The sequence below is a fragment of the Lytechinus variegatus genome, chromosome 6 (genome assembly GCF_018143015.1).
Source record: "Lytechinus variegatus isolate NC3 chromosome 6, Lvar_3.0, whole genome shotgun sequence".
NCBI classification, from domain to species: domain Eukaryota; kingdom Metazoa; phylum Echinodermata; class Echinoidea; order Temnopleuroida; family Toxopneustidae; genus Lytechinus; species Lytechinus variegatus.
In genome coordinates, this window is record NC_054745.1 from 47,609,783 (window position 1) to 47,681,871 (window position 72,089).

The window sequence follows — 72,089 nt, forward strand, 5'->3', positions numbered from 1 at the left end:
AAAGTTAAATGGGTTGAAATAAGACTAACCATAATTTCGGCCAGTTCATTGCCACAAAAAACAGAACTGCATTCTAGGTAATAATAATTAAAATGAAATACAAAAATGCAGTCTAGCCTCCCAAAACGCCTTAATTATGAAAGAGTATGAACATAGCATTATCTCTATCGTTTTTCTTTTAATATACAAACACTTGATCTATTTTTGATGAATAATTTAAATCAACAAAGTCATGTGATCTTTACTTTTGCCTGTCCGGCATGCATTGCGCGCAGATGAATTACTCTCGTGTGCCCTAACACCAATGGCAATGACTATTTTTAATTGATTTTTTAAATCTTTAAAGAGGTTAATAATCCTTTTGAAATGAATAATAGCATGAATAACCAAAATATTCCATCTGAAGAACGTTCGTTTTTCATCGACATGAAATTTACCTATTTTGGTATGCTCTCTCTTCAAGCTATTATGTTGGTCAGAGGTTCGCCGTAGATGGCGTAGTTGCTGTTGTACACAGTGCAGTGTTCAAGGGCGCACACCACAAATTGGATGGGGCAATTTCGCGAATCCCCTTTAGAAAAAATGACGTAATGGTTAGACAAATATTCATATAAAATCAACGGTGCATATCTGAACAATTTTTCATATGGGCATAGAGAGGGATTACTACTGGATCTGTTCAGTCCCATGGGAGAGCAGTAATTTGTCAATGCTGGATTTTATGGGAAATTAATTAGTTGCCCAAAAAACCCAGTGAGCACTGTGAATGCAATCAAGTTCGCGAAAAAATACTGCAAAACATCTTTTCATAATTTTGGCGTTGGTGGGATATTAGATGAACTACCAAATCATAAAGGTTTGGATGGTGTCATTATAAAGACTTATTTTGGGCGATTTTTTTTCAAATCTCATTTTAACACATGAGTCTAAGGGGAAATAGTTAGTGGGTATTCCAGGCTAAAAAATAATATGACAAACAAAACACTGAAATCAAGATCAGCGCTAGCGAATAACAAATTTCTGATTTTTTCTTTCATTATTTTGGATTCACAACAAAAAAACAATAAATATAGTTCATTTACCAATTACAATGATTCATACTCCTGATGAGACAATACAGAGTGACTAAGAAAATTGTCCCAACACTTTGAAGTATGGTCTTTAGTATAACAAATAATCATTTATTTATTTATAACTTCCCCAATAACAATAAGTCTTTGACTGATAATTATCAATCCTCAGTGACCTTACGATCCTCATCATCTAATCTCTTAAAAATTCTAGTTGCTCATGCAAAGCCTAACCTGTGGAATTTTCTTCCACAGAGGTTGAAAACCCAGAATTTAGTGACCATTTTCATGGTAAAACATATTTTAGGAGTGCTTTTTGATAGACATTGACTTATTAATCAGACATGTATGTTTAGACAGGTGTGTAAATAGGTTTTGTTGTTGTTCTGCTCTGAAGCGCCTTTAGCATAGTGCGCTATACATATCTCATGTATTACTACTATCATTAGGTCGTGGTAAGGTTATCCACCCTGCGTATTTTTATATTGATTTTGCATGCATTACAATATATGGGACAAACTGCAGAAGACCATTCAAATTTCTGCTTCGCCAAGTTGACAGACCTCTTCCCGAACTTCCCAACACACAACCACACACACCCCGACACCTCACACCATAGATCTGTTAATAGCTCTATGCTCACACACATCCACACACAAACATACCATGGAGCTAATAGCTCTATGAACATACATACCCACATAGAGACAACGAATCCCAAACACACAACCTTCATCCACACACAGAGACAACGAATCCCAAACACACAACCTTCATCCACACACAAACATACATACCCACACAGAGACAACGAATCCCAAACACACAACCTTCATCCACACACAAACATACATACCCACACAGAGACAACGAATCCCAAACACACAACCTTCATCCACACACAAACATACATACCCACACAGAGACAACGAATCCCAAACACACAACCTTCATCCACACAGACATACCCACACAGAGACAACGAATCCCAAACACACAACCTTCATCCACACACAAACATACATACCCACACAGAGACAACGAATCCCAAACACACAACCTTCATCCACACACAAACATACATACCCACACAGAGACAATGAATCCCAAACACACAACCTTCATCCACACACAAACATACATACCCACACAGAGACAACGAATCCCAAACACACAACCTTCATCCACACACAAACATACATACCCACACAGAGACAACGAATCCCAAACACACAACCTTCTCCACACTACATACCCACACAGAGACAACGAATCCCAAACACACGACCTTCATCCACACACAAAGACACCCACACAGGGACAATGAATCCCAAACACACAACCTTCATCCACACACAAACATACATACCCATACAGAGAAAACGAATCCCAAACACACAACCTTCATCCACACACAAACATACATATCCACACAGAGACAACGAATCCCAAACACACAACCTTCATCCATACACAAACATACATACCCACACCGAGACAACGAATCCCCCAAAACACACAACCCTCATCCACACACAAACATACATACCCACACAGAGACAACGAATCCCAAACACACAACCTTCATCCACACACAAACATACATACCCACACAGAGACAACAAATCCCAAACACACGACCTTCATCCACACACAAACACACCCACACAGGGACAATGAATCCCAAACACACAACCTTCATCCACACACAAACATACATACCCACACAGAGAAAACGAATCCCAAACACACAACCTTCATCCATACACAAACATACATATCCACACAGAGACAACGAATCCCTAACACACAACCTTCATCCACACACAAACATACATACCCACACAGAGACAACGAATCCCAAACACACAACCTCCATCCACACACAAACATACATACACACACAGAGACAACGAATCCCAAACACACAACCTTCATCCACACACAAACATACATACCCACACAGAGACAACGAATCCCAAACACACAACCTTCATCCACACACAAACATACATACCCACACAGAGACAACGAATCCCAAACACACAACCTCCATCCACACACAAACACACCCACACAGAGACAACGAATCCCAAACACACAACCTCCATCCACACACCCACTATTATACACACGTACACTTACAAAGGGTCCAATATTTAAAGGGATTCCAGGCTCTATTTTATTATTTAAAATTAGGTCTATTCAAAAGTTTTCTACCAATTTGATTGACAACTGATTGAGTGCATTAGTTATTTATTGCGGCACCCGATTTCATCATAATGGGACACATCATACGCATGTATGAAAAAATGATTTATTTATGATTTCATGTAATAACATAAGAAAAATGAAAGTATGGATAGGACTTCATCAGCCCACCTAATAAATATTCATGACAATGTGCATAGAACTATTTTCATAAAATATTGATAAATTTTACAAATCGATAACTTCGTTATTTGTTGTCCGATTTTGATTGCTGCTTATTTTTTTATACTGGACAATATGCTTCCCGCATTTGGTAAAATACCACCGAAAATAAAATTGTTTGGACACATAATTACCCTCGCGGTGGTAAAAATTTTATCCAATATGTTTTACAGTGAAGATACTCTACTTTCTATCCTTCACTTTCTCACCTCTCTGTTTCAGTTGTATCTCAGTTATCTTATCAGAACGTTACACCTGGTGTACTGTAAACCACTATCGTGATTGGTCATACCACCAGGCAAACCTTCAGACATCACCTAACACATATAGACCTGTTACACAGTAAAAACAACAGTCAGATGTACATTGTCACATTCTCGGAGACAAATTTATATAAACAATATAAAAAATGACATCATCACATTGCATATATATTCACGAGAACGCGCCAGAATAATACTTTGACCTGTCACTAGTTTCTCATTCGTGGTCCTATAGTCGTATGAGTTTTCGTATTGTTTTGTCTTGATTTGTAAGATCAGAACTTTAATAAGAATTTCACTGAAATAGGGCGTAAATATGTCCCCAAAGTTAGGGGGACCAGAACCTGGACAACTTGGCAAATGTTCCCCTACTATTTTTGGTATGAGGGACACGTCCCCCTGCCCCCCCCCCTGGGATTTTCGCCCATGGAAGTAGCTTACTAATTTAGATTTTCATTTTAGTGTGAAACCTTGGTATCCTACATGCCCCAGTGCCACCATTGTCCCCTGGGGGGGGGGGGCACTTACATTGACGAGTGGATACCATGCGCGACCCAAAAAACACATAAAAAGGATGTCTTTTTCACGATAGGGCACGTTACGTATGTAACGTGATAAGGGTGTCAAAAACACAAAAATAATGGAAAGGGGTATCTATTTCGCGAGGAAAATTACGTGTTTAGGGTCAAATTTGCGGGGATGATAAAACAATTAAAATGTTTTATAAAGGATGTCCTTTATGCCCCAAAACTTCGTGTTTATAGTCCGATTTGCGCGGGGTGTAGAAGGTGGGGTCGTACTCAACCAAATAAGGTAAAGCCGACGACCGAAGGACCCGTAACAATAAAACATTCCTGTACTTGTTTAGGGGTTCATTTCAGGGAATATTTGCCAAGAGTATCGTTGTGTTTCCAATACTTGTTAAGGGTAGGGTTCCACACGCCAATTTTTGTTAAGGGGTGCATTTTCAGAATATGGAAATTACGTGTTTAGGGTGCTTTTTGAGACCCCATGGTCGCGCATGGTATCCACTTGTGAATGGAAGTGCCGCCCCCGGGCATTGTCCCTGCTTTAGCCTTGATTTAGATCAAACTCGAACAGGAATGAATATATCGCAAATTTGAGTTGTATATATCTACCAGTAATGAGATGGCCATGGGAAGTGGGGTACTGCAAGGGCGCCGGAAGCGGGGGGGCAGGGGGGCACTTGCCCCCCCCAAAGAAAATTTGTGGGGGGCAAAACGAGATTTTGCCCCCCCCCCCCAATTTTCCCCCTAAAAGTAGAAAAATGATATTATTTAAGGACAAAAGTAAACGATGAAGGCACTTTTCTGCCTAAGAATTGTCATTTCTTTTGTCAAAAATGAAAAAAAAAATCGCCCCTGACGGGGCAATTACACATCATAGTAAGCCTTGCGTCTTTTGACGAACATGTCCCTCTGTGAAACATACCTTTGATAAGCCCCTTTTCCATCTTATTACAGTGTGATAAACAAGACCGCTGAAAGACCTTTGAAAGACCATGAATTTAGGTCGATCTTTCAGAGGTCTCTCAATGAACCTACAATGGTCTTTGAGGTCTTACGCGAGTCCTGACCAATCTTTCAGTGGTCTTCGTGGTCTTCATGGGCTCCAAAACTTCTTGAAACGGTTCAAAACAGTCTTACAACGGTCTTACAGGAAAATTGTCTTTCAGTGGTCTTTCAGCAGTCTCTCAAGATTTTTGCGGAGATCACTGTAAGACTCATGAGAGATCATTGAAAGATCATTGAAAGACCATTGAAAGACCAGGCAAAGTCCATGGAAAGAATTCTGAAAGATCACTTATTGCATAAAAAATCTCTGAAAGACCATTGAAAGATCTCGAGAGGACTAGTCTAAGACCAGTACGACAAGAAATATCCAACTAGTCTTTCAGAGTTCTTTGAGGGGTCTTTCTGAGCCATTCCACAGAGTCGACAAATTACATTGATCTTGAAGACCGCTGTAAGACCTCACCAATCTTTCAATGGTCTCCGTTCTGTGGAATGGGGGCCTATTAGTATTAATGAATACATTTCAGACTAAAACCGAATGGCAAATTTGCATGCTGTGTCGGCTAACAAACGCGCGGTCGCCCACAAACGCTCAGACCGGGGTGGTGTTTCATAAATATTTTCGTCCGACAAGTTGTAAGATCTGACAACTTTCCTGTATTCTGATTGGTTGAGAAGCATTGTTACCATAGTAACTGTCGGATAAAACGTCCAAGTCCTTTCATGAAACGCTCCCGGACCTGGGGAGTGTTTCATCCGACAAGTTGTCAGATCTGACATCTTTCTCTGATGTTGATTGGCTGAGAGGTACTGTTACTATGGTAACTGTCGGATGAAATGGGACTTTTCGGATAAAACGTCCGACAAGTCCTTTCATGAAAACGCCCCCCCCCCCTGATATCACCAACGCGCGTGAACGCTAGTTACTCCAGCAACATATGGAATCTGAAAATAGCTGTAAAACCGAAAAGTTTAAAGAGTTATAGAGGATTGAGTAGTTGCTTATTGGATAAATGAGAAGATGCTATGATTCGGCGAATGGAGTGCAGAGCAGGAGTACTCATCTATCAACTAATCAAGCCTCTTCTTCAACCTTTTCTGGTTTACTGTCTTTATCAGGATTACGCTCATTTGAACAAAACATTACTCGACTTTCACTGTCTACTTCCTCCTATCAATTTCAATTCTTCCTCTATCCACTTTTTCTCTTTTTTTTCGAAAACTCCACATGGTGTACCGTCAACCACATCCGCTGTTGGAATGTAATTGTTTTCTTCTAAATAATGTTACATAATGTACATTATGAACTGCCGTAGTTTGTTAGTTCATGATTATTTAGCAATGAATATTTCCAGGAATTCGATATTCATCATTTCCTAGTTATAGTCACATTTTCCCCAGAAAATATGTAAAGAAAAAAGAAGATTTTGAAAGGGTCATCCAAAAGTGCTCCCAGCCATACAAAACATGCCAAAGGAAACACATAAATCGAGTAATGTTTTAAATTTTCAGAAAAGTTTTAAATTGTTAGACAATAACTAAGCAGGTCATATTTCTTTTTCCTCCAGTTACAAAATATGAAACGTTTTGCCTATGTATGTATAATCAGGGACTCTCTCCAATGCTGAGGTCAGAAATGATTTAAATAGAATGGGTATTTAAGCGCTTATCGTCGTCTGCCACGTCAGAACACCCGCCATTTTGAATTTAAAAAGATATTCATTGGAATGTATTTTGTTTCTGTTGTTACGCTTCTTATGCTTCTTCTTCTTCTCGCGTCGTCCGTGTATGTAAATGTACATAAATAAATATTTCTGAAAGGATATTGCATGAAAAATGTAATTTCTGGTATTTTGAGTCAATATAAGCGTATTACGTAATTTAATTGATCAGACACGAAAACCACATTCCGAATTAAGCGATCGTTTTGCGCGTAGATTTCATAGGTTCTCATAAACTCTGAGTATAGTCTTTCGTAGTGAATTCTATGTTTAATTCTCAAGAAATTTATTTTTGAATTCTCTTAGAAACGTAACTTTTAAACTCCATTTTTACACAAAGTCCTTACGGGGGGGGGTCCCACGCCCTCTACCGCTCGATCGCTTCGGTATCTCACGCTGTCAAAAATATTGTGCCCCCTTCGGGATTTTGCCCCCCCAAAACTGAAAGTGTTCCAGCGCGCCTGACTACAAAGTTCCCTGGGCGCTACGTGGGCTATTTACCATAGCCATTACCCCCTGGAAATCTGAAAGGTATAGGGAACACCCCCCTTTAATACCCTTGTTGACATGTCAATGTTAAACCAGCTATCCCTTTTGAAATTATTCCCAGTGCCCTGCATGACGTGTGTTACATACCAAATGTTTCTGCCCATCCTGGCTTAAATTACAATTGTAAAGATCTATACAATTTCACTGTAAATTCGGAGGAAGTAATAGGAGGAAGCAAAACAATCCACTCACCTTACTGTTGGTTCTTATTTTGTCCTATACGGATTAATAGAAATCCTTAACCATCTGTTTGTATCTATGGATCTGTATTTAAAGAAAATCAAATGACCTAGAGAGATCGTATGATTCTCCTTCAAACAAGATGGCGCATCGTTGAATATTATCACCACTCGTTGCCATAGTGACAATAGTACACATCGCGTATTTATAATTAGGGGAATTCCCCACACACAAGACTACAGCCCGTGCGAGAGAGAATGAATTGACAACGGATAAGTGATATTACACATATTTCTATAGTCACATTATTATATCCTCGATAGGGGGTGTGATCGATTCGGCGCTTCTATTGATATAAATATGAATCAATGAAAATCAATGGTCATGATAAATATGGAGGTTGGCAGGGAATGTTAGTAAAATTGATTGCAAGTTTTCAGTATATGGTTTGCAGAAATTGATTTTATAATTTCTGAACTGTTTTGTGTTACAGAGTATATTCATAACATAAACATGCTAAAGTGAGGGAAGTTTGCATTCTTCAATGTACTTTAATATAGGTTTTCCCGTCCAATTTCATCAGAGTTGCAATTAAATTAATGAAAGGACGTTCAAATTCGAAATATTTCGTCCATCCTCTGGACACATAGTTCATTTTCATTCATTTTAAAGCTTGTGTATAGTTTTGGTAAATCCACCAAAATGCACCTATCACTATTCCAATTCATTGCTAGCTAATATGAATGGATATGTCCTATAACAGTTATGATGTGGAGGATATGAAATGAAAATGTGTTTTACAGGATAAATTTTGCGATTTTACATGGAAATTTAACTTGATCGGGTCTCCCGATCAAATTAAAATATCTGTGTGTTTTTGTCTTTCAATTAAATCCCATTCCAAATCATGGAATGGGCTGAAACTTTCAAGATATGTTCTTTGTCTGTAACTTTTGGATATCTAATCACTAAATTTATAAGATAAGTGCTTGAATGCCCATTTTTTAAATTTAAAACAAGCATCGCCGAGAGAGGGCGCTATATATCCAAGATTTGAATATTTGAAATTTTCCCAGAGAAGTGCAGTTGGAAAAATATCTAACGGTCTCTACGCTTCAGTAAGACTGTCATATTAGATGATATTCAATTATCAATCACATTACTGACCCTTTACCAAAGCTATACACAGGCTTTAACATTTAATTCCGTTTTATATCATTCCTTTGAATTTTGTAGAAATTCAATTGAGAGAGAAAGTCGTTCAAATTAATGGCCCTAATGTGTCATTTAATTTCGCGACGATGAGCTGATCGATTAATTTCGCCTGAAACACCATTTTCAATTTCATTTATCAGAACACATGTTTGCACTTTAAACTTCCAAATTCTGATAATGTTTCTGTATTTATTTTTTTTCAAATTTCACCTTACATTTCTTTTTACAGATCTTTTCAGTTAGAATCATTTTATTCCATTATGTTTGATCAAGAAGTAATTCATGTCACACTTATAGGATATGGTTGTAAACGCTTATTTTTTAAGTGATTGATGAGTGGGTGCAGGGGCGGATCCAGGATTTCCCAAAAGGGGGAACATTTTCCGGAGGAATTTGACGAGTAAAAAAAAGAAGGTTGTTAACCAAAAATAAGGGTATTTCGTCCACGAAAAAAAAAAAAATTATGCCTCAAAAAAAAGGGGGGGGCACGAGTCGGCTGTGCCCTTCCCTGGATCCGCCATTGAGTGTGTCGATGACCTAGTATGCCAATGGTAGGTATTTTTTCTTCATCATCTTGTTCATTTTTATTTTACATAATTGTATATAATTTAAATATAGGTTTTCCCGTCCAATTTCGTCAGAGTTGCATTTTAATTAAATAATAGATATTCAAAATCGAAGGATTTCCGTAAACCCTCTCCTCTAATGATTCATTTTAATTTATGAAGTATTCAATTTCTGTTAAAAATAATTCCTTTAAATTTGATAGAGATTCAATTTAGAGATAAAATCATTTACATTCACGACGCAATGTTGTCATTCAATTTCGCACAAACGGAATGGCCGTTCGATTTCGCCCTAAATACCATTTTCAATTTCATTTACAGACATACAGATTTACGCTGTAAACACCCAGATTCAGACAACATGTTTCTGTGTTTTATTTTTTATCATGTCATATTCTGTCTTTTTTCAAACTTAATTTCATTTTTTTTCTTTTTTCTTATCTCATCAGTGAGAGTTATTTTATTTCATGTCATATTTTCTCTTTTTTCAACCTTAATTTCGTCTTTTTTTTCTTTCTTTTTAATCTCTTCAATGAAATTTAGTTCATTTCATGTCATATTCTCTCAGTTTTGAAACTTAATTTCATATTTTTTAAAATTATTTTTTTATAATCTGTTCAATGAGATTTATTTTATTTCATAACTTTTTTGGTTGACTTTCACATGGTTATAAACATAGGCTGCGGAAGCGGGGGGGGGGGGACGTGTCCCCCCTAAATTTGAGGAGGGGGGATGGTCCCCCCTAAATTTGTTGTTGATGACCTTTTTTTTTTTTGCTTGTCAATTTATTTTCCTACGTCCCCCCTATTTTGGGTTGAGAACCTTTTTTTTTTGCTTGTCAAATTTTTTTGGTTGTCCCCTCATAAAATTTTTGGCTCCCGCCGCCAATGGTTATAAACCATTGTTTAATTATCTGAATAAGTGGGTGAATCATGTTCTTCATCTTTTTTTCATGTATACATATTGTTATTTATATCAGGTAGGGACATGGATTTGATACATAGCATTGGGATATGCTTTCTTTTGATCATTCATTAATTCATCAAAGTCTTTCAGCTTCTTCATCCATCAATTTTTTGATGAGCCAGGCACCGTGGCATATATGTCTGGGAATGGTTGTACCATTGCGCACACTTGTCTGGTGTAATGGCGTCAATATTCTGCAGAGCAGCCTCTCTAAGGATGTCACCACGCCATTGCTGGAGGTTTACCCCTGCATCCAGAGCTGCCTGTCTGTCTCCAAAACGAAGCTGCCACGCTGGTTGAGCCAAAGTCCTCTTGACGCCGGCCTTGAAAGCCGAGCGAGCCATTTCCGTCATATTGAGGAAAGGAGAATAGGGACGAAGAAGCTTTGTCTGGATGATGGGGTTACCTCCATCTTGTAGCTGGGCGCGGACATGAGGTCTTGCGTTATCATATATTAGGTAGATAGGGTCGTCTGCCGGGAGCATCTGGTCACATTCAGCAACGGTCTTGGCGAGGAATTCCTGAAAGCTCTCTTTAGTCACCGTTCCGAATGCGATTCGTGACGGTGGACAAGGCCGATGGCGGAGGAAACCGCGAAGGTCACGTTACAATTACGACCTCGCTGGCCGTGAACCACCCTCCTGGCCGGAACACCATGTGGAGCTCTCCCGCGTGTACGCCTGGTCAAGATGTTGTATCCTGTTTCATCAATGAAGACACAATGTCCTACGACGCCGTGCTCGAGAAACCACTCGGCATATTCCTGACGCTGGTCAAGAACACGAGGGGTGTTCCTAGCATCTGGGACATCCTCTGCCATTTTCATTGTCAGCAGCATCCCATCAAGTGCCCTGGCTATAGCAGATGCAGAGACTACGGGTTGTTGGGGAGGTTCCGCTCAAGACTCTCCTTCATTTCACGAAGGGTTAGGAATGGGTTACCATCTATGATATTCTCTAGATGGTGGCGCATATCCATGTCGAGTTTTACACTACGGGCCCCGCCCTTGGTAGCTTATGAATCCGTCCCGTGTCAACATACGTCGCCACAATCGACCTAGCCGTTGATCTATTTATTCCAAGAGCATTGGCAAGTTCTAGGTAATCTTGATGATTATCAAATGCTTCGACCAACCTGGTTCTATCGGTGTTTGAAATGTTCATGTATTCTCCTCAGGCTGCCATCATACTGTAGTCGTCTGTAGGTAGGTATATCGTGGAAGTGGAGCGAAAATAGGCTGTTGCTTCGAAAGTGGTTTGTCAAAGGAATAAGAATTTGTCAATATGGTAAAGATCAGTGGCGTATCGTGGGTCACGGCATTGGGGGGCACCAGCAAAAATTTCGAATCACTTAATGAGCGCACGAAGCGCGCTCATTAAGTGATTTTTGCCAGGTAAACTGACATGATAGAGACATTTCATGGACCTGCAGTGCCATTAAATGGATATGTATTTCACTGGTTAAATAATGCGAGCGCAAAGCGCGAGCTGAAAATTTTTGATATTCAGACCAAAAAAGGGACATTATACGCAAGTTTTTTTGTAGTCATGACACGTACCTGTCTCGCTTAACAGAAATGCGAGTGCGAAGCGCGAGCTGAAAATTTTGTATATATTGAAACCAAACAGGGACATATTAAGGACTATATTTTAGGAATCCATTAGGCATGTTAAGAGTATAAATATCTCACCATAGTCATATGGTGAGATGCGGGCGCGTCGTGGTCTAGTGGTTCTGACTCTCGCCTTTCAAACAGAGGGTCGTGGGTTCGAATCCTAACCATGGCGTGTTTTCCTTCAGCAAGAAATTTATCCGCAATGTGCTGCACTCGACCAAGGTGAGGTGAATGGGTACCCGGCAGGATTAATTCCTTGCATGCACTGAGCGCCGGTGATGGCAGCTCGAGCTAAAGCCGGGGTAATAATAGCAGCGCTTTGTATCCTCAGGCATAAGGCGCTTTATAAATACCGCTATTATTATTATTATTATATAATGCTAGTGTCATGCTTTGCTGATTTGGTCAGAATTACATCTAAATACATTAAGTCATTGTAATCATGATTAACATAATTAATTATTGCGAGCGCTAGTTCAAAATTTAGGAAAATCAGACCTGAAGAGAAGCATTCTAAGGCTTTTTTGTAAGAATTCACTAAGACCGCATTTATTTCACTAACCAAATAATGCGAGCGCGAAGCGCTAGCTGAAAACTTGGTATTCAGATCAGAAAAAAATGCAAATTTTAAGGACTGATTTTAGGAATTCACGAAGAGCAGACATCTCACCAATCCACTAATGCGAACGTGAGCACGGACAGGAAATGTTTTGTACTAAGACCTTAGACCAGCATTTTGAGGCCTGTTTGTTGGAATTAATGAAGACCATACGTATTTAGCTAGCAAAATGGTGCGAGCGCGTAGCGCGAGCTGAAATTTGTGTATATATTGACCCCCAACATGGATATTTTAAGGACTATTTTTACGAATCCATTAAGAGTATTCATATCTCACCATAGTCATCTAGTGCGAGTGCCAAGCGCTTGCTGATTTTGTTAGAATTACATCTTAAAACATGAAGCACTTTTTGAAGTTATTGTAATCATGATTATTCGCATCTCACTTATCAAATACTGCGAGCCCGAAGCGCGAGCTTAAAATTTAGGAAAACCAGACCTGAAGAGAGGCATTCTAAGGCTTGTTTGTAAGAATTCACTAAGACCGTATGAATTTCACTAACCAAATGATGCGAGCCCGAAGCGCGAGCTGAAAATTTTGGTATTCAGATTAAAAAAATGCCCCAAACTTAAGGACTGATTTTAGGAATTCACGGAGAGCAGACATCTCACTAATCCACTAATGCGAACGTAAGCATGGACCGGAAATCTTTTCTAAAGACCTTAAAATGGGGTCATCACTTAAATAGTTATTAACTCTTTAAGCGCCATTGGCAGCTATTTGTGACCATAGGCCACTCTTGCCGGTGGCAGCTATTTGTGCCCAAGTAACTTTTTTTTTTAAACCAATTTTACAGCCAGAAAATCAGCACCATATTCTGTGTATTTTATGTTGTTATACTGGCAAGGAATTCACAATTCATTTTATCATACAAAAAATAGTGGTTTACATAGAAATTTTTTGAGTAAAATTGTATTTTTGCATCATTATTTTGAAGAGTTGATTTTGGATATTGCCGCGATCTGAATCAGGATTTCCCCTATAGAAACGTGTGATATAACGGTTGTGTGTAGCAATACACGTACTTCTATGGGCAGAGCAAAGGCGAGTGTGCGAAGGCATTCAGCTCGGAATTGACCAATGACAGAGCGGTACGATGTTCCTCACCAAGCACTACTCGCCCATTCGCTATTGTTACATGAATATTCATGAGCTATCGCTTTGGTCTTTTGCAGGCCGGTATGGTAGTATTCTTGTGTCAAGGCTTTTTTGTGCCTGCAAATGTGCACGGTTTGGGGGAGATTTTTTTTTTTTTTGGGGGGGGGGGGTTTTATACTTTGTTTTTTGCATTCTCACAAAATTGTTCTCGTTATGAATATATGAGTAAAGAAGGCTGTCATTTCCCACTCTCGTCGCACTGCAATCACCACACTCATTGTTTATTTATTCATTTATTATTGTTATTATTATTATATAATATAATATAACCTTTGCGATATGAATTTTGTGTACACCTACAAAATATCTACACCTTGGTCGAACCGGATTTATGCAACTGGTCGACATGATCTGATGTCACCTAAAAAAATACGTTTGTCAATTATGCCAGTGCATATTTATTTCAATGATGACATTTGTTTTATTGCTGGAAGAAGTATAATACTCAAGAAAGAAAGTATACGTTTTATTTTTAACTGTCAGGTTCAGATCTGCAGAAGGGGAAAGAGTGTGATGGAGAGGCGCTATAGTGCCTACAAAAATGAAGCATGCACACTTGACAGTTTGTATCAACATGGGAGTTACATAATATAATTGCATACATTCTCATATTGAAATCTGAAAGCTTCTACGACAAAAAAAGATTATTCATGTTCCTCCTTTGCTCCTTTTCGTCGCATACAGGGTTATAAGCCGGTTTTTCTAAATCCAACAACACCAAATTACGTACAAAGTTCGGTGGAAAAAAACATCAAATTTGCAGCAGTTACGGAAAGAAACCTTAATATTATTTTGATCATCAGCAAAATATATGTTATCAATGCGGCAAGGGCGAAATAAAAAGTATGATGTGTGTGATCTTTTATTTACTTAATTTAACTTAGTTTAATGTAGAATAGTATTTTATTTTTCATTGAAAACCATATTAATAATTTGATCTCGTTTGTAATGGATAATTCTTTTGTTAAGCGCATAGAGATTACCAATATTATGCGCTATATAAGTACAATATTATTATTATTATTATTATTATTATTTACAAAATTCTGTGAATGTCATGCATTTTTCGCAATGCGTTTTTTGTTTTCATTCTTCCTAATTTGTTTATTAGCGAGAAATACTTCATATTAATCAATGTATCATTTCTTCCGATGATCCGTTTTCTTTTGATTCTCCCTTTTTGCCAGCAAAAAGATGATGGGTAAATACCCCTACACGCTGAGCTCATATGTCAAATCTGATATCATATACTACTAAATGAAAAAAATGAATCAAGCAAATGTGATAACAACACCAAATAACGAACCAAGTTTGGTGGAAAAAAATAAACATCAAATTTGCACCGGTAACGGAAAGAAACCTAAATATTATTTTGATCATCAACAAAATATATGTTGTCAATGTGGCAAGGGCGAAATTAAAAATATGATGGGTGTAAGGAAGATAAAAAAAAACAAAAGATAAATGTGAGTGAGCGAATCAAGCGAGTAAACGCACTTTTCATGATCTTTTATTTACAAAATTCTGTGAATGTCATGTATTTTCCGTAATGCGTTTTTTATTCTTCCTCATTTGTTTTATTAGCAAGAAATAATTTATATCAATCAATGTATCATTTCTTCCGATAATACGCTTTCTTTTGTTTCTCTTTTTTTGCAAGCAAAAAGGTAATGGGTAAATATCCCTACAGGCTGAGCTCATATGGCAAATCTGGTAGCATAAACTGGATTACTACGAAATGAAAAAAAAATATATATCAAGCAAATTTGATAATTGAAAATGTTAAATGTGCTAACATATCGAGTATGTTGATTGTGCATAAGTCCTACCGCATGAATAAAATATTGACAATGCACGTTATAAAGAAGTTTAGTGGTGTCACTTATATATAATTTGAACAGCAAATGATGTCCATTTCATTTTTTTCAGGAAAGGGGAAGTAAAATTAATTTTTACTACATTGATAGTTTCAATGACGGGGTAATTATCGATATCACAAATAAGAGGTGTAGTAAATATAATCTCTGATATTGTCGAAAGCAATATCTTACTTTTCCGATAGATGATCCATTACAAACATCTTATTTGAATAAACAAAGGTTCAACAAATGATAAAGATCTAATTTTCTACAAATTGTTAGTAATTTCTACCTTCACACCCCATCGCTTCGTTATTTCTTTTCCCTCTTTTATCTTTCAATTTTCTGTATGTTTGATTTGTCAAGGATTATAGCCTATACATTTCTTCAATCTTAAATTTCATCTTTATCCTTTATTTCTAAATATGCAAAATAGGCTTCAGCTACAAGTTGATTTAATTATTTTAAACTATTTTTCTTGGTGCTTTTGATAAGTGGAAGTAACGATGCCAGTGTTTGTGGTGGTCGTGGTGGTGGAGGTGTGCTGTTTCCCCCTTGATTTCTTGTTATCATTCTCGACATTATCCATGACATCTTTACCATCATCCCTATCATCATCATCATTTAGATTACAGGAAATTTGAAGCATATTGTTGATGCTAAATGTCTTAAAGTCGAAACAAATATTTGAATAAAAATTATGCATTTTAATGGCAATAAGTCAATGGAAGGTGTTGGGGAAAGCGACAGAGGAATTTTAATCTTGATCTCAACGGAGAGAAAAGCTATTGTTCGTATCGGAACCTTTGAAAGTATTCAATTGTCAAATCAAAAGACGCGCGCGTGGCCCAATTTCTATGAACATCCTGTGCTAAATTACTTTCCTCGATAATAGGTCAGGAGGGAGCGCGGATTAGACATTCCTCATAAAAGGGAGTCTGGGCATCTATTGTTCATGACTTGGTAGCATGAACAATAACGTGTCGTCGCTATCAGACAGGTGGCTACTTTGGTCGAACATTATTCTTTTTAATGCCGAAACAGATATAATGAATATTTCACCCCCATCATGAAATGTCCACAGAGTGAATTCTACATGTTATGTTTATCGTTCTTTCACTGTTCAGCTACGATTTTATATCAAATAGTGATCCCATAGGGCTTCAAATACAGAACAAATACAGAACAAATAGGCTTATACCCCTTTCATAAACCCAATTATGCGGCTAATAGCAGCATAATTTGGTCGTAAAATTGGAAGAGGACCAGAGTTATCAGCATTATTTTGATGCTGCTATTATCCGCATAATAGCAGCATCAGGACAAGATTTTGAGTTTGTGAACGCATTTCCAAATAATGCGGATAATTGCCATGGTACGGTCAGAAGGTCACCCTTTTCAAACGCAACCGCATCGGAGGGGGTGTGGGCGGTTTCCATGACGATTATCCTCCTTTTTCAGGACGGGCACTCGTAAAAATAATGCGGATTATTTCCGGAGTTTATGAACGCAATTTTTATTGAATTATCCGCATAGGTTTATGAAAGGGGTATTAGTATTGAATCTGTCCGATCCCTCTTTATCTATATTTCAATATATTATCTTTAGTTTTCTATATTTTGTCTCCTTGTGACTGGCAATGCCTTTGTTACAGTATGAAAGCCCGTATGTACGACGAATAGACCCTGACAAAATATGACCAAACTTTACACTGATTCATGCTATAGAACGATAGTTGAGTGGGTCGCAAATGTTTGTTGCCGACACTGGATAGAAATCGCCTACATTATCCAAAACAGTATATAGTTGAGTGCATCGAACACCACAAATCGTATCCAGGTTACGATTTTTATAAAGCATGTTTTGCATTACGACAATATTGGCAAGAATAGAAATGACATAAAATTTACTCTGCACCAATAATTTTGTTGCGGAATACCGCGCATTCTAAATAAACAAGGGTCTTGTTTTGAAGACTACACGAATGTAAGGGTACGGTTGGCTGCACTGTGAAGATACATGGCTCTAATATATTATTGTGTGTGTTTGCGTGGGATCGCAGCTGTGCTGTGATTGGTCACTTGATCGACGACAATGCCCTTTTTTGGAAAAGGATGGTTTCAATTGTGTGTGTATAAACCCTCTCGTATTTCAGAGGAAATAACTTGAATAGCAAAATAGTATTTCATTCAAAAGAGCATTATTTTTCACATTTTTGTTTGTTCAGTTACATCAATAGATACGTCATTTGAAAGGGTAAACATTGAACTTTCATATCAATTTCTTAATTTCTTGGTATCTCTACAATTCCTTGGGTTATTTACTCTTTGAAATGTTCATGAAATCATAATTTTCTAGGTTTTACTTATTGAAAAAACCGGTGTAAAATATTTCATCTTTTCTCAATTTTTCCAAACCCCAATTTGAAAGGTCATAACATGATCATAAAGTCCATGAACCATGCATCATTTCATGTGTAGAAGGTTTCGTTATACAACGTACGGGTAAAGAGTTATGACCGTTTTAAAATCAGACTTTGCTTACGTTTCGGTCAATTTAGGATTCCTCGAATATCCCTGGCACTAGAGGGGTATTGGACCTGGCACAGTAAGAGTTAAGAAGAAGCTCTCTCTCTTAGCTGATCCCTCCACTTCTTTGGAGATTCCTGTGTTCCAGATGGAATGTAACTGTATGTAAACATAGATCCGATGTTATGAAGTTTCAAGAGACTTAGAACGGGAGGTATGGATTTTGTGAAAGAAAAAGAGGGATATGAGGAGTAAGCTATTGTGGACATCAGAAGACAAGCAGGGATGGTAGGATAATAAGGTGGCACAGGTGAATTGGTGGGGGTCATCACTGACATAAAGGTTGAGACAATATGGGTGGTCTACTAGGCATTCCTTAGCTTTGTTGACAAAATCCACACGTAGATGGTTGAGATTTGGGCAGGCTCCAACAAAATGCTCCACTGTTTCATCCGCAGAATTGCATAAGGTGCAGATACGGGAAGAGGATTTCTTCAGAGTGTGTAGACGGCTTTGAGTTAGGTATGTACAGGACAGTAGTTGGGCTCTAATTATAATTGCGTGACGAATTGTAGGTGATATAGAGTTCTTAGGGTATAGGAGGTTAGCAGAAGGTGGGACCTTGTCTATCCAGAGCCTGAGTGATGATTTACAACAGATTGCTTGTAGAGTGAGTTGTCTTGCAGCATGAAGAACTTTGGATTTAGACATGCGTTTCCAGACGGGATATGATGGTGGATTGTAGATGAGACTATGCAGATCAGGCAGGTCATATTTCTTCAATAAGGTTTGCAATACCCGTATGGTGGGTGTTCCAGCATACAGCTGTTTATCATTACAAAAATCAATAAATCGAATTGCGAGGAAATATATTTGGTGTATATTGACTTGAAAACGGGAGGTTTTAGTACAACTGAATTATATATCTTGTTAATGCGAGCACAGCATCAGAAAAAATGAAGACCTAGGACCTGAGCAAAATGATGTTTCATATAGTTATGAAAAAATGTTTCTTGTGTAATATAATAATGTAACATATACATTATATATAGCATTATAAATGGACAATAATTTTTTTCTTTCCCACTACGTTTTTCTTCCTTTCTCCCTTTTTTTTTTTTGGGGGGGGGGGCAAGCCGATTGGAGTGGGGGGGCACGTGCCCCCCATGCCCCCCCCCCGTAGTTACGCCACTGGTAAAGATCCAATGCAAAGTAAATCAAATTTGCATAAGTATTTCAAAAACGGGTTGAGAGTACAGGGATCATGTAAATGCAACAGTGAAAAACACTGCCCAGATGCTATAAATGATTGCATATTAATCAATTGGAATTCCTTACCACTTGTAAGGACGGTGCCTGTACGAATTTAAAAGCACTTCGCGTGCTTTTTTAATTTGATCGCCTTTTTCGCATGTTTAAGTGAGATAATCGAGAAATCGCATGCCTATGAAATTAAATTAAACTTACTGTCTGACAATTTAGATATTGATCTCATCTGTCATTCATGTTCACTTCCGAATTGAATGATTACTTGGTCAAACCGAATGAAATTTTGACGAATTTGGACGGGAAAACCTATATGATTCAGTTTAAAAGGGAGAAAAAACTTGTGGCAGTATTCGTTGCGGAGGTTAAAATAAATTTCGGATAAATTTAAAAGTGAAATTAATCACAAAGTGATCATGAAATACTAGGATAAGCGCAGCTTGTCAGACGTTTACACCATGCTGCCCTCACCAGACATCAATGTAGGTAAGAAATACAGAGTACTTATAAAAGAGAATAATAATAATAATAGGCATTTACATAGCGCCATCTATCTAGAAATATTCTATTCCGAGGCGCGTTGTTATTATTATTATTACCCCGGCTTTAGCTCGAGCTGCCTCTCAGCGCTCATGCATTCAAGGAATTAATCCTGCCGGGTACCCATTCACCTCACCTGGGTCGAGTGCAGCACAATGTGGATAAATTTCTTGCTGAAGGAAATTACGCCATGGCTGGGATTCGAACCCACGACCCTCTGTTTCAAAGTCAGAAGACTTATCCACTGGGCCACAACGCAATGATATTAAAATCTAAATCTGACCCGAGACAGTGTCTATTCTAACAAAAAGCAAAAATAAAAGGCTTTTGTAATAAAATTAGAGCTTTACAAGTCACTGGTCGCATATGCTTTGTGAAACTAGTCTATTATTGTCATTTTCTTGATAAAAATTTTGTAGAAAATGTTCAGGGTTGTGAAGCTAGCGGCCATAAGATAGTCGGGGCCCCTGTTTTGTGAATTGTAACATTTTTTTAGAATGACCCTGGAGAGCCGAAGAACTATTATGACTGGCGAACCCCATCTACCATTATGACTAGCGACCCTCATCTACAAGTTTCAGTGAGCAGCGAAATCAAAAAGTTTCTTGTTAAGGTAAAGAAATAAATCATGTTAATGTTCACCCACATTAACTTTCAATAATTTATTTGCCTGTATGTTTAATGTTCTTAATATATCAATTTTTGATGACCATATATGAAGAACGTTACGTTGTTGAGAAAATGTCTACTTGGGTCAATAGGTATTATCTGTATGTTTTAGTAACGTGATAGGGTTTGCATTCAATATCGTCTACCAGGCAGGTTTGCCTTTTATAAGGCGATTTTAATATTGTATAGAATGATGATGGTGTACTTTCAAAGCCATTTTTTTCAGATTGATCAACTTGTTTCCAAACTGTTTCAAACTGTATTTTGTCAAGATGTGAACATTAAAGGGTGGTAAGACAACCTATACAGATGATGTAATTTTTTATCAAATGAATTCTCCGTAGGCCTATATACGTTCTAGGCTTCTTCATACCACTTTTCTATTTTCACTCAAGGTGGCTGAAATACCCCCATTTAAAAGAAATTCCTGATTTTTTCCCCTCATTATAAGTTTTGACATGAATATTCTTTTTCAGGTCATTGCAGATGCCAAGAGATATGAAAGTAGTCACCCAGCAGGTGTAGTATCTCGACTAAGGCCTATTAATTCAAAGCTGCCACGATTTTTAGATGAACAACGAGAATGTATCGGTAGAGATGACACGTCAGTATTACCAGCTAGATACCGTAGAGGCATTCAGTCCTCTTCAAGTAAACGGAGGAGTTCAAAGGAACGACAGAAGCGATATTATGAATCAACAACAAGAGTATTAGAGGACAAGGGAGACAACGATCAAATAGTGAAGGTGATACGGAGCTGAGGTATAAATACAGTTTATAGATTTCTTCATTTTAAAGGACAAGTCCACCCCAACAAAAACTTGATTTGAATAAAAAGAGAAAAATTCAACAAGCACAGCACTGAAAGTTTCATCAAAACCGGATGTAAAATAAGAAAGTTATGGCATTTTAAAATTTCGCTTATTTTCAACAAAACAGTTATATGAACGAGCCAGTTACATCCAAATGAGAGAGTTGATGACATCACTCACTCACTATTTCTTCTGTATTTTATTATATGAAATATTAAATATTTTGATTTTCTCGTCATCATCCTGTTAACTGAAGTTTCATTCCTAAGCACGTGGAATTGCATTATTTTTACATTTTGTGCTTCAGGCAAAGATATCCTAATTGTCAAATTCGTAAAAATTGAAATATTGTATAATTCAAACAATAAATAACAAAAGAAATAGTGAGTGACATCATCAACTCTTTCATATGGATGTAACTGGCTCGTTCATATAACTATTTTGCTGAAAATAAGCGAAACTTTGAAATGTCATAACTTTCTTATTTTACATCCGATTTTGATGAAATTTTCAGCATTGTGCTTGTCTGATTTTTCTCTATTGATTCAAATCAACATTTTTCTGAGGTGGACTTGACCTTTAAAGTATGAAACAAATGTTTGCGGCGGGAACGCTATCCAGCATTTTATGGAAGTCTATCAGCTGTCTGATTAACATATTATTTTATTTTATATAAAGGTCAGATTATATTCTGTGTGCGGCAATCCTAAGTAGTCAAGATGTATAAAAATGGACCTTCTTGTCTTTCGCCTCTTGAATTGCAACGTCTCACACTTTATAACCTTGTTAAGTGTTTGTTTCTTCTTTGCCGTTATCTTATATTCTTTAATTTATTGTAATCTCTTTTCCCTCTTTTGCGGCATCTTCGATTGCGTATTTTGGTAGATCTACCTTTCCTTGATCCTTTTTCTATTCAGTGCTCTTACTATTTCAGTGTTAAATTGGTTTGTATTTAAAAAAATAATTCAATTGCTTTCATATAATGCACTCCGAGTCTGGTACTGATTTTGATGCTATTAATTTCTTGCAGATCATCGGAACTCACTAAGCTTCCTTCTATCAAACAAAAAAGTTTTACATCACCAAAGACGTACTACGAGATAACTAAAGAGGAGCAAAAGGTCAGAGAAACAGCGCCCTCTGCGTTAGATCTTATATATCGTCAGTTTGGTGCAGTCAAAAAGGTAAGAACGATAATTCACCTCTTGCACAAACATTTTGCAAACAGCACATACTACAATATGTTTTTTCGCATAGAATTTTGTCGGTTGAATTGTTTTCACATTGTCAACATAATTTTGTGAGTTTAGATACAGAGATAACTGTAAGCATAGGCAGCAATTGATGGAGCGCGGGGGGGGGGTGTTTCTCCTATTTGAAATGAGAAATTTACACATTATCCAATAAAGAGGGTCCCCTATCTCCAGGACCAAAATCGCTGCTCATGACTTTGGGTGACAGCTCAATACTATTATGATTTTAACATAGAAAAAAAATAAAGACGATGTCAATATTTCCCTGGCATGAGGGTATTTTTTTAAGTAGTAAAAGAGGAAAAAATAGAAGAACTAAGGATAGTTTGAAAAAGAGACATTTAGATATCTTTTAATTGATTTGACACAATGACGTAAAAATTAGGTCGAATCCCCCTCCCTCCCCATACCAAGGTGGCACACCCCCGGACTAACATACCCGTGATAAACGGATAATTCATCGAAACATAGTAAAACACTGGTCTAGAAATGTTTACATGTTTCGCATACGCCAGATTGTTATAATTATACCTATTTGAGGAACTGAAAAAAGCAAGAAATGAATGGTCTAGCCTCATATAGTTTCTAAATCCACGTGTAATGGCCATAATTAATGTAGACATTAATGGAATTTTTGACAATGTTCATAAATTTGTAAAAGTATAAAATTTGAAATTTCATATATTTTATTTTAATTTTCATATCTAATGTAATCGTAAACTTGTTTATGTTTTCTTTCCACAGATGAAGGCCGGACGTCAATATAGTGAAGACGATTATAAGAAACTCAAAGACATGCTTAGAGCTCAACAGAAGCGATACATCAGATATCAGATAAACCTTTAAATAGAGTTTTATAGACCATGGCATGTTTGGGAAGCAAACTGAAAAAGCAAATAATTGGTTAGTCATACATATACATTCTGAATCTACATGACAATGGCCCTTTGAATGTCGTTTTAAAGGGATGCTCCGGGCCGAAAGTATTTATATCTAAATAAATGGAATAAAATTAGTAAAACAAAATGATGAAAAATTTATCAAATCGGATCACCAATATCAATATTATTCAATTCTAAAGATTTGCATTATTCCGGTGAAACAATTCTAGGCATGTCTTCATGAATATTCATTAGTTTGGCTGATTATGTCATATCCCTACTTTAATTTTTCGTATGTTATTACATTAAATCATTTCATTTCATTCGTTTATTTCCATTTTCAACAATTACAGTTTCTCCTGTACATGTTGACATATATAAATAACAAAACATATTTCTAATATTCCTGTACAGAAAATTATATTCAAGATTATTACAAATAAGGTTGGAAATGGAGGAGGCTGCTAAAGAGCGGAGCTTGTAGAGTGCAGCCTCCTAATAAATATTCTTGCAGTTGTTTAGCATATAAAAAATAATATAACAACTTGGGCATAACCAGTTAAATTAAAAGGACAAATGGGAAATAAAAATAGAAAAGGAAATAAGAAAAAGAGAGATTAAAGGTTTCCAGAATCCAGCCCCAGCACTCACAGACGGATCTCGCCGATCAACAGGGAAACGAAAGAGATGTAAAAGTGTACGTGACATGATAAACATGTTTGATTAAAAAAAATACAAGAGTTTGAGCGATGAAGAGTTAAATTAAATGGTTATCTTGAAGAATTTTTTTAAACTTATATTTGAAAGAATTAAGGCTAGGAGATTCTTTGATGTTACTATTAATAGTTCCCCAGAGTCTAGGGCCTTCAAAAGTAAAAATTGATTTTGCAAGGATGGTCCGGGGTAGTGGTAAATGAAATTCATCGGATTGACGTGTGGGATATTTGTGAAGGGTATTGTTTTTGTTAAATGAAGAATTAAATAAGGGGTGGTAACATATTGTATTATGAATTGACCTAAATTATATTGGTACAGTGTTTTTATTTTTAGAATGTGTCAGGAAAGAAATCTAATACAATTGTAATGTTTTAATTGAGTTCAAACATGTGCTTAGCATTTATTGTTTATGTTTCAATTGATGTTTAAATGTACATATGTTTTGGATGTTTCAAAGGCAAGCGTTGGAAACGTTTGATACCCCCCCCCCCCATAGTACAAAATCAGGTGGATGCCATATTTTGTTCAAGTGTTAAAAATATTTCGCACTGCAAAGCATCTTCATACAGGTGTCTTAAATAGTTAATACTGTGCTTTAGCATGGATGAATATAGGTATACAAATGCACAGGAAGTCCCTTGTTATTAAAAATGTGTTGCTTTATGTACTCATCTGTCATTGAAATTCTTTGAATTACTTAATAGAAATTCCACAGTTAGTCCTAGTAACGGTAGGGTATATTAGGAGGTTAATTTTAGTAATTCGAGGAGAACCACCTAAGCCAGAATAGACTACAGATGTTCGTGTAGGCAGTTTTAAGTTATAACTGAGGGACTACGTCGGTGACGAGATAACGACCCCAGCTGCCGCCGGTTCTCCACCGACATGATTGGTCAAAATTCATGTCATCATTGGGGGCTCGATCTCGTCCACTAATTCGTTGAAGCCACATCTCTCTTATCTGGGGGCTACTCATCGAGGTAACACAGTCTGCGGAGGCCGAGTGGAAGAGACATCGCAACCTGCGGAGGCCAGGAACTGGACCGACCACCAGGGCCGAGTGGGGCATGTCAGACCAGATAGGATGATGGGGGCTCACATTAACGATTACCGTTAAGTTATATTTTGTTATCCATAATCCATATCCATGTATATTTTCATGTAAATCATTGTAAAAGAAATCAAGGAGGCCACATAATGATTTAAGAGCTTTGATTAAAACTTTCATAACTGTAATCCTCAGTTTTTTACGTATTCCTTATTTGGTGTCAAGCAGCAGTAGTTAAATAATTAAAAAAAAGTCACTTCCCACGTGACAGAATGTTATTGTTAAAAACAACTCATCTGTGTGAGATCTCCAGGACAAGTTGAAAATACCACGCAATGCCTTCTTTTGTAAAAGCAATATTCTATCTTGGTAGGTTGAGTGTGTGTTTCCCCAAACAAATGCTCCATAATTTAGATATGGTAAAATTGATGTTGAATAAAGCATTTTTTAGGGCGGAAGTTGGAAGAAAAAAAATTAACTTTGTTAATAACACCAATATAGCGTGAAATTGTACGACATATAGAGTCAATATGCGATTTCCAAGATAATTTGTTGTCTATTATGAGGCCTAAAAAAATATGTTGTAGTAACAACTTCAATTTCTACATTGTCTAAATTGATATTAAATGGCAATTGTTCTAAAGAATTGCTAAAAAGCATGCATTTCGTTTTTTGAACATTAATTGACAATTTATTAGCCCTAATCCATTGTGCAATTGTCCAGTTCAGTGTTCAGTACATTAATTAAAATATCATTAATTAAACAATCATAATTGTTTCATTTTTTAAATAAATGTATATAAATGAAATCAATTGTCAGTCCGATTGTTTTAGTTTTTTTGTTAAAACATTTAGAATAAACCTAATTTCATATAATGAAATACAAAAAAAACAAGTGTGGATATGACATCATCAGCCTACCTAATGAATAGTCATAAAGACATGCCTAGAACGGTTTCACCATAATAATGAAAATCTTTAGAATTCAATAACTTCATTATTTGTTATCAAATTTTGATCATATTTTCAGCATTCTGCTCTGTGAATTGTATAATCAGACTATAATGAGATACAAATATCTTTAGCCCTGAACTTCCCTTTAAGCACTGAAAATACTAATTATCCATTTGTTTAAATTCGTCAGGAAATTTAATGAATATCGACATAAATGGACTTTTTGAAAATGTTTATAATTTCTTTTAAGACTTGAATATATTTTCATTTTGAAAAGATTAGACATGTCGGTGATAATATATACATAATATATTCATGAACGTTTTCATGTGTTCATTCAGATGGGGGCCGGGCGTAAGTACAGTGAAGACTGTTAGAAACTTACGATCATGAGAAAATCAAGAATATTCTTAGAACTCAGCAAAGACCCAATTACATTGTGCGATTTGCCGTGTATCGATTGCATTCTTATAGAAATAAATCACACGAATCTTACATGTACTGATGTAAGTATCTATTTTGACTTATCAATTACACCTGATTCAGATAACTCCTGCGACAATTTCTCTTGGCTTTATTTTGTCTTAGGTTTTAGTCAGGCAGCATATGTCATGATTCGACAAATGATTCGACGGCTACTTCGACAAATTGGCTAAGTCTGATTTTTCACTTTTATGTGATTGGTGACATCACAAGGATCAACTTTCAACTTGGTGACAAATTTCTAATGGTCATCTTGACCATGTGAGGGGTCAAAATGGGGTCAATAGGGGTCAATTTTTTTAATTGCCCCGATTGTGTCGAGTTATACATCGAATTGTTTGTCTGGTTATACTGAACAAAAAAGTGTACACAATCATATACTCTTGACCTCCCATTAAAAAGTTATACCCGGAAATGTCAAGAGGTCAACGAACTTTCGTTACATTGTATATATGGCAAATTACACTGAAGGTGTTAAGAAAACTATTTTCCGGGGGGTTCTTTCTTTTCTTTTTCATGTTTGTACTTTTTTATTTTCGATTTTAATAAGTTCACCCTCAGAGGTCCTTATCCAGAAGATATTGGGGTCAAGACAAGGTCAGGGAAAGGTCAAAAGGTCAACATGTAGCTAAAATACACTAAAAGCGACTAGAATCGTAGAAGCCTCATTTTTATGGGTTCTTTATTTTGAAAAGTCTGTATGTATAACATTAAATAAATTAAGATGCTTATTTAGGAACAAAATAGATTAACAGAGATAGACGTCGAATGCGTTTAGTGTGGTATCATGGTATTGCAGGAATACCTTGAAACAACTTGACAAACCCTTATGCCCTTAAAATCTTATCATCTTCATGATGTAATAAGTGCAACCAGCTCTTTCCGAGTTTCTTTTTTAAGAAAATCAATTAAAGTTCAATTCATTTTCACTAGTCTTTCATATGTAAAGAAACATTTCCTTCATTGCTTTGTCAGAACATTTCAATCAACAGAAATTATTGTATTGTAGTAGGGTATAAGTGTAATACTATGTTAACAGAATAAACATCGATTGACCAGTGCCCCAGCTCCTAAGAAAGATGCATAACATTTCATTTGGATTAACTTAAGAATAATATGAGGTTTGGATTGAGGATGATATTATAAGTTGGGCTCCAATTGCTCCCTTAATTAATTCAAAATGTGTGACGGTTGTATTATTTCTGTCAAAGAGGCAATATTATGCAGGCATGCGTATTGTAGAAGTGTATGTCAATTATGCTGATGTAATATATTGTGACCATTACTCGATCTCTGGAGCCAGCAAAAAGGACTACACAATTCTGGTGTTGTGCTGTTCTGAGCTAATCATCGGGGCCGCTTTTGAATATTGTAAAGAGAAATTTATAGATTTCGTGCATACTTTTGGTCAATTATTATGTATCTTTCAGTAAAAAAAATATGCAAGTTTTCACAATTTCTGGGGGTCGCTGCCACCTCCGCCCGCTGCGGCATGGCCGTGGTTTACTTCAATGAAATTTGATGTGATTATTATTTCTGGCAACATCCAGGTAGTTCACAAAGTAGGAGAAAAAAACGACAAAAGAACAATCAGCATCTATGCATATCACTGTCGTGAGAACAGGTATTAAGTTTAGATTCACGTTGTATGCTCTGGAAAAAAAAACTTGATAAAATTGTAGGCCTGAAAAGCCGTGTTAATGACAGCACAATCAAAAATATTGTGCAGTCCTTTTTGGCTCCAGAAATGGTCAGAATATATCACATCCGCATAATGGACACTAACGACTACAATGAGCATGCATGCCTGAAAAATGTTGCCTCTTTGTTAGAAATAATATAACAGTCACTCGTTCCAATTAATCAAGGAACAATTGGAGCCCAACTTGTCATATCATCCTCAATCCTAACCTCATTATCTTATTCGTAAGTTAAGTCAAATAAGATGTTGGGCATCTTTCTTTGGAGTTGGGAGCTCTGATCAATCGATGTGTTTATTAGCATAGTATTACACATATACCCCAGTACATTACAATATTTTCTGTTGATTAAAATATTCTGTACAAAGCAAATGGATGAAATGTTTCTTTACATATCAAAGACTGGTAAATTGGAAATGAAAAGAACTTGAATTGAGTTCCTAAATCAAGCAACTCGGAAAGAGCTGGTTGCACTTATAACGTCATGAAGATGATACGGTTTTTATAGGTTTTGTCAAGTCGTTTCAAGGTATTCTTGCAATAAACCATGATACCACACTTAAACTATTCGACGTCTATCACTGTTTATCTATTTTGTTCCTAAATGAGCACATTTTACCCCTTTTTATCTAATGGATAATGTCTTCTTAGAGACTTTTCAAAATGAAGAACCTACTTCTAAATTCAAACCGCTTTTATAGTGTATTTTGGCTACCAGTGAAAGTTTGTTGACCTCTTGACCTTTCCCTGACCTTGTCTTGACCCTTAATATCGTCTGGGTAACGACTTCTGAAGATGAACTTATTAAAATAAAAAGTACACACATGCAAAACAGAAAAAAACGAAAATATTAGCTTTTTATCACCTTCAGTGTAATTGGCCATATAATATACAATGTAACAAAAGTTCGTTGACCTCTTGACATTTCCGGGTATAACTTTTTAATGGGAAGTCAAGAGTGTATGGTTGTGTACACTTTTTTGTTCAGTATAGCCAGACAAACAATTTGATATATGACTCAACACAATCGGGGCAATTCCAAAAATTGACCCCTATTGACCCAATTTTGACCCCTCACATGGTCAAGATGACCATTAGAAATTTGTCACCAAGTTGGAAGTTGTTCCTTATGATGTCACCGATCACATAAAAGTGAAAAATCAGACTTAGCCAATTTTTCGAAGTAGATGACATATGCTGCCTGACTATTTAGTGTTGCAATGTGTTTTATGTTAGGTTTAGACTAAGGTTTATGATAGGGTACAGTGTTATATCCAGGGTTTAAATTGGTAACTCCATTAGTGTGTATTATTCACAGCGGAGTAATTATCGTCGGAGTAAATGTCATGGAACCGGTCAAAATAATCAGTTGGTGAACATGTATACCGACCGATTAAATCGATCAGTATCGAGCAACTTACTTTATTGTTTCTTCAAAAAGATCTTTCCATTTCAAATACCAATTCGATCTGCCAGACAAAATATTAACGCAACGAAAACTCCGAAGAGCATATCCAGCATATCCAGTCACGACACTACGTGTTTCTTTATCAAATCATATCGCACTTTAAGATTTTTGAAGTCAAGATATGAAGAGTTTACATGCAAAAATGGACTAAACACACTTTTGCTCATTTTTCACAAATAAAATTTATTGCAAACTTCCTTTATAGCGTCAAGTGAGGGCGATATCCCAGAACTTCAAAATTAGAGCATCGCTTCCAGATTTCCAGGGTAGGTGATGCATCTTCAAGAAGCTGGCGAGGTCTATTTGGTCTGTCTATTTGATTTTTTATTCAACAAAAATAAAATGTTTCAATTCAGGAGGCCCTACGCTTAAGAGTCATAAAAAAGGTACCAGAAATGACAATCATAATTTTTTCTAGATATATTCAATTTGATACGAGCTTTTGATATTTACTATTATTATTATTTTTTAAATGTCAAGTTGTTGCTCTATCAGGCAAATTTTTCTACATATAGCTGCGTAAGGGAAGAGAGAAATACCATCATGTTTACGTTATACCTTGTATTCATTTGTTACCCGTCGGGACTCAATTCAATATACTTATAAAATCTTATAAAATATATTGCATTTTCAGGATCTTTTTAACTGATTTTTTTGTTACATAAGGTAGTAGAACTTCCAATCTATGGAAATATAGATTTATGAAGAAGAAGCAAAGGACGATTTAGTCCCTTTCACATGAAAACGGAAATTTCATTTCCATTTTTAATGGAATTCTTGAGACTTTTTGGTATTTGGACTTCGATGTATCAGATGCATATCGTAAATGTCTATCTAAAAAAACTCGCATGCACATGACACTTTTACTTTATAAGTTGTCAATAAAATTGTCATAATCGCAAGCGAACATGTATTGTGTCGTCTTGATACTGTCTTTTCTACCCCCTTGCATATTCACACTGGTGGCATTAATAATTTACACCATTACATAAAGAAATATGAAAATATGCACCTACTTACAATATACCAAATCCCTTTCACCATAAATCATATACAGCTACCTTTACAGTTATAAAATGGTTGTTTAAAATGTAGAAGAATTTCAGCGAGAGCTTTAAAGAAAAAGTAAGTAGAAAAAGGTTTAAAGTTCGGAAGTCACTCAAAGAATTTCCCTTTAAATTTAGCTAGTGTATATAACTTTTGCATTTTTAATACCAATTTTGTTTTTGTTATTACTTCTCTCGATTCCAATCCCGCCCGATTTGCACACACCCACACATCTTCTCTCTCCACTCTAGTAACATTCCCCCTTCTACATCTATGTCCTTCATCTACATCTATCTCTCTTGTGAACTCCATCCATCTTTCCTCTCTCTCTTTCTCTCTCACACACACACACCCAACACACACACATCTTCTCTCTCCACTCTTGTAACCTTCTCTCCTTCCCCCTTCTGCATCTCTGTCCTCCATCTACATTGATCTCTCTCTTTCGGACTCCCCTTCTTTTCTCATGCACCCACACATCCACTCACACACACACCTCTCCACTCTAGTAACCTTCTCTCCTTCCTCCTTCTGCATCTCTGTCCTCCATCTACATCTATCTCTCTCTTTTGGACTCCCCTTCTTTTCTCACGCACCCACTCACGCACCGACTCACACACACACTCACATCTCTCCACTCTAGTCATTCTTCTTTCACTTATTCACACTCTCTCTCTTTCTCTCATTTTTCGCCATATAAACTGTGATATGAATGATCATAACAGTGCACCCCTCTCTCTCTCTCTCTCTATGTATCATCATTAACCAATAGTAGTTTCTTTTGACTTAATTAATTGAATCAATTGTACGATAAATCACTTCAGGTTGTAGTATGTTGTTCGGAAATTGATTGGTTTCATAAACATATACCATAGATAACAGATACCTCAGACAAAAAAAGCCGATCAGTGTAGTTTTATTTTTCACAAACGTTCAAAAGATTTCAGATATTATGGAACAAAGCAAACGATATTTATGTACATGTATGGCTGCGTTCAGCCATAAACATGATAAAGAAGTGATTTAACAACTGAGTCCAATGTACAACGTCTACGATCACAAATTTACAATCAATTGTTTATTGTAAATATTGATTCTGGTTGGTTCATTGTGATTATTATGAACAATTATGTACATTCAACCATGATCTTGATTTGCCATTGCCACTTACGATTGATCGCATATATTTTTGTGAAATGATGACCGAATTGGGTTTCCAAATGCAATACTCGTGCTCAAAGTGTGTGAACAATTGCTCCCAATAAGCAAAGATACTACAAGGGGAAGATCGGACAGTACATAGACCGCGTAATGAAACGCTTGGGAAGAGCGCCCCACAGCGTTGAGTAAGTAAAGACCTTTTTTGACCTTTGCGTATCGCGAGATAGTTGTGTACAAAACATATGAGAGAAATGGTGAAGGGATAGACTATTTTTACATTTCAAAAAAAAATTTCTTCAAATTTTTCCCCCTTATATTTGAGATGAGTATATTTCAGATGTTTCTTGGTAAGAAAATGTGGAAACATGTTCACGAGCCACTCTCTCATTTCCCCCATATGATTTATACACAGTCGCGTGCCGATATGCGAAGGTTTACTTACTCAACGCTGTTGGGCGCCCTTCCCCCACAAGCATTTATCGAGCGTTTCAAGAAAAATCGCCGAAGTGTCCGATCTTCTCCTTGTAGTATCTTTGCAATAAGCCAGTTCGTAGTTCCTTTCTGCGCATGATCAAAAGATTCTGCCCCATGATCAGAGGAAGTTCATTTGTGCTAAAATAACATGGTGGTTTAAAATCTAATGGGATAAGCACCAACTTTGATGTCTTGATTATTCATTTATTCTTTTGAAGTGTGATTTTCATTTACCTCCAAAAACAAGAACAATGCGTCCACGAACGACTGGTGTTTCACAGTTTGCCAAGTACATTGTGCAACATGCTATGATATGCATACAAAGTAGGCATGGTAGTAATGCAACAAACACCTTCATTAAGTGTTCATTGGTCTGCTATTCTAGTCACCTGGTCTATTCAATTTCTTCATCCTGCTATGTAAGGCATGCTTACGTAATATTTTGCTTTGAAATCTGCCTATCATAATGAAAGAAATGAAAGGTCATATGACCAAACTTGTCCCTGAAGTAACTACGAACTGGTCTATTATCATGATTATTGCTCGAAATCGGCTTGCTCAAAATACACATTGAAAAACCGGCAAAACACTGTGATTTAAAGCCAACTATTCCTAAAGGATTACGCACAAACGAATCCAAGTCATATAGAAAATAAAAGAATTTATTAAAGTTAATATTCTTTTGACGCCAGGTAGGTTTTCTGAAAGGCTACAAAAAAACCGATATATATATATCATAAAATGTTAAACGGAAATATATCAAATAAAATAATTTTTGAAAGTTTGTGGCTTAAATGGCCAGCTACTCAAAAACTTTCCTCTTAAACATTTTAAATAAACTGAAATGAATTTTCTAATTTACAACTCATGCGATTAAATATACAGTGGTGCTTAAACGTGAGTAAACCCCACCAGAAAGTGCACTGGTGCATGTCATATGGATTGTTAATCAAACTATATTAAGTTATATTTTGTCAGCTGACTGCACAATAAAATATCTAAAAGATGGTAGAATTTGACAACTTTCAAATATGTGTTCATTTTCTGGTGGTTTCACTAACTTTTTAGCACCACTGTACTTTCTTTTATTAGAGAATATATCGCATTAAGGAATAGTAATATTTACATCATGCGCTTATCATAAAGAAATATACATTCTGGGATTTACATGAAACGTTGGACATAACATTAACACATTATATAATCATTTGATATATTTTAACCAAAAGTATATTGATAATTCTTTCTCATAGTTGATAAGAAGATACGGTATGATGATCTTAAAGCAATTTTCTATATGAGCATCATTACTGTCGTATATTTGATTATTTCATCAAATATACGTAACAAAATTAATTCCAACCTATTGCAGATACAGTTACTGAATATCTTATCACTCGGGGATATTATTTACATGTTTATAAAAAATACGACTTATATGCCAATGTAATTTCTTTTATTTTGAGCATGACAATAAATTTCGAATATCTAATATATCTGAATATCAATTTTTAAAGCACAAACAGAGGTACCAATATAAACAAGAGCACTAACGTCATTATTTTAAAAGCTAAAATTATTATTCTGAAGAACAACACATAAAACTGATATTTAAGAAATAATTTTTTGCTAAAAACCATTAAGTATTTTGTATCATTTTTCCAGTACTTTTTTGCACGACGCTTTACTGACCAATAAGGTTCAACGTAATTCTTACCACGTGATCTCAGCACTATGCTGAAGATGAAAGAGTTTCAAATTTGCTCAGGATAAGAGCGTTATCATTATCATTGAATTAATTTTCAAATTAAACTCACAACAAGCACTGTGATTTGTAACAAATTGATAGATTATGAGGTCATGTAACATGATTTTCATAATATCATCATATCATTGAATACGTACAAACTAAAACCACTTGCAAAGAATGATAATCTCGTCGACCCCCAAAATAGCTTCAATATTATTAACAGAATCAAGAATGAATTAATTCAACATTTCTATGCACATGTTGTTCGTTACCATTCACCCAAAGTTTATAAATGCAATCGATTACAACATTCTTTGTACAATTATCTGTTATCTTTTAATAACAGATTATAATTTTTATACTAGTCACTGTATGTTGGGCTGTCATCTACACCTTTATCATTAATATCAACGTCGTCATCATAATCATCATCATAATCATCATCATCATCATCTTCACCATCATCACCATCATAATCATCATCATCATAATAATTATCATCATCATCATCATCACCATCATCATCATCTTTATCATCATCATAATTGTCACCATCTTGAGCAGTATGGTATCATAAATATAAAGAATAAGGTATTATATCTGATGGCTTATGTTCAAAGAACAGTCAATTAAGCCCCATGTATCAGAGAAATACACATAACTCCCAAAATATATTTTTATATATTGCCTAGAATAATTTTGCCTAAAAGAATGAATCCATTTGCAGTTTGATTTAGCTATGAAACCATCAATCAAATTCCTATTACATAATATGCTAGTTTCATAACCATCTCACAAAACTGAATTATTTACATTATTACATTTCCAAAACAAAATATTTATCAAGCAATGCTTACATTCTATATGTACATGGAATAGGGCCCCAAAACATGATTTTAAATGATATTATATATGCACAAACACTGAAATTTATCATAATTGGTAATGGTCTGATTGAAGACAAAATATGCAAAATAAACTGTTATTTCAAAATTCACCATTTTCAGATATACTGTACATAGTGGGTATGCCTTTCATAAAGGTTGTTTAAAAATGGCTAAATATATTTCGTGTGAATAATATGATTTTCTCATAACTTTATCAAGTGTCAGTGCACTGGTTTCTCAGTATATGAATATGTCAAAATATAGAATTTTCCTGTCGAATATACATCCTATTGAAATAATAATGCACAATCTTTTAACCCTCTTAGTAACGGGTTTTACAAACTGTTGACTTAATGCACATCAACATGACTATAAGTATAACGGATTAATGTATATTGTTGAAACAGATTTAACTTATCATCCCTGGTCAACAATCTTGTCCGTTTTCTTTCTTTCTCTCGGTCCTTCCTTTCTGTCCGTTCTTCTTCCCTTTACCTTCCTATTACCCCCCCCCCCGCTCTCTCTCTCTCTCTCCATGCCAGTCAACCATGCAACACTGTTGGCTTAAAATAAACATGTGTAATATCCATATGTCCCCCTTTAATATGTATCGCTTATATGTTCCATATCTGTATTTCCAATTAGCAGTCGGCCTTGCACGCCAAGTTCCCTTAATCTTACTACGTTATTATATTTACTTTACATACACCGTTTAATTCATTAAATCTTCTAGTATTTTTTTCCTTTCATTGAATAAAGAATGATACCAACGGAAATATATTTAAGTTTCAGATCAGTTCAGTTTGGTTTATTACATTCAAGCATTTTGTAACAATTTTGCCGCCCAAATTTGAAATTTTAACACTTAGTAAGCACAACCTTTACCCTTTTTGTGCCAGCTGGATCTGAGGACATAACTGAATCTGAACAAAAATTTATATCAGACATCCCCAGCATTTTTCACTAAGTTTTTATCATTTAAAGTTGGTTTACATTTCATTTTCATTCAATACTTGTTTCTCCACACTTTTCCCAAGCTTGGCAATGATTAACAAAATGAAGATCAAGCCTAAGCCATTTCATGTAAATCACAGCTCAGTGTAAAGCAAATATCGTCACGATGGACTCGGTGTGTGGGGAGTGGGATGGGGCGCAATGCACTCTTCGAAGTGTTTGGGCAAGGAAACAAGTTAAAAAAGGTAAAAGATATCTTCATATCAATTCTATTTGATAATTTCCACGTTTTCTTCATGATTAAGGTCTACTTTTATTCGCACAATTATTTCAAAGTTCTGCGCAAATCATTTTTCACCAACTTTTCAAAACTAAGTGGTGCTCACTCAAGCGGAAATATTTTTCGACAGTTATATCGTCATTTGCTTAAATGGATCTGTACCAATGCTAAAATGTGGAAAAATCGTCAGGATATTACAAATGTATAATTTGACAGGATTTTTTCTAAGTGTAAACTTTTTTTTGATACGCACTGTAGTAGACAATAGTGTATTTTGGTTCGCATGGGAATTAAATAAGGTCGAATCGTCTGCAAATAGAATGAAAGATAGAACATCTGAAGATTTATAAAAAGTCATTTATGTATATTACAAATAACAAGGGACCTAGTATACTACCCTGTGGAACTCCACAATTTATTGGTCGCAATGCAGAACTGTGATTATCTATTTGTACAAATTGTTTTCTATTCGATAAATAATTCCTGAACCATTCCAAGGCTTTCCCTCTAACACCGTAGTGTGACAACTTTACTAATAGGATATCATGGTTAATTGTATCGAAAGCCTTGGAAAAGTCCAGGAATATTGCAATTGTATGTAAATGTTGATCAACGGCATGTGATAATGTATCGATGCATTTCAAAACCCCTTGAGTTGTACTGTGATTTGCTCGAAAGCCAAACTGTGATTCGCAAAAAATATTATGTTTGTTTAAGAAGTCTGTTACTCTAATAAATACGATCCTTTCCAAAACTTTGGATAAGGATGGTAACAGTGATATTGGTCTGTAGTTTTTTGTTTGAGATGTGTCTCCTTTTTTGAATATCGGGATTACTTTCGCAATTTTAATGTTATTTGGTACAATGACACTAGTGAGTGATAGGTTAAAAATGTGGGCCAGCGGAGTCGCTATTGTTAAGATTGTGAATTTGAGGAGACAGTTATCAATTTCGTCGTGTCCTGAGCTTTTCTTTCCTTCTAACCTATTCACTATACCGATAATTTCCTCACGGTCAGTAGGGACAAAAAACAAAGAAGGTTATTATTCCCCAGATAATTATCAAATTTACTGCCAGTTGTCGGAATATTTTCAGCAAGTTTTTCTCCAATTTAAGAGAAGTTCGAGTTAAAAATCTCAGCTATCGCTTGAGGTTCTTCAATAAGATCGTTAGTCTCTGATTTAATTTTGATAATATTTTGCGTTTTACTGTTTCTGTTTAATGTTCTGTTAATTATTTTCCATGTGTTTCTCATGTTATTTTTATTGGGGTCCACCCGCCAGTCATAAGGACCACTGGTCATAATACCCGCTAGTTATAAGGACCGCTAGTCATAATAGTCATAAGGGTCGCTATTCATAAGGGGCTTTGTTCATAGAGGTCGCAAGTCATAATCAACGATGGGGGTCGCCATTCATAATAGTGGATGAGGGTCGCCAGTCATAATAGTAGAAGGGGTTCGCCAGTCATAATGGTAGATGAGGGTCGCTATTCATAATAGTAGAAAGGGTTCGCCAGTCATAATAATGGATGAGGGTCGCCAGTCATAATATCAGAAGGGGTTCGCCAGTCATAATGGTAGATGAGGGTCGCTAGTCATAATAGTAGATGGGGTTCGCCAGTCATAATGGTGGATGAGGGTCGCTAGTCACAATAGTAGAAAGGGTTCGCCAGTCATAATAATAGATGAGGGTCGCCAGTCATAATAGTAGAAGGGGTTCGCCAGTCATAATGGTAGATGAGGGTCGCTAGTCATAATAGTAGATGGGGTTCGCCAGTCATAATAATGGATGAGGGTCGCCAGTCATAATAATGGATGAGGTTCGCCAGTCATAATAGTAGAAGGGGTTCGCCAGTCATAATAATGGATGAGGGTCGCCAGTCATAATATTAGAAGGGGTTCGCCAGCCATAATGGTAGATGAGGGTCGCTATTCATAATAGTAGAAAGGGTTCGCCAGTCATAATAATGGATGAGGGTCGCCAGTCATAATATCAGAAGGGGTTCGCCAGTCATAATGGTAGATGAGGGTCGCTAGTCATAATAGTAGATGGGGTTCGCCAGTCATAATGGTGGATAAGGGTCGCTAGTCACAATAGTAGAAAGGGTTCGCCAGTCATAATAATAGATGAGGGTCGCCAGTCATAATAGTAGAAGGGGTTCGCCAGTCATAATGGTAGATGAGGGTCGCTAGTCATAATAGTAGATGGGGTTCGCCAGTCATAATAATGGATGAGGGTCGCCAGTCATAATAATGGATGAGGTTCGCCAGTCATAATAGTAGAAGGGGTTCGCCAGTCATAATAATGGATGAGGGTCGCCAGTCATAATATTAGAAGGGGTTCGCCAGTCATAATGGTAGTTGAGGGTCGCTAGTCATAATAGTAGATGGGGTTTTCCAGTCATAATAATGGATGAGGGTCGCCAGTCATAATATTAGAAGGGGTTCGCCAGTCATAATGTTAGATGAGGGTCGCTATTCATAATAATAGAAAGGGTTCGCCAGTCATAATAATGGATGAGGGTCGCCAGTCATAATATTAGAAGGGGTTCGCCAGTCATAATGGTAGATGAGGGTCGCTAGTCATAATAGTAGATGGGGTTCGCCAGTCATAATAGTAGAAGGGGTTCGCCAGTCATAATGGTAGATGAGGGTCGCTAGTCATAATAGTAGATGGGTTCGCCAGTCATAATGGTGGATAAGGGTCGCTATTCATAATAGTAGAAGGGGTTCGCCAGTCATAATGGTAGATGAGGGTCGCTAGTCATAATAGTAGATGGGGTTCGCCAGTCATAATAATGGATGAGGGTCGCCAGTCATAATAATAGATGAAGTTCGCCAGTCATAATAGTAGAAGGGGTTCGCCAGTCATAATGGTAGATGAGGGTCGCTAGTCATAATAGTAGATGGGGTTCGCCAGTCATAATAATGGATGAGGGTCGCCAGTCATAATAATGGATGAGGGTCGCCAGTCATAATAATGGATGAGGTTCGCCAGTCATAATGGTAGATGGGGGTCGCTAGTCATAATAGTAGAAAGGGTTCGCCAGTCATAATAATGGATGAGGGTCGCCAGTCATAATATTAGAAGGAGTTCGCCAGTCATAATGGTAGATGAGGGTCGCTAGTCATAATAGTAGATGGGGTTCGCCAGTCATAATGGTGGATGAGGGTCGCTATTCATAATAGTAGAAGGGGTTCGCCAGTCATAATGGTAGATGAGGGTCGCTAGTCATAATAGTAGATGGGGTTCGCCAGTCATAATAATGGATGAGGGTCGCCAGTCATAATAATGGATGAGGGTCGCCAGTCATAATAGTAGAAGGGGTTCGCCAGTCATAATAATGGATGAGGGTCGCCAGTCATAATATTAGAAGGGGTTCGCCAGTCATAATGGTAGATGAGGGTCGCTAGTCATAATAGTAGATGGGGTTCTCCAGTCATAATAATGGATGAGGGTCGCCAGTCATAATATTAGAAGGGGTTCGCCAGTCATAATGTTAGATGAGGGTCGCTAGTCATAATAGTAGATGGGGTTCGCCAGTCATAATAGTGGATGAGGGTCGCTATTCATAATAATAGAAAGGGTTCGCCAGTCATAATAATGGATGAGGGTCGCCAGTCATAATATTAGAAGGGGTTCGCCAGTCATAATGGTAGTTGAGGGTCGCTAGTCATAATAGTAGATGGGGTTTTCCAGTCATAATAATGGATGAGGGTCGCCAGTCATAATATTAGAAGGGGTTCGCCAGTCATAATGTTAGATGAGGGTCGCTATTCATAATAATAGAAAGGGTTCGCCAGTCATAATAATGGATGAGGGTCGCCACTCATAATATTAGAAGGGGTTCGCCAGTCATAATGGTAGATGAGGGTCGCTAGTCATAATAGTAGATGGGGTTCGCCAGTCATAATAATGGATGAGGGTCGCCAGTCATAATAATGGATGAGGGTCGCTAGTCATAATAGTAGAAGGTGTTCGCCAGTCATAATGATAGATGAGGGTCGCTATTCATAATAGTAGAAAGGGTTCGCCAGTCATAATAATGGATGAGGGTCGCCAGTCATAATAGTAGAAGGGGTTCGCCAGTCATAATAATGGATGAGGGTCGCCAGTCATAATATCAGAAAGGGTTTGACAGTCATAATAATGGATGAGGGTTGCCAGTCATAATAGTAGAAGGGGTTCGCCAGTTATAATGGTAGATAAGGGTCGCTATTCATAATTATAGAAAGGGTTCGCCAGTCATAATAATGGATGAGGGTCGCCAGTCATAATAATGGATGAGGGTCGCCAGTCATAATAGTAGAAGGGGTTCGCCAGTCATAATGGTAGATGAGGGTCGCTAGTCATAATGGTAGATGGGGTTCGCCAGTCATAATAATGGATGAGGGTCGCCAGTCATAATGGTAAATTGTAAAAAATGAGGTGCTAATTTAGCGCTTACAGTGCTTGTATAGTGACTGCACTGGGAGTGTTGATTTTCTAGTTTAAATTTGAACTAGAAAATCAGCACTAGTAGTGCAGTCACTATACAAGCACTGTAAGTGCTGAATTAGCAATTTTACAGTGTAGTAGGGGTTTGCTAGTCATAATAGTAGATGAGGGTCGCTAGTCTTATTAGTAGAAGAGGGTCGATAGCCATGATAGTTGAAGGGGTTCGCCTGTCAGTAGAAGGGAACATTGCTACATAATAGCTGAGGTGGGCGCAAAGCGTGAGAAGACAAAAAATGTGATTTTCAAGCCTAATATGTATTATGTTGTAGTTCAAAAAGGGTATTCAATTTCGAATAAGAGCACATTTTTATTTTGAAAAATGGGATTTTTTAAAATCATAACCAGCAGGAGCAATTGAAAATGACACCTTTTAAAAAGATAAATTATCTCATGTTATTGACATTACTTTTGTGACCATCCTAAAATGTTTTATGTTGGACTTCAAGAACAGTATTTAGTTTTGAAAAAAGAGCACATTTCATTTTGCCAAAAGGCCTTTTTCTTTTGAAAAAGGGCATTTCTTTTACCTACGGCGATTTTTTTTTCATCATAACCAGCAGAAGTTGTTAGAAATGACACCCTCCCCTAAAAAATCAAATTATCTTTAGGCGAAAAGGTGTAGATTGTGAATAATTCCAATAACAAGGAAATCTTCTTTGAATATATGCATGTAAGATAGTGTTGACCTAAACCTGTACCACAGTATTTTCTAAAAGCCTTTTTTTTCAATAGAGGTTGTTGTTTTTTTAAGAAAAATGTCTTTTCTATCTATATTATACTTTTTTTAGTTGATGTTGAATATGATATGAGCATGAAGTTGTTCCTTCATATTTATATTTCAGTTTTTGAAAAGGAAAAAAACAACAAATATTTATTGTTTACAGGACACTCATTTTGTAAAGGATTTGGAAGAAAACATCTTATAGGAGTGGGAAGAAGGGTTTTTTCTCATATAAATCATCTAATGCAATGCTATATTATTTGATAAAAACATACAACTTGTTATTAAGAGAGTAAAATGCGATACTGATGGAAACTATGTTGCTTATTTCATTGTATGGGCAAAATGGCCCTAAATCTTTTTAGATGTATTGAAAATATCTTATTGGACTATGATGATCCTCATAAAATCCTATGTGGTGATTGGAACCTGGTCCAAAGTTTTGAGTCAGTGAGTTAATTTAGTTGATCCATGGCGTCAGTTAAATCCAAATCCAAAATGTTATACTTGGAGACAGCCCACACCATTGAAGCAAAGTAGAAAACATTATTTTTTTATATCTTCAGATATTATTTCTTTGGTAAGATAATGTGATATTGATTTAGGATATCGTACCGATCACACAATGATCAGTTTAGAGATTGTGTTAGATAAATGTTTTTTCAGTATCTTGATTGTCTTCATGGTAAAGCTTTTGAAACTGTTAGAAGAGAGAAACTCAGATTTATTATTGATTATCAGTTGTTTTTTTAAACTGTTCATAGGCGGATCTAGGGGGCCCGAGGGCCCCCCCCCCCTCTCATTGGCGGAGCAAAACAAAGTAAAAGGGGGAAGAAAGAAAGAAAGAAAGAAAAGAAAGAAAGAAAAAAAAGGGGAAAAGAGAGAAGAAAAAAGAAGGGGAAACACAAGAAGAGGAAGACGAGTGAATAAAATAAGATGAGGGGAAGCCTAGGAAAATGATTTTTTTTTAATTCTTAATGTCACTATAAAAAAATCGCTTGCGCTTCGTGCTCGCATTGCATGTTAGGTGATTTACATATCAATATGGAGATTGAAATATCAAAATTTGAAGTCAACATAGAAAACATATTTCAACTCAGAAATCGTACTTTCATTATTTTGTTTGATTTACAAATTGATTTTTAAAAAGTGCTTTGCAAAACTTTTTGTTTTATGGTCTGAATTTTTAAAAATTTCGGCTCGCGATTCGCACTCGCATTGATTGTTGAAAATCTATCAACTCATGCATCTTCTTCATAAATCATAAATACAAAAGTGCTTTAAATGTACAGTTTTCAGGCCATAATATTAATAGATTTCACGCTCTCACATTAGGCTTATTACGTTAATAAATAAGATATTAATTTAAGAATCAAATTGTCCTTTTTTTTCAGAATGCAATATCGACAAGTTTTATCTTGCGCTTAGGAAGAGAAATAAGAAGATGTAGTCATAATTTTCATATGATGACATAATGCTCTTGGAATGTCCTGGTCCTATGTCAAAACTCAAAGTAATAATAATGAAACTTATGAATGAATTTAAAATAATGAAACTGTTTTTTTTTAATGTCATCCATATCCACCTCACAATTTTTCCTACAAAGTGCTTGAAATACAGAGCTTAAATTAACCCTTTTCAGATCGGAATATCAAATGTTTTAAGCTCGCGCTTCGCGCTCACTTTATCGATTTTAACGATAAAAAAAGGTATTTAGAATGCCCACTCAGATTCTAGGTCTAAATCTGAAACACGCGCGCGTTTATTCAGATACGCAGCTTGTTCTCTGTATAAATCATTATCCAGTTTTATTCCACAATATAAAAAAATTTGTGCTCGCGCTTTGCGCTCGCAATATCAATGTAGAAAGATATTCAATTACTCATCCTTTTCATGATTTACAAAACATGAATGGAGTGTCCCGTTTTTAGGTGAAAACAGCGGCGTAACAGGGGTCGGTGGCCGAGGGGGGGGGGGGGAGGGGCAAGAACCAAAAATTTCCCGGTCATATCATGGTATAAACAGGCGCAATGGTGTTATTAGGCGACGATTTCGAAAGGGCAAGACATTGTGTATCAGGCAGAATTTATCTTTAAAAAAAAAAAAGTTGCGAGAGAACGATGCGAGCTAGCAAAAATTTTGACATTTTTGATACAAAAATCCAATTTTGTGATAGATTTTGACATGATATCCAGAGAATATCTTTCACTCTTCTCTCTTTCCATCCCTTTTTTGTGATCTGTACGCCTCTGTTAACAGGTTTATTTGCGGCAGTAGCGTGCAGAGTAAACAAAACAAAAAAATCAAGGGGGGCAGTATGGCGCATGTGCAAAAAGCTGCTTAATATAAGTCCCGAGCGAGTGAAGCGAGAAAAAAAATCACCTTTTCATGAGAATCTAACTTTGAGATATCTTTTTTTACATGGTAAAACTTATGGGGACCATGGCCCAACCCTTTCATACTCATACGGCAGTGCTATGCGGTTGGGGTCTGGGGCGGAGCCCCCGGAACTTCTTGATATCAAAGCCATTTAAACCTCGCAGATTGCCGCTATTTAATCAAATTGCGGGTATATACAGGATATAGCTTTTACACAACACATTTATTCAACCCAGTTGAACCAAATATTTTGAGGGGGCAAAACATAGCAATGTGGGGGGGGGAAGTCGCCAGCGATGCAAAGCGAGCTGGAAAAAAAACTGCCTATTGAAATTAAATTCTAATTATGTGATTGATTTCTCCATTATATTCAGCAAATAACACATTTCATTGTTTCCATTCATTTCATTATACGTTGTCTCCCATAAATTCTTTAATTTCCTGTTGGGTGTTGAACCAAGACCCCCCCCCGCGCCTGTACGCCAGTGATTGAACGTAAAGCTTAATGCAGGAAGGGTCCCTAAAGGGGGGGGGGGGCGTAATAGAGCCATTTGAAGGTCATAGATGAAGAGCCCCTACTGCTTGGGGTCTGGGGCAAAGCCCCGGTAGCTTTTTTTGCATAAAATTTAGCAAGCTAATAGCACAATGTTGTATGCAGTTCCTCTTTCTTCCCGCTCTTTATTTTCTTTCCTCGTCAGCCCGGTCGTGTTATTAAGTTTTTATTTCTTGTCCCTTTTCTTTGTTTTCCAATTTAGCTTTTGACTAATTCCTTTATACCTTCATTTCCCGCTATTGTTTGCCATCTTTTAATTTATTTCCCATCATGCTATTGCACTATATAGGTCTATTTCAGAATGATTTGTTCTTTCTCAAATGTTTTTCTTTCGTTCTTCTTCCCGCTTTCCTTCCTTTTCCATTTCAAAAAATATATTTTTCCTTGTTTTCTTTCTACTTTTCCCTTTCTCGTTCCTTTTCCCCGTTTCCTTTCTCTCTTTCCTTCACTTTCCCTTTCTTTCTCCATCCCTTTTATTTTTTCCCAGTGAAATCCGCCGGGGGCAGCTTGCTCCCTGCCCCCCCGCCTGTTCCACAACTGGTGTAAATCTCGAATTGTTCCGCTCGCACTTCGCGCTCGCATCAATTGTTTAGTTACATACTTATCCTTTTTACGATTACAAAAAGTGCTCAGAATTTCGTTTTTCAGGTAGAAATGTCAAAATTTTTAGCTTGCGCTTCGCGCTCGCATTATTTGATTATTGAAATATAAAACGTTCTTAGGCTAACTGCAAGCAGCCGTTAACAGATCATTTTTTATTACATCAAAACGTATATATTATATTAAAGGAAACCAAAACCCAAGAAGAGAGGCAATTTTACTTGAAAGAGTAAAATGAAAGGATCAATTTAAAAAAAGTTTCATCAAAATCGGTTATGAAATAAGCAAGTTATGGGAGTTTGAAAACTCTTGTTGTACTTTCTATGGGCATCCTCAAATTGGCAAACGTGCTTCAATATGGCTGATTTTGTGGACAACTCTCCATTTGTTTTGTACACAAATTTTCAGATTTTCCTCATTATCTTTCAAGTTGCATCTTGCCTCCTTCTGAGCACAACATATGTCATGGGAAAATATAATCCACACCATATATGTCAAGGTCAGGAGGTGATAATGTGAAATATGTAAAATAAAGGGGAAAATCTGAAAATATGTGTACAAAACAAATGGAGAGTTGTCCACAAAATCAGCCATTCAGTCATTTCTGCTCGCGCTTCACGTTCGTAGTAGTTATTCATTTGCATGCACATCTTTTTCAGAAAAAATACAAAAGATTTCCCAAAAAATTAGCTCGCGCTTCGCCCTCACATTATATAAATAAAGATATGATATTGTCTATAAATGTTTATTCATAGGAATAAAGCTAAGAAGTGAGTATTAGGATTACCCCTTCAAAGAAACCAAAAATCATCTTCGAGTGGCCGATCGGGGAAAATATGTCTGAAAAAAACTGTTGTAAAGTTGTATTGCTCACAGACTTTAAAAAGTATTACCATATAATTATTCATGTTAATCAATCAGGATTCTTGTCTGGACGATTAATTGGTGAAAATAGGAAAATTTTGTATGATTTAATTGTGTATACGGAAAAGAAACATATTCCTGATTTCTGATTTTTCATGATTTTTTGTTTAAAACGCTTTCCATTATTAAATTTGGCAAATCTTTCATGACATGAATAAAAATACTTTATCAGAATACATTTTCTAGTGTTATAGTCAATGGGCAAATTCGTTTTTGTTATGCGCTAAAATTCTTGGGTTTTTATTTCGAAATTCACACTCTGTCAAATGAATTTATGTTGAATTACAAGAATACAAAGTTCTTTAATATGCGGATGACACAGTTTTATTTCTCGATGGTACAGCTGCAAGTTTCTGTAATGAACTAAATATTTTGGATTCATTTGCTAAATGTAGTGGGTTGAAAGTCAAAACGCAAAATCTAACAGCTACCATTATGACTGGCGAACCCCTTCTACTATTATGAGTATCGACCCCATCTACTATTATGACTGGCGAACCCTTTCTACTATTATGAATAGCAACCCTCATCTACCATTATGACTGGCGAACCCCTTTTAAGTATTATGACTGGCGACCCTCATCCATTATTATGACTGGCGAACCCCTTCTACTTTTATGACTGGCGAACCCCTTTAAGTATTATGACTGGCGACCCTCATCCATTATTATGACTGGCGAACCCTTTCTACTATTATGAATAGCGACCCTCATCTACAATTATGACTGGCGAACCCCTTCTACTATTATGAATAGCGACCCTCATCTACCATTATGACTGGCGAACCCCTTCTACTTTTATGACTGGCGAACCCCTTTTAGTATTATGACTGGCGACCCTCATCCATTATTATGACTGGCGACCCTCATCCATTATTATGACTGGCGAACCCTTTCTACTATTATGAAAAGCGACCCTCATCTACCATTATGACTGGCGAACCCCTTCTACTATTATGAATAGCGACCCTCATCTACCATTATGACTGGCGAACCCCTTCTACTATTATGAATAGTGACCCTCATCTACCATTATGACTGGCGAACCCCTTCTACCTTTATGACTGACGAACCCCTTTTAGTATTATGACTGGCGAACCCCTTCTACTTTTATGACTGGCGAACCCCTTTCAGTATTATGACTGGCGACCCTCATCCATTATTATGACTGGCGAACCCTTTCTACTATTATGAATAGCGACCCTCATCTACAATTATGACTGGCGAACCCCTTCTACTATTATGAATAGCGACCCTCATCTACCATTATGACTGGCGAACCCCTTTTAGTATTATGACTGGCGACCCTCATCCATTATTATGACTGGCGAACCCTTTCTACTATTATGAATAGCGACCCTCATCTACAATTATGACTGGCAAACCCCTTCTACTATTATGAATAGCGACCCTCATCTACCATTATGACTGGCGAACCCCTTCTACCTTTATGACTGACGAACCCCTTTTAGTATTATGACTGGCGACCCTCATCCATTATTATGACTGGCGAACCCCTTCTACTATTATGAATAGCGACCCTCATCTACCATTATGACTGGCGAACCCCTTCTATTATTATGACTGGCGAACCCTTTCTACTATTATGAATAGCGACCCTCATCTACCATTATGACTGGCGAACCCCTTCTACTATTATGAATAGCGACCCTCATCTACCATTATGACTGGCGACCCTCATCCATTATTATGACTGGCGACCCTCATCCATTATTATGACTGACGAACCCTTTCTCCTATTATGACTGGCGACCCTCATCCATTATTATGACTGGCGAACCCTTTCTACTATTATGAATAGCGACCCTCATCTACCATTATGACTGGCGAACCCCTTCTACTATTATGACTGGCGACCCTCATCTATTATTATGATTGGCGAACCCTTTCTACTATTATGAATAGCGACCCTCATCTACCATTATGACTGGCGAACCCCTTCTACTATTATGAATAGCGACCCTCATCTACCATTATGACTGGCGAATCCCTTCTCCTATTATGACTGGCGACCCTCATCCATTATTATGACTGACGAACCCTTTCTCCTATTATGACTGGCGACCCTCATCCATTATTATGACTGGCGAACCCTTTCTACTATTATGAATAGCGACCCTCATCTACCATTATGACTGGCGAACCCCTTCTACTATTATGAATAGCGACCCTCATCTACCATTATGACTGGCGAACCCCTTCTCCTATTATGACTGGCGACCCTCATCCATTATTATGACTGACGAACCCTTTCTCCTATTATGACTGGCGACCCTCATCCATTATTATGACTGGCGAACCCTTTCTACTATTATGAATAGCGACCCTCATCTACCATTATGACTGGCGAACCCCTTCTACTATTATGACTGGCGACCCTCATCTATTATTATGATTGGCGAACCCTTTCTACTATTATGAATAGCGACCCTCATCTACCATTATGACTGGCGAATCCCTTCTACTTTTATGACTGGCGAACCCCTTTTAGTATTATGACTGGTGACCCTCATCCATCATTATGACTGGCGAACCCTTTCTTCTATTATGACTGGCGACCCTCATTCATTATTATGACTGGCGAACCCTTTCTACTATTATGAATAGCGACCCTCATCTACCATTATGACTGGCGAATCCCTTCTACTTTTATGACTGGCGAACCCCTTTTAGTATTATGACTGGTGACCCTCATCCATCATTATGACTGGCGAACCCTTTCTTCTATTATGACTGGCGACCCTAATCTATTATTATGACTGGCGACCCTCATCCATTATTATGACTGGCGAACCCTTTCTACTATTATGAATAGCGACCCTCATCTACCATTATGACTGGCGAACCCCTTCTACTATTATGAATAGCGACCCTCATCTACTATTATGACTGGCGAACCCCTTTTAGTATTATGACTGGCGACCCTCATGTATTATTATGACTGACGAACCCCTTCTACTATTATGACTGGCGACCCTCATCCACTATTATGACTGGCGACCCTTATGATTAATGTAGCCTCTTCCTTTTTATGACTAGCGACCCTTATCTAGTATTATGAATACCGACCCTCATTGTTGATTATGACTAGCGATCCTTATGATCAATTACCCTTATGGTCCATTATGAATAGCGACCCTTATCTTGCATTATGAAAATCGGACCTTATGACCCATGATCCTTATGACCTTATGACTAGCGACCCCTTTTGCCTATTATGACTAGCGAGCTTTTGGGTATAGGATTTTACACGTTATGACTAGCGGTCCTTATGACCAGTTAGTATTATGACTTATGGTCCTTATGACTGACGGGCTTATCCCATTTTTATTAAGCTCAAATTGCATTGCATAATTATGTTTTGTTCGCTTGTCGTAGTAAATTGGTCAAAATATTTTTATATCGAGTGTATTTTTCACGAGTCTTATTATTTGGATCAGTTTTGTATTTATAAAACAGATTATTTTTCCAGTTTATCGATCTTAAGATAGATTTAGTCACCCATGGAGATCTAGGGTATTTTTTATAGTTATTCACTCGTTCTCTAAATGGTATACAAATATCAAATTTATCCTTTAAAATATCAATAAAATTATTGTAAGCCTCATTCACGTCTTCAGAATCATAAATTTGTTGCCAGTTAACTGTACTTAAATTTTCATTCAGGCGCTCTAAATTTCTGGCATTTAAACATCGAGTTTTTATTTTAGAATTACGACTTTCATCTCGTGTGTTTAAAAGAGTAGTTCTACAGAAAATAGGGTAATGGTCAGATATATCAGAAATAACGATTCCGATTTTAAAGGCATATCTTGCATATTAGTAAAAATGTTATCAATTAATGTGGAAGATCGATCTGTTACTCTCGTAGGTTTAGTTATGGTAGGTAAAAAAGAAGCCGAAAGAATTATTTCAAGAAAATCGTGAGGAAATCCTTGAGCATTGGACTGCAACAAATTGGCATTGAAGTCACCCATTAAGAAACAGTGTTTATTTTGAATAATTGGACTTTGTAAAATGTTTTGGATATCTCTTAACCCTATCTAGGCCGGGGGGGGGGCCTCGGAGGCCCCCCCCCCCTCAACGAATCGCGCAATATTTTCGCCGCGCAAATTTTTTTGACTGCGCTGCTCGCTGACTTTTTACTTTCAAGTCTTGCGCAACTTTTGAGACCAACTTTGCGTCACCCGGGTATGTGGTTCGGAAATTACGCAACATTATGTAAGTGCATGTCAGACCGAAAATTGCTCAAAAACGTGATTTCATGTACAAAGTCAATGCAAATTGTGTTTTCAACCAAAATTCATAAATGTATGATTATTTTTAGTTTTACTGGTCTAAATGTATTTATTTTATGCTTTTTATGATCACAGAAGAGTCCCCAACAAATTTCATTGAAAAAAACAATGAAAAACAAAAGGTCAAAAAACAAAGAAATACATAAGAAATTGCAAAAAACAATAAAATACATAAGAAAATGATTTGATATCGCAATTTTTTCACGTATACTTGCTAAGAACACCACAAAGAGTTTCTATACCAAAAATTAGTACATTTGGAGCTTTATTTAGGGAGTTAGAGGAAAAAGTATGATTTTGCATACTCATTATGCATAAATTAGCATAATCACTTAATAGCGATTCACATGAAATAAATTACTATACAATCTTGTAGATTATGTCCCAGGCAACCCGCGTGCCAATTTTCGGCGCGATCGCGCGGTCGACGGCCGAGATCTTAGGGGGGGCCTGGGAGGCCCCCCCCGGCCATATGAACTCCCAAAATACCCCGGCCTAGATAGGGTTAAGAAATCATCATGGGGACATTTAGGAGGACGATAAATCACCCCTATTATTACATTCCTACTGTGTTTATTTTTAACCTCTATAAAAAGTGATTCAAGACTGTCATTCATGTGGGTAAGATTTTTTAAACAAGAGTAATCTAGTCGGTTCGGTATATACATACCAACACCGCCTCCTGGTCTATTATGTCTGTTGTTTGTGAGTAAATAATAATCATCAATATTCAAAAGAGAGTTACTAGAGTGTTGGAGCCACGTTTCAGTCAGACCAATAATAGGGCTATTATGTGAATTGAAATGTTCTAGAAGTAGATCAAGCTGATCAAAATTCTTGTTCAGACTCCTTATATTTAAATGTAAAAGAAACGTGTTTTCATTTACATTGTTCAAACTATTTGATTTGTATTCATTTACCGTATAGTATTTAGATGAAGCAAACTGTTGTACTGGGTCATTGTCATCAAAGATAAGGGACAACTCTTCTGAGTTTGTGTTTAAATCATAAGAGATGCTGTTGTCGTATTCGGGATTATGTATAGCTCTAGTGATTTTCCTATCTGCATGAAGCTGGAGCAAAAACTCGTCGTCGTCAATAGAATTGAAAGGAAATTCTGTTGCTAACGCAAGAGAGACTGAGGAACGAATCCCAATACTACATAAATATTTTAAGTTATCAATACTTTCAAATTCAAATTGAGCAAGCCAGATAATGATCCCAACATTTGGAAATAAGGAAAACGCACTCGGTCAGTATTTAAATCCCATCTATTCTGCTAAGTGGACAATTAATTGCATGGAATAGACCGATCATTCCGAGGTGTAGAACAGTTGTTTAAGTAGCCAAAACAAATATGGAGTAGTGTGTGTGCAGCGCTTTGTAACCGAAAGGAAAAGGCGCTATATCAAATGACTTTTGGATTGGATTGGATTGGATTGAGGCTAAAAATGGGATACATCTCGCGACGGCCTCCCTAATGTCTACATTGAAAAGGGCAAAATTGATAAGTCTACATTCATCGTTTACCAAACAATCTTTTTGTTCTTAGTTTGTTCGCTTAGTTTTTGTTCTTAGTTTGTTCGCTGATAGAAACCTAATTGTTATTAGGATGGCAAGTAAAACTGATGAGATTGAAAGAGAGATGTGACACCAATGTTTAAATTACAATTCTGGCAGGCTCATGGAAGTGAGGAAGTAAGTTTAACATTGTCAATGAAAAGAATGCTCATTTCATTCGTTAAGTGAGGATTGCCGGTCCGATCGAGGGTGAATGATTCCAATCTATTTTGTTTTATATATTTTTGTTCAATTTTATCATAAATCTTTTGAATCTTTTAAATTCTTGACTAAATTTATTCAGCCTCTGCATTCAGTAAATTCTGATCAATGTCTGCACCTTCGTATCATGAGTGTGTTTGATTATCTATTTTTCAAATACCTGAAAATATATGAAATATGACATAATGCCATTATTTGTTTTGATTTATTTTTATTTCTGCATACACATCGGAATCAGAATGTCAAAACATAGAAAGGTTTTATATAACAAAACTGTAGTATTTTTCAACAAGATGTATTATACATTTCACAAAACTATCATTTTTAAGGGAAATCCATCGTGGGCGTTTAGGCTTGATGATGATGACGGCCTCATAATATTATATGCAATATGACCTCGCCAATACTATTTTCAACCAATAATATAGAAACCTATTTCCTCATGTCTGAAACATGTTCTTGGATACGGGAGTTTTGGGGGTTTATTTTTATTTTTTAAAGAAATGCCTATTGTTAACCGTGATGTTTGAAATGGGTCAGAGTTATTAGGGCTTGTTCATGTTATTAGGCCTCACTGCTACAGATATTTCAATTATCCAAAGATGGTATTATTCTGGTCAGTGTGTCTCATATTCATCATAGTGAATGATCCCGACATATCATCGTTTAGAATGTGAGTCGCTTTTCGAAGACGAGAATACTATCTCCATTACAAGCAATTATCTTGCATGATGATGAGATCATTACACGAGATACGGAAAGGGTAACAAACCTTTCCCTCTCCTCAGTCAGTCTATTTGATAGAGGGAATGACGTCACTCTTCTCTTCTTCACTTCACTCCCACTCATCACCTGATCAATCATACACGTCTTGTACTCATCATCTGATGTCACGACGTAGAGGTCGTCTGTTATAGGATCAACACTGACATTCAAGATGACATCACTGTGGGGGATTTCCCTTTGACCACCCTGTCTGTCTATGATTAGTACTCTCTTATCACGAGGGTTAGGTTGAGCGATGATGTGACCTGATGATAGCACACCTCGCATCCATACATCCTGTTTACATTTGATGGTATTCACGATCTTACTATCAGCTGGGTTGATGACGTATATCTTAGACTGACCCCACTCAGAAGCGATGATCATCTCATCACGGTCAACAGCTACATACACAAATGAGATATCGTTCGTTGCGTGCATAACCTCTTTAAAACTTAACCAGGAGAAAAGACGAGTTAAGCGACCAGAAGATGACGAGATATTGTGAGGTTTTTCTTTTGGTATTGTGACGTCATTGATGCGCATCCATTGTCTGTCATACACACTGATGCATCCAGTTAAACTGTCCCCTGTACAACCTTTACAGGCTCTACCACACACTATCTTGTCATCATTCTGTAATGCACAGGAGATAACACATGATGTATCAGTACCTGTTATCACTCTCTGAATGTGTTTAGTGTTTATATCTAACATGTATGTATGCAGGCTACCTGAAACCCAGTCGGTGATGATCACATTACATTCATCTATGCAACCCACAATATATGGGACTTTGATTTCATCTTTGACATTGATTGTATCACTAAGCATCCACTCGCTATCATACCCACCAATCCTACCATCATACTTCTCTCTCCCAACACCCTTCACAAACCTCACACCTGATATTCTATCAGTGATTTGTTTTACATCATTCTTATAAAGTGGTTTCTTTAGTTTATCACTCACTGACATGTTCACACTATGACCGTCTTTAACAATGTTTTTATCGTCTTCTAGTACTGTATCTATGGTCTGTATTGCATTCTCTATTGTTTTGGTGTCATCCTGCAATGATTTCATCAACTCTTTGATCTTCCTATCCTTCTCTTTAACAATGTTATCAATGTCTCTATGAAGACCAATCTTCTTATTGTCCATGTGTCTTTGTCTAATCTGTGCATTTGTATGGATTAATTCAAGTTGTTTCTCTCTCTCTTCATTGTTCTTTCGAATCTTTTCATTGATCTTCATTATCTCTTCTTGGAGTACTTGATTCTTACCATCAAATGCTAGATTAATTTTGTCAGCCTCCATCTTCTCCTTTGCTTCATCTATGTTGATCGCTTCCTTGATTATGGAATTAACTTCATCTTTCAAAGCTTGTAGATGGGTGTCTGTGTCTTTCGTGCATTGGTCAATTTCATCTTCATAAAGACGACCTTCTTTCAATTTGTCCCTCCCTTTTTCTTTTAGAACTGTTAGCCTCGCCCCATTGTCTTTTATTGCATCATTTATATCTTGTCTCTCGCAAGGCTGTAGATGTTTGATCATAGCGCATGAATAACACAATGGAACGCCATGATATTTACAATATAATTTTACCTTTTCATCATGTTCTTCACAATAAATATTTGGTACACCTCTTTTAACTCTTGCGATGCATCCTTCTTTAGAGGCGCAGTCATCACAGAGTCTCTTCTTCTCCTCCACGTAGTACGTCACATCTGTGATTGATTGACACTCCTTTCCTTCACATTGTTGGTCTGGGGTGAAGTTAGCCGCCATGATCATCAGAGTATTGATCTGAGAAATATGAAAGACAGATATCACAAGAGAATGAGTATAATTGCAAGGGCGTACGCTGGTTTCAGTAAGGATAGGTGCACATCATGTATTTTTCATATTCTGAAAATGCACCCCTTAATAAGAATTGGCATGTGAAACCCTATACTTAACAAGTATTTGAAAGAAAACGGTACCCTTGGCAACCTTGGCAAGCATTCCCTGGATTGCCCCCCCCCCCAAACAAGTACAGCAATATTTTATTGCTTTGTTTTGGACGTCGGTCGGACTCTAAAGTGTTGGAGCAAAAAGTACACCCTTTATAAAACATTTTAGTATCTTTTATAACCTCGCAAATTTGACCAAATATCTTGCAAAATATAAATACCCCTCTATTCAGTATTTTTATATTTTGACACCCTTATTACATTAAGTACGTAACGTGCCCTATCTTGAAAAAGAGCCCCCTACTCCTTTTACGCGTTTTTTTGTTCGCGCATGGTATCCACTCGTCAATGGAAGTGCCCCCCCCCCCGACTTCCTGGGTAGGTCCGTGGAACTAAAGTGGCATGGGGTGCACAACTTGGGGAGGTGGAAGCCAAGTTTAGAAAATCAGCTGTTGGAAGTAGAACAAGGGGAAGATGCACGTGCACCCAGTGTTAATTCCCCAGCGTACTATCTTGATAATACAAAGGAAAAAAAAGATGGATAGAGGGCATGGCCTTGGGAAGTGGGGGTGCTGGGGTGTTTAAGCACCCCAATAAATTTCTTGGGGTGCCGCGTGTATTATTCTCCACAGGCAGCCCCCCCCCCCCGGTATACTGAAAGATGTGTAAAAATGCCAATGGTAACCAAATGACCTTTATTTTCTAGTTTTACCTTTTTTTTTTGCTTTCCGTAGTCCTCTGAATCAATTTAATCTCCATTTTGTAGTAAAAACCCTTTTTTCTGCATTTCAAATTCCTAGGCACCAATAACCCTTTTTTTTCTTCTTTTCAAATCTCCTTCAGCAACCCAGTCAAAAAATCGTTCCCATGACACTGAAGGGGGAGGGGTATATGTGGACGTGATAATAGACAAATGGTAGTAGTAATAGTAGTATTAACAGTAGTAGCAGCAGTAGTTGTTGTAGTAGTAATAGTAGTATCAACAGTAGTATTAATTGTAGTAGCAGCAGCAGCAGCAGCAGCAGTAGTAGTAGTAGTAGTAGTAGTAGTAGTAGTAGTAGTAGTAGTAGTAGTAGTAGTAGTAGTGGTAGTAGTAGTAGTTGTAGTAGTAATGATAATAATAATGATGATGATAATAATAATAATAATAACAATAATGATAATGGTAATAATACTGATAATAAAATGATAATAATGATAATGATAATAATAATACTAATAATACTACTAATAATAACATTTATAAGATGCTTTATATGGGTGTTTCAAAGCGCACAGGTTGGCTGACTAAAGTAAATAATAAAATATCCATTAATTAAATAAAATTAATAATTAAAAAAACTATGTCATTGTTGAGAAAAGGTGAGTTTTGAGTGAGGATGTGAAAATCTCAACAGAGGGAGCATTTTGAGTTTGGAGCTTGTTCAGGGGCAATAATACACAAAGCACTATCACCGTATCTGATCTTCGTATGCGAGGACCGTGGTTTAAATTAGATGAAGATGAGCGGCTGGATCTGATTGACGAAGAGGAACGAAGAAAGACTAGGTCTAGGGGATACTTGGGTGCCATATTATGATTAATTTGTTTGCTTCTATACAATTTAGATGCTGAGCGCCTGGCAAGAAGTCAGGGGACGATTGCACGAAAGGGTCTTTGCAAGGACCGTCTTTCGTGTCGCCCATCTTTTATGATACGCTATAAGCGGGGTGTTTCTGAAATTTATGATAAAGAATAAGATTTGTTAGCTTGCTTTTAAATCAAATTTTATTCAAGTTCATGATATATCACATCATTTTATAAACAAACATTTTGTTTATTTTAATTAAATATGTACGCAGATGATTTATTCAAAATGCGTTCCACATGGAAATGGACGACACGAAAGCCGGTCCTTGCAAAGACCCTTTCGTGCAATCGGCCCCAAAATGTCCCATTTTAGTAAAGTCTTTGGGATGACTCGGCAAGGGATCGAACTCACGACCTCCTATTCATGAGGGGAGCGCTCTACCGTTGAGCCACCATGCCCGATGTGTGAAAATAAAAATAATAGGAAAGGAAGAGTAAGGGAGAAAGAGAATGGACATGAGGGGGCCGGAGAGAGAGAGAGATAGAGAGAGAGAGAGAGAGAGAGAGAGAGAGGAGCCGTTAACAAAAGAAAAGAGAAGAATAAAATGAAATGTAATGAAAGAAAAACGAGTAAGAATTTAAAAGAAATATATACACCTTATCATCGTGATAATCGAAACTAGGAAACAATGTATCGAATTCCAGAAGAAGAGGAAAAAGAGTGTTTTATTTGTATATAATTTCTCTCCTCTCCTTATTTTGGTCTCATAAACAGATGAAATGTTGTTTTTTCCTTTCATCGTATCTCATGCAATTTTTTTTTTCTGTTTTAAAACACTGAGTACTTTGGAAAACTTAGCAGTCAAAGTTTAAAAGAAGATGTGAAGGAAAACCCTCCATTACTATCAGGCATGACCATTCCTAACTTATAAGACCTGTATAGGTTACAAGTTTAAGAAGATAAGCTGGATGACATTTAGGCTAAAAAGCACCCTTTTTCCTTTCTCATCCAAGTAAGAAATTAGAAATGTTATATGCATTTCATTTACATATTTCATCAGTTCAATCTGTTATTGCCCTTCTGAACGTGCGCATTTATATGTATCTATATGACATGTAGGACCTAACATTTGAAATTCACTATCTTCGTATATACAAATTTGTAACAATAATTTATCATTTAAGAAGAATATGAAGAATTTATTTATTTATATTTCGAAGTTGTTAAATGAGTGAAGAGACTCTGTCGTGGACTTTTTTTTCATCATTGCTTAGCATTTGGGTGGTGCACCGTGAGGCTGCAAATGTGAATTGACTAAATACGACATGCATGACATGACAGGGTTGGTTACACTCCATCACCGGCACAATTCCCCCATTTTCCTTCTTCCATATCGCTTTCTTGTTCAATAGAGCTAGAATTTCTTCTTCTTCAACAACATTTGTTTCGAAATCCAAATCTAGATATAACTTTATGGTTTTCTACCATTTCATGATCGAACTACTCAGTGGCGTAGACAGGTCCTTAGACCTGGGGGGATGATCCCTAGCTGGGTCATACTTTATATATATATATATATATATATATACATATATATATATATATATATATATATATATATATATTATATATATATTATATATTTATATATACATATATATATATAATTAATATATAAATATAAAGAATGAAGGAGATAACGTACTCGATAAAAACAAAATATCATGGGCCAAAGCAGACGAGTTAAAGATAACAAAATAACACGATCTGCCTCATGGATTATCTCGTGTGTCTTTTAATCACTTTGCTTTCAGCAATAAACAGGGCATCCAGTAATAAACAAACTTCCTTGCACATTTTTCATGGCAGTAATCTTTTGTTTGATTAATGACAATGAGTAAAGATGATCATAAGAAAATGTCAATTGTCGGATGTCTAGTTATCATCTTGGTCATGACAGTCCTTCTAAACTTGATCTAGAATAACTAGTATTCCTTATTTTACTAGTATAGTAGTATACTCTTTTAAAAGTAGCGATATTGTTAATGATCAAACGAATGAATCAACAACTAAAGGAATAAACAAATAAACAGCCAAATAACTAAAAAAATATCAATTACAATTATAGTAATAGGGGTAAAATAAAAAAAAGCTCAACATGATATTTCTTATCCATGTGCAGACATGCGGACACTAAAATGATAAGCACACTCTGTTTAAGATTACCATGATTACAAAGGCTTGATTTAATTAAGTATGGAAATGAAATAAACCTCACCGGGTTGTCGGAAGTAAACTGTATAGATAGTAACTTGTTATAATTTCGATTCATTTCTTATTATGTACCTTGTTATGATGATTATGATAAAAACATAGGTAAGGAAATGTAACAGTTTATAACCTTCAAACCTAGAAGACTGCGCACGTACAGAAATCACTGGTATAAGTAATTCCAAAATACATTGCGCCTCGACTTACTTCTTCTTGAAACTGGAAGACGTTTATTTTCACCCAATATAGTTATGCAAAACAGTCCTTAACATTAAAGGATTATGATGCCCAACATGAAGGAAAAACAGGCATACTAATGCTTCATATGGCAGTATCAGGTAACACGCTCGAAATGAACATACTTGCCAAGTTCCTATTCTCTTGAACGATTCGATAATCAGTACATGTATAAGTACAAAAGTATGAACGCTAACTTAGACCATAATTATTAATCTTATCCATGGATTGATTCAATTTGCCTTCGTGAATTAAGGCATGTCTATATATTGGATGATTCTACCTTCTTTGAAAAGCGCAAAGTACTCTGAAAAAATTAGTGAAATAGTTCACTCTTTAAGGAGTGAATATATGAAAGAGTGAATATTGAGTGAAAAAACCTCGGATATCACTGAGGCCATCCAAAATTTGCACTTTCATTCCAAAATCATTAATTTACTAATTCGCTCCTTAGAGACTGAAAATTTTCACCTTTCCTTTGCAAAGTAGGGTTGAGGACATGGCCAGCAGGGAAAAGGATCAGTGTATGTGTATAGGTAATTTCTTATTAATTCGTTTGAACAGTGTTAATGTGTTATGAAAGCAATTGCTCTGAAAGGGAGTGATTAAGCGACACTTTCTTAAATCTGTAATGAAATATTTTGAACTTATCTCCTTTGCAAATACATAATTATTATAAGGAAATGTACTTGGTGAAACTCTGAATAACGATCCTTAAATGTATATGACGACGCAAGACAGTTGTTATTACTTAAAACTTGCAAGTTGTAAATGCACAAAAGATGATTGACTCTGAATAAAAGTCCAATTTTGATCATGTTTGTCATTGCTGTACGTTATGATTATTACTGCTATTATTATTGATTGATTTTAACTAGCATTCATTTCTTTATTACTGTATAGTTTTGCTTCTTCCCCCACAGAAACCTGGGGGGATGATTGTACACACCATCCCCCCCCCACCTAAAATTCTGGGGGGGATGCATCCCCCCATCCCCCCCCCCCCCCCGCTATCTACGCCCCTGGAATTACTCAGTGACAGTGTGGAGAAATCGCACGTTCACTACTATTCGCAATAGATTTTGCGCGCGTGTGTGGATCTTGATGTGTGAGAGCTATATCACGTCTCTGGTGTCATCATACACGTCATCAAATTCGAATCAATTCAGAGACCAATGCAAGGCATTTCTCAGAGAGGCATTTTAGCGCTCTTTAATTGGGGATTTCCACCTCATGTAAAATTTTCGTTATTTTCAAATGACCTAATGATAACCCCCATGTTACCTTTCCATTGATATTTAATAAGACCAGGACCTTATCGTTGGTCACGGCATGGGGGGGGGGCGCTAGCAAAAGTTTTGAGTCACTTAGTGTCCGCGCGAAGCGCGCTCAGTTGCCAGGTATACTGACCTAATAGAGGCATTTAAGGACAGTGCCATTGAACAGATATGTATATCACTGATCAAACAATGCGAGCGCGAAGTCCGAGCTGAAAATTTGTGATATTCAGACCTAAAAAGGGACATCATAATTATTCTTTTTAAAATTATGATACGTACCTGTCTCGCTAAACAAACACAGCTGAAATGTTGTATATATTGATCCCAAACAAAGACATTTTAAGGACTATATTTTAGGAATCCATTGAGAGTATACATATCTCACCATTGTCATCTAATGCGAGTGCCAAGCGCTTGCTGATTTTGTTATAATTACATCTAATCACATGAAGCACTTTCTGAAGTAATTGTGATAATGATTTTTATACGCATCTCAATATATTACGAGCGCGAAGCGCGAGCTGAAAAATTCGGAAATTCAGGCCTGAAGATGGGCTTGTTTGTAGGAATTCACTAAGACCTTATGTGTTTCACTAACCAAATAATACGAGCGCGAAGCGCGAGATGGAATTTTTAAAATAATTATTCAGATCAGAAAACAGGACATTTAATGACTGATTTTAGGCATTGATGAAGAGCAGACATATTTCACTAATACACTCATGCGAACATAACACGGAGACAGGATTTTTTTTTATTAAGACCTTAACATGGGGGAATCACTTTAAGTAGTCATGACAAAGAACCATAGTTCACTTCATAAAAAAAATAATAACTCGGAGTGCGAGAATTGACTTGAAAACGGGAGGTTTTCGTACAACTCGATTATATATCTCTTTAAACAGACAATTCGAGCACCAGGAACAATAAAGACATAGGCCCTGGGAAAATTATGCTTCATAAAGTTGTGAAAAAATGTTTTTATGTAATATAACATAAAATAATCATAATATGATATACCGTTATTATGAACAATAATGCTTCTTTCTCACTTATGTTTCTTTTCATTTCTCCCTCTTTTTTTCCTTTTCCCCGTTGTTTTAGGGGGGGCAGCCGATTAGGGGGGCATGTGCCCCCCCCTTTCCCCCGTAGTTACGCCACTGAATAATATTCTATTCATAATCAGTATATTTCTCCCTTAACAAAAGAAAAGAGAGGATGAAAGGAAGAAGACAATTAAATGCAATTAAAGAATAACGTGGAGTAAGAATTTAAAAGAAAGGAGAAGGAGAACAACAACACAAATAGGGAAGGAAAAGGGGAGTAGTAGAAGAAGAGAGAGAGAGGGAGAGAGAAGAAAAGGATAGTAAAACGAGTAAGAAAGTGAGATGAATGGGAAGGAGGGGTCAATAAATGATCATGGTTTATCGATTTACGTAAATGGCCTATTATGAGATTTATTTCTTCATCTTGAAATATCAAATCGCTTGAAATAAATGAAAGGGCATGATTTATCTCATTGTAGGGTACGTTAAATAAGAGAAACAAATGAAATTTTACCTGATTGGGTAAACTCTCTCTTTAGGCTGTTAGGTTCCTCAGATATTTGCCGTAGATGGCGTAGTTCCCGATTCAGCACAACTTGAAGGTGTATTCCAGACTAAAAATTATATAATTTGAATAGAAAAAGAATAAAATCAGACAAAGATTACAATAAAAAACAACAAGTTAAAAACATTTTTTTTCTATGGAACCCTTCTATGCATGTAGTATGGCTACAGGGGTGCCCATTAAGACGCACTGGTGGAATATATGTAATGTATTTGATTTGTACCTTTTTAAAGGTATAATGTGGTATTGTTTTTTAGGTGATCTGTCAATCGACAGATCAACTATTAATTTCGTAAGAATTTTCTTTTTTATTATTTATTTATTTCTTAATTTTTATTTTTCCACCCTTTTCTTGTTACCATAAAATCTCCAAATCTACATCATCAATTATCTTCAAAATATCATCAGATATGGGGACTTATCATGTCATGTGAACGAAACAAGTTCAAGGTCAAAAGGTCATCATGACGTCATCTAGACGCCATTTTGTAAAATGACATTATCAATCGTATCTTCATTATCAATTATCAAAAATTAACCATATTTACATCACATTAACTTCAGGTCAAGGGTCAACTGTCCATGTCATCAAAGGTCATGTAAAGGTCACGACGTGCGCGTACGCGCGCGTCAAAATTTTAAAATGCTCAAAATCGCTTTTTGACCAAAGTAGAGTATGTTTCAGGTGATTTTAAGCATTTCACAAATTTGCGCGCGCGCACGGTTACGCGCGCGTTCCCGCGCGTAGCGGCACTATAAAACACAGGATCGCCATTTTTCTCATATCAATGCACCGATAATATAATTTTGAACAATTTGATACCTTGATCAACCTTCTACGACAAGTAATAAAGGAATTAGCCTCCATCAAAGTTTACAGCACGAGCGCGCGCGCGCACTAACCATAGACAATATATGTGCAAAAACATGCCTATACAAAATTCATTATAGCTCTTAAGATAGTCCATTGACCCCCATTTTTTTTCATATTCGAATAGAGTATGGATGGGAGATGTGATTTCATTTCACATTTCACCCGAAATTTTATCGTGACGTCATCAAAATGGCGTCGGAACTCAAAATTCCCATTTTGCTACTTATGACGTCATCATAATTATGCAAATTTGACTCTAACTCTGTTAATATTGGTCAATTTTTGCTCAGTTTTTTTCTACGTTGTAGCTGAGGACATACTCTTTCTATTAAGATGGGTATATTTACGTTTTAAGAATCGAATCATCCTGAAAAATGGCAAGTAATAGAGGCATGTCATTTTCGCTCATTTTGTGTGCAATCTCTATGGGAAATGACTTTTTCTCAAAACTGGATTTTACATTCCTCTATTTCGCGAGCCATATCTCCACTTCTATAGATCGGTTTTCTCTGAGCTTGAAGTATGTTGTAGCTGAGATTGTAAGCTATCGCAATGTGGTCTTTATTTTCCGATCAGATGCCAGCGTTATGCCTTAATTTCACTTGCAAAATTGGATTAGAGATCCTCTTCATTTGCTTATGTGTAAAGAGTCCTTGGCAATATATGTCACTGTGGTCAGTATTTGATCTTACACAGCTCACTCACCTTTGACCTGTGACTCACTATATATAAAGTCTCTGATTTGGTACTAGCTCTCTCTCTACCTCTCTCTCTTCCTTTCTGCCCTATCTCTTTGTTTTGTTTTACATCAAAACTGCATGCAACTTTCCTTTCTGACACACTTATCAAAGTTTTCTACTCTAGGAGGCACATGTTTTGAGAACGTCTTCAAATTACTACTTCTGTGGGCTGGTATCATCTCACCTGAAGCAAACTTCATACATTGTGTCTTCTACGTCATCTCATATTCAAGTCCGTACTATCCCTTTTCTCTGTCATTTCACCTCGAGAAAAATCCAAGATACCGTTTGTGCTAGCCAAATTAGGTTTGTAATAATATCTGTGCGATTTTGCGTATATTGTGTCAAATATTGGGATCATACAATAATGGAAACACTTTTGATATATTGGATGATTGTCGGTAAGTGGAGATTGGCTTATTACCATTTCATCATAATTATAACCAACCCCCGCTTCACCCCATTTCCCGAATTGCAAGAGCTATCAACATATTTTGGTTTTCATCATGATTATCATATTGATCTGAATTAACATGGTGATCATATTCATGATCAAGAGAATCAGAGACAGATCACCTAATTCGTCCTCATGACGAATTAAAATTCTAGTTTATTCATTCATTTTTCATTCTTCGCTCATCCCCCTCCTATATATCACATTGTCCACTTTTCCTCTAATTCTTTACCCCTTGATTTTGTGCTAATGTTTGGCTTTTCTTTTGTAGTCTAATTATACTTTAGTGTCCGATCTCCTTACAATCTTCATAATTACTTTAACGAACCTGCAGAGTGCAGACACTACAAGCTCTGCTTTTCATGCAGGTTCCTTCATATTTCACTTTATTTACTGCCATTATCTTTGTATTTTCTATGTAACCAAATGTATTTCTTGTATTATGTTATTATTTTGTTATCTTGTGAAGTATGAAAATAAATTCAATTCAATTCATTATGCAATTGGGAATTGTTGCTTTTCTTGGGAGGGGGAGGTGGGAGAAAGCCCGTTTGAGTTCCCCTGTCCCTGAAAACTGGAACCAGCAGCAATAACCTTACATTAACAGACTAATAGTTTCGAACATACCTACTCTGGATAAAGAATCATTCTCTCATGATCAGTGTCATACCGCCATCAACGACGCAATGTGGAGAAACCATAACTTCGAGGAGGAACTTTATGCCTACTCAGCTACGAAATAATTTCGTCAATTATGAAAAACTAATATTTTTTTTAAATTAGCAATTAGCTCGATAATAATCATAACTATTAATCAATTTTTATTGCAGTTATCCAAGCGAAAAAAAATGTATGAAAGATTTATAAACAATGGTTGAGATTGTAAGTGTGTCTATATTCTTATCACATGAATTTGAGTTTTGGTCCATTTTCAACATTAATGATGACGATCAATTCAATTCATTATTTCATTTCATTTCAAACATAAAGTTCTATATGATTCTGCTACAAGTTAACGGAATATGTATCAAGCAGTATCAAATATAGCATATGCAGCACGTCACCAACATATCTCTCTTACATAGGGGTTGAACTAATTCCAGAATGTGGTGATATTCTCAATCAAATGTACGGGAGTAGAAAGATTATTTCATAATCTAACTTCTTTGAAAATTTCATTGATCTTGCTTCAGCGGTTTTGAATACACACCCTGTTACGTAGCAGTGATGCATGTCGTTCCAAGTTTACAACACAGCTGTATTTCTGCATTGTCTTTAACATGTCACCCCTTTAAGCAGAAGGGTGAAAACCAAAACAAAAAGAAATAAGATTTAAAAATCAAGATTTTTTATGATTGATAGGGGATCCATGCACCAACTTGAAGGAAAATATGAATGACGGATAAGTACAATAAGGTGAACAATGAAAGGCAAACCAAAAGTGAATCACACTTTGCGAAAACGAACATAACTTGTGAAAATTGAACCTTTTACATACAAAAAGGTAAGTTAATAAACCTGAGTCTATTTATTTATAAATAAAAAAGGAATGAGATCAAGAATGTAATATTGTTGAAAAAAGGCATGCATGAAACAGACATGACCTTTTGCCTCTAAAATTGTACATCTCCCATTAATATCAAACTAGAAAGGAATTGTCATGTACTCTTGCCGCTCTTCTGAACATTCGCAAGGTTGTTATTTGATGAGCCTGGTTAGATTTCCTGGTCAGCTCAGGGAATTCCCTGATTCCGAATGATCAACATGATCAAAGGGGGTCGATATGCTAGGCAGTGCAGAACCTGCAGTAGTAGCAGTGCTGCATGTATGCAAACTTGGAATCGGCTGAAAAGCACCATTGTTACAAAATAGACTGTGTATTCAAAACCATTGAAACAGGACCAATTATTTTTTTTATAGAAGTTATGAGATGAGCTTCCTATTACATACATTTAATTAAGAACAATTTCTAATTTTTAAATTAATTCAGCCTATATTCAGCCTATATCAGAGGGGCATTTTTTTTTTTTTTGGGGGGGGGCGCTGTATAGGATGGGAAAACAATATAGTAGATACTGACTGCATTTTAAGATTGCAAAAGAGAGGCATATGGCTGTGTACTGGATTATCTTGAACTTACTGATTCATTATTCTCTAAACTTTAAACATTGAAAATATTGAGATTCATATAATGCAAATTGCACTTTTTATGTATTGCTTAAATAAAAAGAGCACCTTTATCATTTTCGGGATGGTTTTACTTGGAATAGAGACATTCATATTTATCTACATGACATGAAAAACCTAGCATCTGAAATTCACTACTCTTGTATACGAATATGTAACAATAATGTATCATTCAAGAAGAATATGCAGAATTTATTGCTCTCAAATATTGTAAACGACATTTTTTGGGTACTTTTCAGTATTTATGTCATTGATTATTTTGTATTCATTGAAGATGCAAGTGATACCTACATCTTAACATGATAGGGGAATTCTAATTTGTATTTTTTAATGCTTATTAGTAAAAGTGTCTATTAAACAATTATAAGATGTATCATGTAATTTACTGAAAAGTGTTTTAAAATGGATTTTAATGCGATTCTTGTAAGATTATGACATCATTGACATCTGAATTTATTCATTCCAGTCACGTCTTCCTTTGGCGCAAGTCAAAATTTACATTACTGCAAAGAATACCTCTCGATCTTCCAAGGGTTAACACATACCACATAAAAATGGTATCAAATTATTTGGGAGAATATACTCTTTCCGGTAATATATAGTGAGCATACTATCATGACATATTTTCTTTCATGAAATGGGGATTTGTGAGGTGTCTTTTTTCTTACTCTCACGGAATATTTTGTCAATTACTTTTTTATGCATGAAAAAAAAATGAAATAAACAAATAGATATAGAAATGGTCGTGGAACAATATCATCATCATCACCACCATCATCATCATCACCACCATCATCATCATCACTATCATTATCATCATCATCACCATCATCACCATCATCATCATCACAATCATCACTATCATCATCATCACCATCATTATCATCATCATCACCATCATTATTATCATCATCACCATCATCACCATCATTATCATCACCATCATCATCACCATCATCATCACCACCATCATCACCATCATCATCATCATCATCATCATCACCATCATCATCACCACCATCATCACCATCATCATCATCACCATCATCATCACCACCATCATCACCATCATCATCATCACCATCATCATCACCACCATCATCATCATCATCATCACCATCATCACCACCATCATCACCATCATCATCATCATCATCACCATCATCATCACCACCATCATCACCATCATCATCATCACCATCATCATCATCACCATCATCATCATCATCATCACCATCATCACCACCATCATCATCATCATCATCACCATCATCATCACCATCATCATCATCATCATCACCATCATCATCACCATCATCATCACCATCATCATCATCATCATCACCATCATCACCATCATCATCATCACCATCATCATCACCACCATCATCACCATCATCATCATCACCATCATCATCACCACCATCATCATCATCATCATCACCATCATCACCACCATCATCACCATCATCATCATCATCATCACCATCATCATCACCACCATCATCACCATCATCACCACCATCATCACCATCATCATCATCACCATCATCATCACCACCATCATCACCATCATCATCATCACCATCGTCCTCATCATCATCATTATCATCATCATCATTTCAATTATTCATCTTTCTGGTTTATCAACTCCCCAGTGAAGAATTTAAAATACGAAAATTCTTTATTACAATTTAACTACTAAACACTAACCATGAAATATAAACTGCTAAAAATGTGAGCTAACTTCGATATACTCTCAACTCCGGTTACTCACAGAGTCGCACTGAACATTACCACTCTCCTTATACCAGAGAAATTTTGATAGACAGTTACCTGATAACCAATCAGAGGAAGTTAAAATTAATCATACCTTAAACTGTTACACCCCGAAACTAATCATATAAATGAGACTTGTTGATTATTAAAATAAATCCAATACAGATAGACTGAATTACTTCAAGAATCCATAAATAGACAATATAAATTGAACTAACTACAGAACAAGAGTTTTATACTTCATAATTATCATATTCATCGTCCCGTTTTATCTGAATCTAGTGGCGTACCGTGGGTCATGGCATGGGGGGGGGGCACCAGCAAAAATTTTTGTCACTTAGTGAACGAGCAAAGGGCGCTCATGTGCCAGATATACAGACGTAATAGAGACAGTTTAAGGACGGTGACATTAATGGATATGTATACGGATATGTATCTCACTGGTCGCATCTGATTTCGTTTTGATATTCAGACCTAAACAGGGACATTATATAAGAATATTTTTGTAATCATGATACGTACCTATCTCGCTAAACAAACAATGCGAGCGCGAAGCGCAAGTTGAAATTTAAGGAAATTCAGACCTGAAGAGGGGCATTCTAGGGCTTATCTGTAGGAATTCACGAAGACCATGCGAATTTCACTAACCAAATGATGCGAGCAAGAAGCACAAGCTGAAAATTTTTGATATTCACATCAGAAAAGGGACATTTTAAGGACTGATTTTAGGAATTCATGAAAAGCACACATATATCACCAATCCACTAAAGCGAAAATATGCACGGGCAGGAAATGTTTTATATTAAAACCTTAAAATAGGGCAATCACTTTAAGCAGTCATGAAAAAGAAGCATATTTCATTACATAAAACAATAATAATTCGAAGTGCGAAGAAATCTAATTGTTGTATATTGACTTGAAATGTGGAGGTGTTTATTTGTAAATGAAGCATCAATATTCTTAGTTAATAATCAGCAACAGTTATAGATTGAGTTGAAAGTCATGAGGATATAATTGGAGATTCAGTGCGAACAACATGAACGATGAAGACATAGGCCCTGAGCAAATTATGTTTCACTTAGTTATTTCTTTAATGTAATATAACATATCATACATAATATATTATTATAATAAACAATAATTTATTTTTTTCCCACTACGTTCTCTCCCTTTCTCTCTCTTCTCCTTTCCCCGGTTTTTTAGCTAGCCGATGGGGGGGGGGGCACGTGCCCCCCATGCACCCCGTAGTTACGCCACTGTCTGAATCTCCAATTATATCCTCATGACTTTCAACTCAATCTATAACTGTTGCTGATTATTAACTAAGAATATTGATGCTTCATTTACAAATAAACACTTTACTCTATAACCTATTCAAAGTTTCTTTATTCCGACAATTATTGTATGCTCCGAACGAAAATAAAGATCCGAAATACGACAATATCAGGTATTTCCGTGATATCAACTTTTGGATGTAACATTGTATGCTCTACTTACCTTCTCTATATTGACATATTATGGTATTACCTCACATGACCATCTTTTGAAAAAGAAAATGATCGTCTTAAAGCAATATTAAAACTATGTCCAAACTTCGGAGATCGATGTGTTGAAGTATAATTATCTATGCTGTGAGACAAGATGGCGTATGTACATGATCAATGTCGTTACGCGTGTATGGATTACGCAGTGGTAATTCCCTTATTTCGGGGGTAATTTTCACACATGGCTAGGCTGTACTTCAGTGAGGTGGATGAATATTAAATATGAATTGAGAGAAATGTCGCAATCAAATAATTTTCAATAGTCACATGTTTGTATGGAACATGATAATACTAGCTTCATGGTGGGAGCGTTGACAATTGATGAACTTCAATGATTCTTCTGAATAGATTAATATGAATATGAATTAAAGCAAAGCGATGAGGTAAGAGAGAAAGAGACAGTAGCAGTGAAAGAGAGAAGAGGGAAAGAAAGAGAGGGAGAGAGGACCAATTTCGCAAACAAAGTAGGAACGGTAAGTATATTTGATTTGATTTGATTTTATTGTTTACTTCTACAATTACATCATTCGTATATAATACATTTTCCATAACATAACAAACGTAGTATATTGAGAACTTTTTTGGCATGAATCATAACTAAATGTACTAAAATTATCATTACAAACAAAACTGATCTCATACCAAACTAGTTAACATTTACAATTTGCAGGAGAAGGATTGTAATCATATTGCTTGAAAAAATGACAACCCCAGGTTAGAACTCATTGATTAATATAATACATTAATACAGCAGAATCGATAAACAGTTCATTTCATGAAAAACAGCAGTAATGTAATTTGAGCAATGAAGATGGAGATGATAAGGATGAAGATGATGGTGAAATGGTGAAGATGAAGGCGATGGAGAGGATGATGGTGATGATGCTTTAATGATGACACATCGACACAGAAATTTTACTTTAAATATTCTGATATCAACATAGATTTAACGTTTGCCTTAAATGAGTAAAGAGACGTGGATCTTTTTACAGATTCAGGTAGAGAGTTCCACAAATCAGGACCATGGTGTCTTATGGATCTCTGTGCAATAAGCAATTTGGGGTTGATTAAATGGAAATTAGAAGAGTTCCGCGTAGGGTATGAATGGATAGATGTGTTCATAGTATAAAAATTGTGAAATGAAGGTGGGAGCATGTTATTTACGTATTTGAACATAAGCAGTAAGCTTTGAAATGAGTTTATGTCAAAAATAGTTAGAGTCTTTAGTTTATGGAATAATGGATTTGTGTGTGATAAATATTGCGAATTAGTACAAATTCGAATTGCTTTTTTCTGTAATAAGTATATTATATTAATTTTAGTTTTTGCACACGTTGCCCAAACTATATTGCAGTACGATATATACGGCAATATTAATGAATTGTATAGTAGAACGAGTGTAGTATGAGGAATTATGTTTTTCATTTTGTAAAGTACACCTACGTTTCTGGAGATGTTAGTAGTTATACAACGTATATGTTCATTCCAATTTAAATGTTCATCTATTGTGACACCTAAAAACTTTGTTTCTTTTTTCCTTTTGAGTGGAATATTATCTATGCTTATGTCGTATGGAAACTCAGTAATATGTGAACTTGTATGCGTAAAATACATAAAGTTTGTTTTGTCTATATTAATTGAGAGCCTATTACATTTAAACCATAAAGATAGTTTAGGTAATTCACGATTAAATGTATCTACTAAAGTTTCTAAACTAGTGTTTGAACAAAAAATGTTTGTGTCATCGGCAAATAATACAAATGATAATAAAGGCGTTACAGTAGTCAAATCATTAATATATATAAGGAAAAGTAAGGGGCCAAGGATCGATCCTTGTGGAACTCCGCATTTTATTGACTGAAAGTTAGAAGAAATATTGTTGTGAGTGACATATTGTTTTCTATCAGACAAATAACTCTCAAACCATGATAGTGCGATTCCCCGAATTCCATAATTTTCAAGTTTTTTAAGTAAAATCTGGTGTTCAAGAGTGTCGAATGCTTTGCTTAGGTCCATGAATACTCCTATTATGTGTTCTTTATTTGTCATTGCATTTGTAATTTTATCTTATATTTGTATTAAAGCCTGATCAGTTGAATGCCCTTTCCTGACTCCATATTGGTTTGAATTCAGAAACTGAAAAGTATCTAGGAACTTATAAAGTCTTTTGTAAATAATCTTCTCTAATATTTTGGATATGCTGGGGAGAATAGAAATAGGCCTATAATTTGTTATTTCGTGTGGATTGTCTTTTTTTAAAACAGGATTTACCTTTGCAATTTTTAGGGAATCTGGACATTTACCGGTGCTGATCGACAGATTAAAAATATGACACAATGGAGAGACAATATAATGTATGATTTGCTTAAGAAGGAAAGTACTAATTCTATCATATCCCTGTGATTTGCTGGATTTGAGATTTTTT

General features: G+C 36.3%; 1 protein-coding gene, 1 long non-coding RNA gene and 1 pseudogene across 2 annotated transcripts; 1 reads left to right on the forward strand and 2 right to left on the reverse strand.

Moving 5' to 3' along the window:
- LOC121416705 overlaps positions 1 to 540 on the reverse strand; it is a 4,189-nt pseudogene extending 3,649 nt beyond the window's left edge.
- Positions 541 to 22,657: 22,117 nt separating this feature from the next.
- LOC121416711 lies at positions 22,658 to 23,831 on the forward strand. Its single transcript, XR_005970243.1, has 2 exons — positions 22,658 to 22,748; positions 23,562 to 23,831. It is a non-coding gene; the product is annotated as an uncharacterized LOC121416711 (long non-coding RNA).
- Positions 23,832 to 53,027: 29,196 nt separating this feature from the next.
- LOC121416706 lies at positions 53,028 to 54,969 on the reverse strand. The gene is made up of 2 exons (XM_041610171.1): positions 53,648 to 54,969; positions 53,028 to 53,566 (listed from the first exon to the last, which is right to left on the reverse strand). The coding sequence occupies exons 1-2, from the start codon at positions 54,957 to 54,959 to the stop codon at positions 53,064 to 53,066; spliced, it is 1,815 nt and encodes a 604-aa protein (XP_041466105.1). The 5' UTR covers positions 54,960 to 54,969; the 3' UTR covers positions 53,028 to 53,063.
- Positions 54,970 to 72,089: the final 17,120 nt, after the last annotated feature.

Excerpts from the sequence above, each read along its gene's own strand:
- LOC121416706 (XM_041610171.1), bottom strand. The coding sequence starts at position 54,959 with ATGATCATGGCGGCTAACTTCACCCCAGACCAACAATGTGAAGGAAAG. Across the intron at positions 53,567-53,647 it reads CAATATCTCGTCATCTTCTG|CTGTTGACCGTGATGAGATG; the intron begins GTCGCTTAACTC and ends TTGTGTATGTAG.